Consider the following 60,948-nt stretch of genomic DNA (forward strand, 5'->3'; position numbering starts at 1 on the left):
ACAATGAACGGTATTTTTTGTCCCGCTCGCATTGTATTGGATGACTAATAACTTTATTGAATTGTTTTTGAGTATCATGATATGGATCCAGTACTATCTATGTCGGCTAAAGAACCCGATGGCTTTTCTCTCATTTTGTGTACCTGTATTTTTTTCAAGGAATAGGAATTTATTATTTTTTATTCCGGCCTATAGTTATGGAGCAATTGAGCAGGTCATAGTCAGATCAGTTGTATGGCCAACCTCTAATGTCTGGGGCATCCAAAGCAGCATCACGTGAAACGTGCTTGAATTGGCGGCACTCTGGTTAGCGCCAGAGAGGCTGAAACCTAGGTCGATCTCGGAACAGAAATGGGACACTTCCGGGATCCTTCCCCGCACGCCGCCATGTAAAGGGGAGAAATACCGGAAGACTCACACTTCCCCTTCCTGTTTCCGTCAGTTTGTGGGAAAAGGAAGTTACTGTGATCATCATAAACGCTTGTCACGAAGGTGATGGGTCGGCTTCTGGCCGGTGGCGAACACTCGCAAACGTCCTTAAGCAAAATATGGCTTTCAAAACACTCAAAATTGGATAACGAAATCACACAGTTCTGTCCGATCCAGCCCCCTTATCCGTCCTTAAAACAAAACATGGCTTTCAATATCCTTGTAACAGAATAACAAAATAACGAAGCTCTGTTTATTCCAGCAACCTGATGTGTCCTTAAAACAAAATTTGGGTTTCAAGAAACTAGAAACAGAATAATAAAATCCCAAATCTCTGTTTAATCCCGCACACTCATGCAATAAACTCACGAACAAAAAAAGGTCAATAATAACGAAGAAGGTGCCTCCAACGAAATGTACGATTTGCGATACGGAGTATCGGCTTGGGGGTGCTTCCGCTGCAGAAGGCAATTTTCAGAATTCCTCAATCGGTTCCCATTAACGGTTTCAGTACACGCTCAACTTTTGTACTCTTATCACCTAAAAAATGTGTAGTATACGTGTAATAAGGGTGTTGGCAAGTCATTACGTCCTTTTTCTTGGGTTCGAACCCCCGCATCTGTAGCTTTACGCCATTTTTGCGTGTAAAAAAGAGCGTTGACCGACGGTAACACCCTTGGTTTTCTGTAAGGTGTTGAAATGGTGTGAAATAGGTGTTCACTTTAAAAAAAAAATAGCGGAGCTGGGGGTCCACGTAGAGTAGTGAGTGTTGTACACGGGATTTCATTTCAAGAGGGGGAGGGGGACGGCAATAAAAAAGAGGAATGCAAACATGAAAGAAGGGAACAGAAAACAACTCAAGAAAATAAAAAAGCGAACACCAAAAATTTGTTCATTTAAAAGACAAAAAAACCCAAAGGATCATGACATAATAAAAACGTTGATTTTGGCAAGTTGGCACACTTTAAGAAATCGCTGCGGATGGGCTTGACCCCAACGCTCCAAAACGAACAATCCGCGTTAGCGGACACACTTTAGACAAAACATCCACCGGACACATTTTTCCCGTATCTCGTGAAAACATTCCGAACTAGTATTTAGGATCACATGAGTGCTAGGCGAAAACTTGGATAGTGAACCGTCATTACTTCGTATGTTATAATTTCTTTCTTTTAAATTTGTTTTGGCGGTTGCTTTAAACTACTATATATTCCTCTCTCACTCTTCTGACCACTCAACTCATCGAACCAGATCGGCATACGATTTAGTTGAACCGGAACTGAACCGAAACTTAACGGGAAAAAAAATAAATTCTCCAGAACCGTAACCAAACCCGCATTTTTTATGCATCGATACACTTGTTCATGTACGGTTGCAGTATAACATATTTGCCGTTAGTGACTGCTACATTTTCGTTCATTCGCAGCTGCCCACCACGATGGGGCAACAAGAGGTGCCCAGTGAAGCGTCAAAGAGGCCGGTACCCTTTGTGCTGCCCTAGACACGTCTGCAAGTGAACAGTGCAACGAAAAAAGCGACGTTCTGCCAGCGGTCTGTCAGCAATACGATCCCGGTGCAGCAGAATCCGTTTGTGACGCAAATAAAAACGACATGACGTGTGATGTACACCCAATGGGAAGCGGAACATTTCCCGTATCCGTCCTATCTTGTTCGTAAAGTGCGCAAGCATGGAGCGTTTTAAAAGCATGTCCGCTGGATTTATGTCTTGGTTAATCCTTCAACAGGTGACTGTGCATTGTGAGACGTGGGGCTGATATGAGTGGAATATGAAAATACACAATATTATGACCCAGGCAGCACAGCAATTCCGATTCTTGACCGACCAGCCTACGGCTGTTCTCCGGAATGCTCGGACATCGGCAACAAACTGGCCAGCTAAGATAAACGGTTTCAGTACGGCCACCATCCTCTGCGCACGTTTTCGGCAGCCAATGTTCTTAAGTTGGTCAGCTTTCGCTCGTTAACCGTCAACACGGTTACTTTCGAAGTTATCTGGCGGATCAACTACTGGCGATGAACGGCACTTGCTCCAGCAACGTTCAATCAAAAGACAGGCGGCAGGTTTACCGCCGCTGAGTACTCGCTTGTTCCTTGAAAGCGGGTTTACAAAAGATGATCAGCTTGTGCACAGCCACCAGGCGACCGCTTTGTTTCCGCTTGCAGGGGAACACATGATAAATGGCTGTTGTCCAGTTCTAGAGTACTCGTGTTCCGTAGGCAGCCGTTGCTCAAAAGTTGTTTTTGAAGCGTACGTTATCCGGTCCGCTCACGAATCTGCACGCTCCTGCTCTTCGAAAGGTGAACGGCGGACGTCTGTCGCAGGTCTACCACCGCCCGTGCCCAATCACCGGATATCCGAAGGTCATGCGTGGAGAGGCGCCCAGCCACCGAACATTGTGCTGTATATACATGTGCACTCATGGACAAATGAGCGAGGACACAAAAATATTAACCGAATGCGCTAAATCAATGATAATGGATCGTGAAGACAAAATAATGGCTTGCTAGCGGTATACTTGGAAAGGCACATTTTCTGTCTTGTGTTGTGACATGTGTTCGCGCTTTGTGGATATCCTGCTTGCCACGTTGGAAACACGTGAGGCTAAGGGTAAGCTGAAATGCTGCTGCAAACGACCGACGAACGGTGGCGTTTTCCAGGGCCCCGACAAAGAAAGTTCGGTAAGTTCATTTTTGCTGGCCATTTTCTTGCGCGACTAAGGTTTGGCGCAGAAACGTGTTACGGCTCGATTTCCCGCTACCCCTTCAGTCTCACGGTGTGGTTCGCGGAAGCTAAATTCAATTTACTAATGCTGACGACGCTCGGTATGTCTAGCGTTGCTGATGGAGAGGTGGTAGGCGCAGCGGAGGGGGCTAGGAAGCCTGAAATAATTGCCGGTGCTCTTGATGACATCGTGAGGAATGGAGGTATTTTGTACCGTATGCAGGTTTCTATCGCACGAGCTCTGTTTATACAGGGTGATCAAAGTTAAGTGGACAGGTTTTTTTTAAATAGGTGCTTAGATTTACGCGAAGACCACCTCTACACTGAGGTTATGCTTCCAGGGGGACACATAAGTAGGAGGTAATTATTGATGTAGGTGGTTTATTAACTAAAATTGATTAATTACCTTTTTAGTTGCTGCAGTAAGCAGGCATGATTGTATTGGAAAGTTATACGCAATCGTGTTTCTACGCAGTTTCAATTAGCAGAATTCTTCTAGCGCATCCGTAGTCCGAGATATGAAACGCCGAAGTTTAATTGCGGTTCACATGATTACGCATGCTAGAAATCAAGACCAGCGCATAGCTCCTACCTTTTGTTTTGTGTTTCGATAGCGGTTCCGAGTACTGCAGATTGCAATACCGCCAGCCAAGAATGAATGGGTGCCAGTTATCACTTTTTCCTGTGCCTCCACCCCTTTGTCGAACTAAACACCGTACACAGCAGGCACGTCACAGAAGGGAGGAGCTTTGCGCCGGTGCACACTGTCTTGCATGCGTAATCATGCGAACGGCAATTAAACTTCGCCGTTTGAAATCTCGGACTGCGGATGTACCGGAAGAATTCTACCAATTGAAACTCCCTAGAAACATGATTGCGTCTAACTTCCCAATATGTCTGGTTACTGTAGCCACTAAAGAGTTAATTCGACAATTTTAGATAATTAAGCCTCCGGAATCAATAATTACGTCCTATTTATGTGTCCCCCTGGGCGCATAACCTCACTGTAGAGGTCGCCTTCGCGTAAATCCAAGCTCCTATTTTAAAAAAAAAACCTGTCGGATGGGTGGTTTCACTACACTATCGTTTGACTTCGATAGCTGGGCCACTTTGAACAAGGCAAAATACAATATCCGACTGCTCAACTTTTCGGAGCTAAAACTTCCCGTGATAAAAAAAAGAAACACGGGAATAGTTTGAAAATCTGAGCTTTGCAAAAAGCCTTTTCCTATTTTCATTTTTATCTGATTTCTGGCTGAAAACCTTCCCCAATGCTTTCTCGGGTTCTGTTTCTTTGGAAACTATTTCTTTTCTTTTACCAATTTGTAGTTCAGGAGTACCTCGTCTGAAGGCGCGAAAGTTGTGTGCTGTCACCATGAGTGGGGTGCGGCTCATGGTGTTCTCTTTGGGGGCCTTCGCTATATCACAGGCCGGGGAGTTTTTTTTTCTTTTCTCCGCAACGTGGAGGGGTCTATTTCCGTCTGATGCCACATAAAGAAAAGTAATCGCTGCCTAGTCGCAAGCGCGGGCTCAGTCTGGTAGGGCGCTTTCACAGTAATGAACGTTTGTTGTCGAGTGATCTCGTTGAACGGGCACTATTTAGTCGGTCACTGAAACTCCTTGCGCACTCAAAACACAACAGAGCCCCCACAACTCTACGTACAGGTTGACTCTTAGAAGATGTTGGTACACAGCGCCGACGAAAAGGAAATGTAAGAAATAAGCCACGAAGTTGACTAGCGGCAGCAAATAGGACAGCCTTGGCCGTATTGACGTTGTTTAGGCCATGCCAGGGGTACATAATGAGCTAAATTGAAGAGAATGGGATTTGCTTTTCCGCGTCTTTCACACTGATTTGCGCGCCCACCGCTACACGTGCACGTGTAATATTTGGCTCAGGTATTCCTGGCAGTGTAATCTAAACGTCGTGCAGGTTTACTTCCACTGCTCCAAGAGTGTTGTAGGGTCCCTTTAAAGCAAGATACATTGTGCATTAGCAGTGTAAATATCTGTAGGTGCCTCGAACTGCCTTTCTTATTTTAGTGACAGTGTGAGCTGTGGAAAGTTCTAATTTGTCCTTTTTTTCTCTTTTTGTTTTGTGCTGCAGGTGCTCCTGATCACGGCAGCTGTGGTTTCCATTGCAACTCTATCCATGACCACAGTAGCGGTTGCATCAAATGGAAGCAGCATCACTGTAGGAGCAGCAATTGAGAAAATAAATGTGCACCACATTTTGTGATCACCAGTCTTTTTCAGTTGCTGAATTTAATTGTTTACTTAAAAACACGGATGATTGCTGTTACGATGTTATAAATTCTGCACTTGGCTGTAGAAACAGCTCGACTATACCCATTCTAGGGCTGGATGAAAGCTGCAGCACCACAATTAATATGCCTCCTGCAGTGGAACGGCCGGACAAGTAAGTTGCACGCCTAAAGTTAAACCTTACCTGAGCGGCTCTGGTTCAACAGCTGGGCCCCAAGCAAGGATGAATAACCGTCGTCTATAAAAGTTGAACGGCCGTGGGTTGTTAAAGTTGAACGGCCGCCGGCCAATAAAAGAACGGCAAAACGACGGCAAAGTCTGGCAGCCGAAGGGCGGTTGTAGGCCCCTTGGCGATGCGTTGGTCTAAGGTGAGTAGCTGTTCAGCTTACACCGGGGAACTTTCAGCACACGGCCAAGGCCCACCTTTGAGTACGGGCTTTACACTCTGATGGAGCAACGGCCGACAGAAATTACCCGGCCAGAGATGCACAGCTCATGCTTAGCCGGACATGCTTGTGCTGCTTGGGAATAAACCGCTAGCGCAAACACAAAACAGGGCAACATTGTGTCGCATGGTCGTGATCGTACGAACAATACTGTCACATTCCGTTTACCACCATTTGATCGCAAAGTTAATAGAACTCAAACTTCCACCGCACCTCCAAGCGAACCTTTAAACAGAAGTTTCTGCCAAGAGTCGCACCGCCAACCTTCAAAACGGAAGTTAAGCACCCAACGTCTCGGATATTTCAGCGTACGAACAACGGCACAAGAATTTACTTGACCAAATTGGGTCGGCAGCTAATATTGCCGTGTGTGTCTCAATTTGGCAGTATTTAAGAAATTCTGGAAGTGATAACGCTTTCTTTTCACGCACCCTTCTTGCAGACAAGCCCCATCATGCCAATGCAGTGTAGCCAGCGTTCACTTGTTTCACCCATAAAAAGCTATCTCAAATCCTATATTTTACCAATGAAAGCCAAGCTAGCCGCTAATAGAATGCGCGGTTTTGAACAGAAATCGCGTGCACTTTGTCTCAAGGCAGCCGATCGCCACAAGAAAAAAGAAATTGTATGTCAATAGCGGAGCTGTTTGAATTTGAGCTCCATCCGTGCTTCGTGTCGCTCAAAACTCAGCGCAGCACAGTGGAGAGGAGGAAAATGCTACGCCAAAAAGTTTGGGGGAAAGTCTCGGTGCAGATGTTCGGATGGGGAGGCGCACGTCGGGGATTGTCTACGGCTATAAAGGACGTCAGCTCTGACGTGTAGTTGTTCTCTTAGTTGAGAGAGACGCCTGCACTCCGCGGCATCAGTTTCCGATCTATCGATAAGATGGCTGACCTAAAAGGAGCAGAGTTAAAGCTAGTGAAGATTAGCAGCTACACAGTTTCTTCTGTATTCGCATCTCAATTGTGAGGGTGGCCGAATTCGTTTCGTGAAACATACTTTGCATGCTTCCTAGCTGACGCAACGTCAACGCCAATATCAGGCAATAAAAGACATGGGCCTATAAATTTTGGCGACATGCGCGTACGAACGTAAACTCCTGGCAACGCCAGCACGCCCCAACGCAGAGAATACGAGTGGGCTGCATGTCATTGGGCCTTCAGGAGCTTAGGTGCTAGTCTACCAAAGAGTCTTTCCGAGGTCGTCGGCGGAAGCCTGGACGTGAGGCCACCGGACCTGGAATGCCCCTTACAATCCTTCCATCTCCCGCCTGGTGTCACTCACTGTAATATCATCCCTGTCACTGGCAGCCCGCGCACCTGCGGTCTCTTTCCAGCAGGGCTGTCCACGTTACAGCAGCAACTACCCTCTCTCCACTCCAGTCTAGCAGTGTCCGCTGTTCTCGATACCATGCCGACAGCGCCGGTCGTGCGTTCCTCTTTGCAATGTAACCACGAGTGTGACGATCAGGCAGGAGTGATCGAGTACGAACTGCGCAGTGAAAAAAAAAAACTACCTGTCCTGCGGAAGTTTACTTAGTCGCAGGTGCAGTAGGAATAGCTTTCGTAACGAGGCGAAAACGGCGACTGCAGAAAAAATACCATAGTGAGAAAGTCACCGGGAACAGCTTGGTGTTTTTCGCCCGCTGCTTTCGACCTTTGTCATTTCGGGAAAGCGATCACCTGTGCTCTTTGTCCACGTGCAAGGTAGGACACGTGCAAGATATAAAACATAATATGCACGGACAACCTGCCAAGAATTCGGGAAATTAAATGCAGAAGATGATTTTCTACGTATTTTGGGTACGTTGGGCGCTGTAATCGGGGGGTCGTGGCTGCAAATCGACCGTATTACCCGGCTAGCAAGCTCGAACACCAGAACCAAATCCACAACCCACCACTTGGCATCACGAGGACGCCACCTAGAGTTCGTTCGACAACTGGGAGGAGGCAGGCGGTGTCGACAAACCAGGCTTTGCTCGGTTATAATATGAAACATGCACTAAACAAAATGTCCCGAGCTTGGGCGGGAGACGCATCTCCACGAGCTCGGTAAGCCGTCCGTGGCCGCCGACTCGGTCTCTCCGTTGAGGGGAGACTCGCCACGTCTCAGGTCTATGAACATCAGCTCCTTTTTCCGGCCCGCGCGGTTCCAGACCTCCCCAGAAAAGCCATGGGCCGAGCAATACTGACTTCAACGTAACCTCAGTTGCGTAAATAAATAAATAAATCGTCGGCCTCGTACCTCTTCGAGTGCACATTGGCACCAAGCCTGTGCATTTCATTTCCGTCAGCATACCACTACCACATGTGCTTACGGGTGATTTAAATTCACATTATCGGGCTTGAAGAAGCAGCGGGACGGCACCGCCGGGAAACCTCTTCCAAACGTCACTATAAACGCCGGATTATGCACCTTAAACGCTGGCAGCCAAAGATTAGTACCTGGAAAAACAGAGTACTTTGTATTTCCCAGTGCCATCTGCCTCTCTGCTGCCATCCGCTTCATAGTTTGCCGACTTTGAAGGCGTCGGCAGTGACCACCTGGCCACCTTGGTCATTAAAGGAGTACTGACACCAAAATTTGACGCCTGAAATGATGTAATTAGCTTCAGTAGTTTGTACAGATGCCTCACAGAAATTTTTGCTGCGATCCGAGGCCGGAATCCCATGTAAAATCGATTTTGATTGTCCCGGCCGCGAGCTTCCCCAAATCGGCAGCACTAGCGAAATCGCTTTCGGCGGGACGAAACATCGGCCTGCGTGTCTGGCCGGTTCAGGGTGACGTCATATAGTCGTTTTCGGAACCGGAACGATATCCTGTGCTGCGCGCTGCTGTTGTCGGTGGTATTCGTTTGGGCAGGAGACGTACGGGTGCAGCTGTGTGAGCAATGCTTGTAAACTTTGCGCACTTTGCGTGTTCGACGTCTTTGCTCTTCAGTTCGTGGCCGGCGCATGGTATTCCCTTGCACTGGTGCTGAAAACTGCGCCGTGCCGGCAGTTTTCAGCACCACAACTTGGTCGAGCTCGGCGACGCGGCGGTGCGCGTCGCCGAGCTCGACCAAGTTGTGCTATGGCAAGATCGCGGAATGCGAAGTACTGCTCGTGGAAGCCTGTCCGAGCAAATCGACGACGACGCCAAGATGCATTATTTTCCACGCGACCAAATGCAGCGCTAAACTTGGACTGAGTTCGTGCGCGGCGGCGGCCGCAAGAACTGTCGCCCAAGCCAGCGGGCTCGGCGTTGCTCGCGTCAGCTTGGGTGTTGGGAACTTCAGGCTTAGTATCGTGGCGAATATTTGATCGCCGGTATCTGTACAACTGCGAATGACCATCCCTTACACGACTTTTCACCACACTATCATCCCCTTTTTCGCACACTGAGCTTTATTCTGGCGATAATTTCCGTTTCAGCGATCGGTGACCAAGACATCTGCCATGGCCTGTTATGATTCTAGCACGCAGGTGGCGCCATCTTTTGGCCGCTCGCCGCACCGCGGTGCCGGCAGTGCTAGGTCGGAGCGCCGAACCTCCGCTTCCGGTCAGCGTTGGCTTATCATCGCGGCAAATATCTGAACACCGCCTTTCAATTCAGAGCTGATAACAAACCCCAGCACAATTTTTCAACACACTATGATCTACTTTCTCGCATGTGGAGTTAACTTCTTTTTCGCGATCAGATTGATTAAAAGAGTGGCGACAAGGTGTTGCTATCACGATCTGCGCTGGTTCGAGCCGCAGTGATATTAAAAAACGGACGACGGCGAAGACATCACCGGCCTAATCGTCTGGCCAAATAAAGTTCTGTCTGTCGGGTGGCAGCGACTCATCCGAGTCTGACGATTCAGACCACATGTCTACTGCGCGGGCGAGTGCGGACCATGTGCAATCGTAGCAGACGATGCGGCGAACGTCCGTGACGTCACGGGTGAGACCATGACGTAAGGCTGGCCCGCTTGCAGGCTGGCCTTCGAACGGCCATTTTCCCGCGCGGCGATCAAATTTGAAACTGGTTGCAATAAACGTGGTATAATTAATTCTGTGTTGGCGGCTGACGGCTTTCGGTTCGATTTTCGTAATTACTGGGCCAATAGTTATTCTTTACAGCATAAAAACTGAAAGTGAGAAATTTCGTGTCAGTACTCCTTTAAGGGAATATATCGGGTGAGGTCCACAAGAAAACTCGCAGCCTGAAGAACTACAAAGAAAAGTTCGGGAACTTGCTCGGAGACGGCCGACCCACGCTTAGCATGCACGAGAAGTTGTCTGAAGCTAATTCGAACGCGAGAGCTCCAATCCGAAATGGGCTGTAAGCTTCTAAAGAGGCACCTGCCATATACCTCTAGTAAAGGCGACTTCCCGCAATTCGCAAGACAGAGCTGCGGGCACCAAAAACGAGGTATCCGGGTGATATTCGAGCTGCTACAGAAGAACGGGCAATAAGAACATTCGTGACCTCAAGCACGTTTATGCCGATGGCTCGGTTACCACGGACTCATTCGCCATCGGCGTGTGCATCTCGTCGGTAGAGTCCCGCATGAATAATCATCATCACCAGTCTACCTAAGCCTACTGCAAGGCAAAGGCCTCTCCCATTAACCTCCGGTTACCCCAGTCCTGTGCTTACTGTGACAAATTTATCCCCACAATCTTCCTGATCTCACACGTGTGCCCCGAACAGTACGAGGACGACACGTGCAAGGTGTATCACAGTGCGCGTGCCACTGCGGTCCACCTGATGTGGTACTGTACGGCAAGGCCCAGCGAAGCGGCAACAGCAACAATGATCCCGCCCTGGTTCGAGGCTGCGCCACGGAGCAGCGACCAGAACGACCAACTCCAGGCCGTCCAGCTGATCCTGGCGGCTCTTGAAAGGCAGAAGCCGGTCGAAAGCCGAGAGGGCTCGGCCCCCCTTCAGGGGAGGCTGAAGGACCTTGAGGGGAGTAGAGAGGCGGCTGCCAAATAAAGGGTCTTTGACAGGATGGCGTAGGCCGTGTCATGGTGCTCCATTAGGGACACCACAACAGGCGATTCAATAAAGTTTTTACTGACTCACTGGATCTGTGGAAGAAGAAGAAGAAGGGCGCTGGTGTGTGTTCCGTCTCCGTCTTTTCTGTCAATTTTCGCAGTGTTAATTAGCAGTTACCGCGCTATAAGTGGTACCGATGTGCGCGTGAAGGTACGGGGGCGTCGACCGATACCAGTTTCGAGCAAACGGTACGATTTTTGGTGATTTACGCGGACTTCGTATTCGTGGTGTTGGCGGCCGGCCGCTAAGCCTACCCGACCTGCCGAGGAAAACGGCCGAGGACTTCGGCCCGCTAGGTCGTTTGGGCCTAACCCCGGCGTGGTGAAAAAGTACAGCATGATGGCTTCCGAGATGGAGACAACCACGTCTTCGAAGGAGTTAACGACCCCAGGCCCCAGCAACAGCGGCGGACTGATGTGCATTGAAGTTCCAGGTGAGGAAATTTCCTCGGAAGATTTTAATGAAAGTTCCGGTTGGTCGCACGAGTCGCCGGCGTAGCACAGCCCGGCAGGCGGTGAGGGCGCCTCCGCAATTACCCGCCAGTCTAGGCCTAAAACAAGGTACCAGTTCGCCAGAAAAGTGATCGCATCGACAACAAGGGCAGCGAGGATGCCAGACGTGCTGCCGAGAGAGGACATCAAAGTGATCGTGAGGCCGCGGGGACGCCTAAACATTGCAAGAACGCAGACTGCGATTGTTGCCTCGGCCATCATGGCGGCGGCGAGGGTTTCGAGAGAAGACGGTGTGGCGCATACCTTCACCTCTAACGTACACCAGAACATCATGGTTGTTAGTACCCCTGATGAGGGGCGTGCTTTGTCCTATGACAAGATCCAGGCAATCCGTATCGGGGACAAGATACACGAGGTGGGCGCATACCAAACCCCACCATATGGTACGGTCAAGGGGATCAATCGAGGCATTCCCACCGAAGATACTCCGGCGGAGATTGACCGCAACGTCGTTAACTCAAGAAATCCATTAGCAAGAGGAGCGCAACGAATTGGCAACACGACTACCGTAATTGTGGTCTTTGAGGGCGAAAAGGTTCAAAATTGTGTATGTACGGCCCTGTATTAACGAGGTGTAGTCTTTATCACAAGCATTTCGATGTCTGCAAACAGTGCGGCAAAGCAGGCGACAGAAAAGACGTTTGCCCTAACCCTGATGTGAAAGTGTGTTTCGACTGTGGGGCCAGCAACCCTGCTAAGGGCCACGAGCACGAGTGTAGCCCGAAATGCAAGCTTTGTGGGGGACAACACACAACGGGCAGCAGACAATGCAAAAACAGATACAAGACTCCGTACGTAGTAACCAGAAGGCAGTGGGAGCGCAAGAGTGCGGAGCAGTGCGTAAAGCAACAACTGGCGCCCGGAGAGTTTCCACTGTTGCTGACGTCAGCAGGAGAGAGCGGCACAGCTGGTCGCCGTGAGTCACGCTCGCTCGGGGACAAAAGCGAAAGCAGACACCGAAACCGAAGCACGAGCCGCCGCCGCCAATCGCAATCCAAAGACAGAGTCGGCTGGGCAGACGCAGCAAAGTCCGGGATAGCCAAGAAGAAGCAGCGGCAACGACAGCAGCAGCAGTCATTGCCATTGCGAAGTGGTGGAAGGGAATTTGAAGGTGAAAGTGAGGCGATGAAAGCGCTTAGAGACGCAAACGAGGTGTTGCGGAAGAAGGACACTGAACTAGAGGCGACAGTCAATAAGATAAATAAGATAATGGCAGTGCTCAAGAGAATGATGGCGGCACAGTTACAGCGACAGTTACAGCAGTTATCGCCACCACCACAGCAAATGGCAATGACCGAGGATGAACCAGAAGTAGAGGTGAACCCGAGGGAAGCGAACGGGGCAGGGGCGGCCCAGGCACCCATGAGAAGGGCAATTAAAATTCTTAAAGAGCGTAGACTCAGCGATAGGGTCGACAACCTTGAAGATAGGCTCGACCTCATTGAAGAGTATATTAGCACGACGTTCACCACGACAATCACCGATCGTTTCATAGCAATTGAACAGACATGCCAGCAATCGGCTACGACAGTGCAGAATTTGGCGACGCAATTGGATAGGACATCAACCACCGCTACAACAACAGCAGTGAAAGGCTTTCTGGTCTGGCATTGGAATTGCAACGGCTTTGCTGGGAAGAAGCCTGTACTCCAGCATCACTTACAACAAGTATCAAGAAAGCCAGATATCATGGTGTTGCAAGAGACCCGCAAAGAAGAGGTCAAGCTCTCAGGTTACCGGTTCCACGCTAGCCCGCCAAGCCTCCGGGCGTTGGCTGGCAGTAGTGGCAGGGGAGTTTGCACCTTGGTGAGGGAAAACCTCACGTACGTCGAGCACGAGTTTTTGCGCGAGAGCACAATTGAGCACACCATGGTAGAAGTGCTTACGGGGAAAAAGAAGGAGGAAAGCACTTTTCTGGTAAACAGTAGCCCGTCACACGGAAAGCAGAAATCCAAAGCACTGTTACTCAAGGCGTGCAACGTCGCGGGGCCCGAAAGCAGGCTGGTAATCTGCGGGGACTTTAACGCGCCCAATCAAGCCTGGAGTTACCACAAAACATTGGCAAAGGGCAGGGACTTAATGCAAGATGCTACTGACTTGGTTCTTAATATAATAACAGACCCAGCATACCCTACCAGAATCGGCAACTCGATTACCCGAGACACAACGCCCGATCTCACTTTCCTCAGGGGTAACGGCGGCGGTACGGGGGACTTTGAATGACGAAACACGGAGCGCGAGTTGGGCAGTGGCCACTACATTGTGGAGGTCACTGTTCCGCTCGGTGGCGACGAAGAAGTCGGCAGAAGCTTTCGGAAACATCGACTTACGGATTGGGAAGCCTTTCGGAGGTTGTTGTATACCCGAGGAGAAGGCCGAAATTAGACATTGACGCAGTCTTGGGCAGTAACTAGTTACTAGTAACGCGTTACCGGGAACTAGTTACTTTTTTCAGTAACTTGTAGCTGTAACTAGTTACTTTTAAGTTAGAGAAACTTGTAACTGTAACACTGTTACTTTTTTGTGGAGTAAGTGCGACGAGAAATATCGTTACAGTTACTTTATTTCTATAAAAAATTATCCAACAGCAACACCCATTAACGGCCGATGTATAGTTTGCGCGTTTCACTTTTTCGGCCTTTCTTCCGCAGAACCTTAGTCTACTTCATCTTTGCCAGCTCACTCCCTTCGCATGGGTGAAAAACATCTGGACTAGAAATGTTTAGGCGTGCACGTGTGCGTGGTATCTAACGTGGTCTACTAAGTTCTCGAAGTTTCAAAGTCTAAGCTGCAGTATTTTCCTCGGCAGCGTGACATCGCCCTCACCCAGGCCATAAATAACGCTGCGACACGCGTCTATGCGCACGTGAATGCACACCATTTTCGCCACATCTGGGGCGCAGTAAAAGTGTTGACACAATGGCGAACAGGAAAACAAACACCCACAAGCCCCGCACAATACACTGAAACCTTTGCACTTTCCCGGAACCCTGGAAAATTCCAGTCAGGGCGTCGCTTTCTCATTAGCGACGTGCAGCCCCGTTTGTGGGGTCATAAATGAAAACGCTGCGGGAAGTCTCTCGGCGGCCTCGCACTCGTCCAGCCCTGTGCGCTCTGTAGAATGTTCGATTCACAAGTCGCAGTTGCTTGCGAACATTGTGTTCTTTAGAGACTCCTGGCCGTATTTGGGACCACGCGTTTGGGATCCCTGTTCTAGAGGCTTCATCGAGCTGTCAACAGTACTCGAACGAGGTCGAGGAAGTAATAAACTTCACGCTCCTCCACACATACGACGACCCCAACGATGGTGGCCCCCGAGTGCCCTAACACCAGCCAGCATCTTGGCCGGCCGGCAGACGTCTGACCACACTGCCACTGCACGAAGAATGTTCTTGGAAAGCCTCGCGACTTCGTTTCGAGGGCTGTGGCCGAAACGAAAACAATAGCTACATCTGATTTTGAATGCTGGGTGCAAGGAATACTTGGGCGAGCTTCGTTCGGCCTACGCCTCAAAGCAAACGAAGGAAGGGGTTCCTGGCATCGGCTACGTGATTGCTGTGGAAGGCTGGGATTGTGAGAGCAGTGTTTCCCGGTCGAGACGGCGAAATCCGCCTTTGTGAAGACAGGGGGGAGGAGTCGGAGGGGGGAAGCAGTAAAGCACTCATTTCTGTTTCTATTCCCTTTGGCATTACCTTATCTCATACCGGGGATGGGGGTGGCTGGGGGTTGTGGCGGGAGAACAACTCCGAGGGCCCACAGATAAACGTCGCTTCGGCAATGGTTCAAATCGGTCTCCGTCTCTGACCACAAGCACGAAATAAAAAGTTAACGAAGCGCCCTTTTTGAGTGTCTTTCAAAAATACCTCGACAACCGATGTACTCCCGCGTCCGTTTCCCAATTCCTCCAAGGGCCTTCCGTCGATCTTCCACCTTCACCCCCTTTTTCCCATACTCTCTCACTACGCAGGGCGGACAAGCGATGGCATTTGAGGCGAAAATAAATTAAGTTGACATTGAAAGATTGTGTCGGCTGTGTTGTCATCCAGCTCGGTATAGTATAAGTTCGGCCTCTCTGATTCAAATTTTGAAAAACAGCTAATTCTGTGCTACAATGATGTTTGCAAATAAATTTATTACAGGGAGAGTGCAGCAACAAAAACATGTTCCTTGTGATGGATAGCAAAACGTCAGTAATAAAAAAAAATGAGGCGTGCACAATGATTGTTGGTTTGGGTATTAGAGTGCATCATTTTAGGTTCCCCTCATGTAGGCATTACTAGGTGTAATTTTTACTACCTGCATGCGTTCGTACGTTTCTATTAAATAAGTCAAATCTTTTCAGTAACGGAAGAGTAACCACGTTATGTTTTTGCAGTAACTCTAACTACGTAGTTACTTTTGGAAAATTCGTAACTGTAACTGTAACAGAGTTTCTTTTTTGGGTTAGGTAACTGTAACACTGTTACTTTTTTTCGGCAACGTGCCCATGACTGCATTGGGGAGTGGCCGAACGAGATTGTAAAGAAGGCCAAGACGGACGAGCCTATCGGAAGGGTCGACAGCCGCCTGGCTCACCTCATCGCGGCCAAGCAGTCCATCCTGGCGAGATGAAAGACGCAGCGGACAAAGAGAAAGCTGCGCAAGAAGGTCGCTGAACTCAACGGCGAGATCGAGTCCCACAGCTGAGTGTTTTGCACTCAGCAGTGGAATGAGGCTCGTAATGCGGCGGACGGCCCGAGGCACTGCGGTAAGACGTGGAGTATGCTGAGACATCTTCTGGATGAAACCACGACCAAGACGCACCAGCACAACAACGTGGCCAAGATCGTCCACAGGGCGCTGACCGAGCACGGGGAAGATGGGGTGAAGAAACGCCTTGACAATAAGTACCTGCCGATCGCTCCCACAGAGGCGCACCCGGACTACCGAGGCGAAACAAACGAGTGGCTAGATCGAGACATTGAAGTATGGGAAGTGAGGGTTGCTCTGCACGATCTCAACAGCAAATCCGCCGCTGGTCCAGACCAGGTTACGAATAGAGCGCTGAAAAATCTTTACGAAGCGGTCATCGAGAACCTCACGGCATACTTCAACAAATGCTGGCGAGCCGGGTCACTGCCCCGGCAATGGAAATCTGCCAAGACCATCTTGATTCACAAAAAAGGGGAAGCCACCTAACATTGAGAACCTCCGGCCGATCTCGCTTACATCGTATGTGGGCAAAGTGTTGGAGCATGGGCTCATGAACAGGTGGCAGAGGTACCTAAAAGATTCGGGGCTTTACGCAAACACCGTCATCGGGTTCCCAAACAAGCTCGGAACTCAGGACGCCATGATACAACTAAAAAATGAGACCACGACCAAGACGCACCAGCACAACAACGTGGCCAACATCGTCCACAGGGCGTACTCGATGACACTACCAACACGCGAGACAACCAAGCCATCTTAGGTTTAAACCTGCAGAGTGCTTTCGACAAAGTGAGGCACTCTCCAATCCTGGCCCAGGTGTCGCGGCTAAACATGAGCAACAGAACCTATGCGTCCATCAAGTATTTCTTGACGGGGCGGACCATCGAGATCAACGCCGGGGACCTGCGGCTCAAAGAGAAGAAGCTCGGCAGTGTCGGGACCCCCCAGGGCTCGGTCATCTCGCCATTACTTTTCAACCTTGTAATGATTGGGGTGGCCGAGCGGCTCTCGCGAGTCGCGGGGGTCCGACACACCATCTATGCCGATTACATAACGCTATGGGTCCCAGGTGGAAGCGACGGACACATCGAGGGTGCATTGCAAGAGGCGGTTGATGCTATCGAGGAGCAGGTGGGCGGGTCCGGGCTCGTCTGCTCTCCAAGCAAGTCCGAGCTGTTGGTGATTTCACCGAAAGGGGTAGCTAGGAAGGCGAAAGGCAACGATCCTGCGAGAGAGCAAGAGAAAATCAAGATCAGGACGAGCGGCGGTCACACGATCCCGGAGGTAGGGAAGATCCGAGTGCTGGGTATGCTGATTGAGCGCAAACGAGTGAACGGCGAGACGGTGAACCGTCTCGCGGCCAAAGTCACCACGGCAATTTGCCTGCGAAGCTGTAAACGACACCCACAATGAATATTCATGCGACGTCGTTTCAATCCATTCACGCACGGGGCTCTACTAAGAGTGAGGCAAGAGACTTGCAGCCGTTACCTGGCTTTTACGGGTACGGCGTATCTAATGCAGCAGCGACTGCAAAAAGAAATGGAGAGGAGCGTCTGGCGAAGTGTGAGAAGGAGGGCGGCACGCGCGGCTATATGCGTCATCTCTCTCACCGCCTCCCCCTCACTCTGGTGTCACCCGCTCCCCAGACGCTGTTTTGCCCGCTGCTAGTTGAAACCATGTTAACGCCATTATTATAAATTATGTGGTTTGCAATTCACAGGAGGGCTTAAATTTCAGTGAGCGCAGGGGGTGGACCCGCCGCTGAGCTCGTTGAGTACACCGTCAGCCTCCCCGCCTCCTCGTGTGGCCGTAGCTAAGTCGGGAAGACGACGGGCTATGGCTACGTCTCTGTATTCGGATTCAGGTTCGATTTCTGGTGGTGCCAGTAATATCGTTCATTTGGATTGGCAGTTTGCTGCTGACGCCGACACGAAAATTTTCTTGGCTGGCAGAGGCATAGTGCTTCGCAGTAAAAACTCTAACCTCCCCTCGCGGGAACCCCTGTGTAGATGCGACGCATAGGCGGAGCGGCGAAGGGACCGCGTTTTATAGCGCGCATAACGTTGAGGGGACTGCGTAAGCCGGTCCCAGTCGATGACGACGTTGGCGTACTTGTAAAGCGGCGTGGACTCTAGGTGTTCGAGCCAAGCGTGGACGTTGCTTCGCCGGAGAACGGCACACCGGTTATATGCGCAGCGCGCCCGAAGGAGAGGAAACCGCGGAAGAGAGAGTACTGCACATGCGCCGGCCCCAGCGCGTCTGCCGCGGCTATGACGCAACACAATCTAACACAATCCACTTTGATCCAATCCGATCCAATCCAAATCCAATCCAATCCAATCCAATCCAAGCCAAGCCAAGCCAAGCCAATCCAATCCAATCCAATCCAATGCCCCTCGCGAGAGAGTGTTCGCTATCGGTGAGGAGAGGGGGTAAGCGGCGGAGAGCGCAGCTGGCGCGGCAAGGAGAATGGGGGAGGGGCGGACAACGCCGCCGACGACGACGACGCCGGAGGAACAAGGCGAGTGAATCAGATGCTGCATCTAAAAAAAAGTTAGGAGGATTTACCACCATCGTCGGAGTGCGCGGAGCGTGAGAAAGAGGTTTTGATGTTCCTCTGCCCTTGGTTTGCCGCTGAGCGAGCTACAGAAGCTAGCTCTCTGTCTCGTGAATGACGTGCGGTCAGGCGTCAACGTGTCACATTCTGAGACCGCGGGCAAAACGAACGACTCATATTTAGGGACTAAAATTCCGCGGTTTCTCCCGGGACGCTAGACTAGAGAGCTTCTATACTTCTTTAAAGGAGTACTGACACGAAATTTCTCGCTTTCAGTTTTTATGCTGTAAAGAATACCTATGGTCCCAGTAATTACGAAAATCGAACCGAAAGGCGTCAGCCACCAACATATAATTAATTATAGCACGTTTATTGCAACCACTTTCAAATTCGGTCGCCGCGCGGGAAAATGGCCGTTCGAAGGAGAGCCTGCAAGCGGACTGCCTGACGTCACGGTCTCCGTGACGTCGGACCGTGACGTCATGGTCTCCGTGACGTCAGGGACGTTCGCTGCATCGTCTGCTACGGATTGCACGCGGTTCACTGGACACATGTACGACTGGTACACGCGATTCGCATGCGACTGATCGTTACGATTGATCGTTAGGACCCGTTTTGGCGTCGATCGCAGGTCGGAGGAGGCTCACGACGTGCGTCTGGCAAGCCAGATGCAGTCGTGCCATCGTTGCAATCGTCGTGAGGCCACAGCCAATGAGAGCCCGCTGAGCCCCAACCCCCCGCAACCGGCGTGCGTTGCTCTGGTCGGCTCGGGTGTTGGAAACTCTAGGCTTAGCATCCTGGCGGATATTTGATTGCCGCTATCTGTGTAACTGCGAATGACAATCCGTAACACAACTTTTCACCGCACTATCATCCCTTTTCTCGCATAAGCTACTTCTTTTTAGCGATCAGATTGATTCAGAAGAGCAGCGACAAGCGCGGTTGCTACCGTGGTCTGCGCCGGTTCGAGCCGCTGAGTGTGCCGAGCTGGCAGGCGCGACCGGCGTGTGCGCGGACTGTTTCCGAAGGCAGAAAACACTTCGCGATTGCCTGCTTTATCAATTTCTTGCCAACAAACGCGCGGAATCTACAAATTCAGCTCAGCGATCGTCGTAGTTGAACATCTGCGTAGCCTGTTTCGATGCTTCCGCGCAGGTATTGCCATCTCTCGACCGGTCGGCGCACCACCCGCCGCGCGCCGCGGGGGCCGGTCAGCGTATGCGCTTGCATCGCGGCAGATATCTGATCGCCGCTTTTAAAATAAGCCCTGGTAACAATCCCAAGCACAATTTTGCACCACACTAACACCTACTTTCTCGCATGTGGAACTTCATTTTAACGATCAGATTGATTCAGAAGATCAGCGACAAGCGGTTGCTACCGTGGTCTGCGCCGGTTCGAGCTGCTGAGTGTCCGAGCTGGCAGGCGCGGCCGGCGTGTGCGCGAACTGTTTCCGAAGGCAGGAAACGCTTCAAGATTGCCTGCTTTATCCATTTTTTGCGATTAAACGCGCGGAATCTACAAATTCAGCTCAGCGATAGTCGTAGTTGACCATGGAGCAAAAACGGTGGGCGGAGCGACGCCGACGACGCATCGCATGCACGCATCGGGTCATGTGTCTCAAATTCACGCTTACGACTAGTCGTGGTGACAGTCGTAACGATTAGTCGCATGCGAATCGCGTGTACAAATCGTACATGTGTCCAGCGCTTAAAGCGCTGAACACATGTACGATTGGTACACGCGATTCGCATGCGATTGATCGTAACGACTGTCGCCACGACTAGTCGTACGCGTGAATTTGAGACACATGACCCGATGCGTGCATGCGATGCGTCGTCGGCGTCGCTCCGCCCACCGTTTTAGCTCCATGGTCAACTACGACTATCGCTGAGCTGAATTTGTAGATTCCGCGCGTTTAATCGCAAAAAATGGATAAAGCAGGCAATCTTGAAGCGTTTCCTGCCTTCGGAAACAGTTCGCGCACACGCCGGCCGCGCCTGCCAGCTCGGACACTCAGCGGCTCGAACCGGCGCAGACCACGGTAGCAACCGCTTGTCGCTGCTCTTCTGAATCAATCTGATCGTTAAAATGAAGTTCCACATGCGAGAAAGTAGGTGTTAGTGTGGTGAAAAATTGTGCTTGGGATTGTTATCAGGGCTTATTTTAAAAGCGGCGATCAGATATCTGCCGCGATGCAAGCGTATACGCTGACCGGCCCCCGCGGCGCGCGGCGGGCGGTGCGCCGACCGGTCGAGAGATGGCAATACCTGCGCGGAAGCATCGAAACAGGCTACGCAGATGTTCAACTACGACGATCGCTGAGCTGAATTTGTAGATTCCGCGCGTTTGTTGGCAAGAAATTGATAAAGCAGGCAATCGCGAAGTGTTTTCTGCCTTCGGAAACAGTCCGCGCACACGCCGGTCGCGCCTGCCAGCTCGGCACACTCAGCGGCTCGAACCGGCGCAGACCACGGTAGCAACCGCGCTTGTCGCTGCTCTTCTGAATCAATCTGATCGCTAAAAAGTTCCACATGCGAGAAAGTAGGTGTTAGTGTGGTGAAAAATTGTGCTTGGGATTGTTATCAGGGCTTATTTTAAAAGCGGCGATCAGATATCTGCCGCGATGCAAGCGTATACGCTGACCGGCCCCCCGCGGCGCGCGGCGGGCGGTGCGCCGACCGGTCGAGAGATGGCAATACCTGCGCGGAAACGTGAAGTGCGCACTTCGCAAGCCTTGCTCACAGCGGTACCGCAGCCAAGCCAAACCTCCTATCGAAGCGAGACCGCCCACAACAACAGCGCAGGCTATCGCTTCCGGTTTCGGAAACAACTGTATGACGTCATGCTGAATCGGCCGCAAAATCGCGGATAGCCTGACGTCACACCCTAAGCGATTTCGCTAGTGCTGCCGATTTGTAATAGTTCGCGGCCAGGGCAATTAAAATCGATTTTTGATGCGTTTCCAGCCTCGGATCGCTCCAAAAATTTCTGTGGGTAATCTGTACAAACTACTGAAGCCAATTATATCGTTATTTAGGCCTCTAAATTTGGTGTCAGTACTCCTTTAAAGTGCGCGCACGAATGGATCTACACCCGATTGCACTGTCTTGTAGACTGTTTTGTTTGTGTTGTTTTTACATAACCTACTTACTAAAGTAAGTAGAAAGTGTCTAAGCCGCGCTCTTTATTTTTATTCGCCTTTTGTTACGTTTTTCCCAATAATTTTATTCTGGCCTCTAATTCCATCTTATTTGTTATATTTTTGTCTTCTTTCCCCTCTTACTGTTTTATTTGAAACTTCTCCCCGGCCTCTGGCAGGGTTGCTCCGTAAACTTACACGAAAAAGTGTTCTGTCTCTCCCTGCTGTTTGGAGCACTCGCTTAGCTTTTCGTTGAAAACGGGATGTGATTACCAGGCAGTGCACTCGTTAGCCGTGCCCCGAACTGACGCCATCACACCAAAGCGGATCCAACAGCTGCGACTGCACTATGAAACTAAAATCTAAACCCTGGCAGGGAGGGTGATCAGACCGAGGTACCCGCAGAAAACAGGAAACAGGTGCGACAAGAAATCGGTTTCACCATTACTCTACGCTACGCCACGCTATGTTGATAATGCCGTAAATATCGATTTGATAAGGACTCTGTTTTGCTTTGAAAGCCGATATCCTATGAACATGATCGTACAAAGAAAAAGAGAGAAGCAACTTAACTAACCCTTTAAATGTAGCGCTTAAGCTCAAGATGGAGTGGTTTCCTCTTATCAGGTACACTATGCTTCCAGGGCCTCCTGGCCCGTGATTATCTGTGTTCTGATGCAGGGCTGGAAAGCAAGATCTCCCATCGCTCGGTGACGGTATTGTTGGGCAGGGGGAAGGTTGAGGGGTACGTAAAAAAAAATATGTCAGATTGTACGAGGCTACTTGCAAAACTCGCTTTCATTTCTGTGTCTCTCTGGATACATTTTGTTCTGAAGCTGTGGATTCGAAGTATCCGGCTTGTATCTCTCTATAAATGGCTTTTTGAGTTCTGTAAAAGATTTGTGTGGTTTGGGGAGAGAGAGAGAGTATACTTTCTTAAAGAAAAAAACAGCCAAGTGGTCGGTTTCCTCAGTCCAGGACCCCGTTGGAGCGTCCAGCCGTCCCAGCCCGGTGAATCAGCCGAAGGTGTTTTTCGGCGCTCGAGCTGGCCAGTTCTCCCTCCTACTAGTCAACCGAGGGGTTAGAAATCGCGGAAAGTGAGGGGTTGAGCTGGCACTCCCACACCACGTGGTATAGAGTGCAGGGTGCTTTGCAGAGTCGACACTGCGGGTCGTATTGCTTAGGCCAGATAAAGTGCAGCTTGGTGGGATGGGGAAAGGTGTTCATTTGCAGGAGACGCCAGTAGCGCTTCTCTTTCTTGCTGAGAGATGGGTGTGCAGGGGGACGCGTAAGAGCGTTTTCCGCCATTGCTGTAATGATTTATTATATCTTTGTAGCTTGTGATGGGGTTTTCCTCTGCCCGGAGGTTGATTTCTCTGGCCTGTTGGTGGGCAAATTCACTGCTCACCACCGCTGAGTGGGCCGGTAGTCATACTGGCTTGCTCTTATGATTTGGAGGAGTTTTCTTTTTGAGGGTTCTCATTGCCGCTAGAGACGCCCACCCTTTCATGAAGTTTCTGTATGCCTTCTGGGAGTCCGTGATTATTTTCTATGTGACGGGTTGGGTTAGGCACATGTGGTAGCATTCCTTGTCGCTGAGAATACTCACCCATCTAATAGCGCAGAAAACAGGAAACAGGAGTGTCAGGAAACTGACTCCACCGCAGGGAACTGATCTCAACGCAGCGCTATGTTTGTAATGCCTTAAATTGCAGTTTAAAAAGGACTCTCTTTTGCTTTGAACGCCGATGTTGTTCGGACATGCTCATACCGACAAACGTGGTAGCATTCGTTGTCGCTGAGAAAACTCCTCCGGTTAAAACAGGAAACTGGAGTGACAGGAAACTGACTTCAAAATTACTCAACACTGCGCCGTGCTATGTTAATAAGGCCTCAAACTGTAGTTTGAAAATGGCTATGTTTTACTTTGAACGCTGATATCTTATAGACATGCTCATGAAGATACATGTGGTGGCTTGAGATGTTGCTTAGAAAAATCCTCCTGCTAATATTGAAGACTCATTTGATTTAAAGTGAGTCAAATTAACCGATTCTAGCAGTGGCCAATAATGTTATACACTCTAAGGCAACCTCGGGGTTCAGCTTGACGCGATGTACCCTAGTGGCCAACAAAACAAAATCGGCCAGTGACAGCAACGGGCATTCCATTTGTAACAAGAAATGTGTTCTGCGCTGTGGCAATGCGCCATGCAAAAGGACGTGCTTGCGTTGCGAGTTCACTGCGCAGACGGAACTTTTGTGTCGGATACGAGTTCACTGCGCAGACGGAACTTTTGTGTCGGATACGAGTTCACTGCGCAGACGGAACTTTTGTGTCGGATACGAGTTCACTGCGCAGACGGAACTTTTGTGTCGGATACGAGTTCACTGCGCAGACTGAACTTTTGTGTCGAATCGTATCCTCGACACCGTCATTTCACCATGAGCAGCACGGATTGGTGAATCGAACCCGTCGTGCTGGAGCTCATTTACACGATTTTTCTTCAAAGCATGCTTCTCCATTTGTTAAAAGTCCATAGTGCAGCACTTCACAGTTTTTGAAGTGCCGAGCGTTTTAGGGGGCTGGCTTGTGGTCGTAGCTTACGCGTAATACTTAACGCATTCTCACTTGGAGGGAAGAAAGCAACGCGTATTTGAGTCAAGTGGTGCACGAAATGAAGTTTACGATGCTTAAGAGCGTATTGTATGCTTACTCTTCGCGACTAATTTAGATTGTAGCGAGTCACTGCTCTGCACTTGACAGCTTTCATGTTTGGTAGCACAGCTTTATTTTTGTAACTGCTCTTTCTCAATTTTCAGCATGCACGTTAAAACGTATTTTTATTTCTGCACCATCCTGACAGGGCCGGCACTGGTCTAAAGTGGCAAACAACGCAGGTTAAAGAGGAGATTCTCCGACGTGCTTGAAGAACTTGCTCTGGCCACCATAGTGGTTGAGAGTTGCCTTCCATTTGTAGTAAGTCTCGTGATCCAGGAAAACAACACCGGAGTTACGAGTTCAGGACAACTACTGGTCAGCTACGAATGGTCTTGGATGAGATGTTATCACACAAACCGAGAAGGGCCACAGCCATGCTAATATTACGAAGTAGTGCAGTAGCCTCGAGAAGAGAGGTACGAGTTAAGCATTATTGCAAACGCAGAACTGAACCATTTCGCTCGGTCATGGACGAGGTTCCATTACGTTTCCCAAGAAGGGCCATAATTGTAGTAGTATTGTGAAAAGCGAAACCAATAGCATTGATCTCTTTTTTTTGCAAATCGAGGTGTAGCTAAACCGATATGTGTGCAATTTAATCGAATACGCATACGGGAAAATGCAATAATTAACAGTAATAGTAACAGAAACAATGCGTAGAGAACGAGCAGGTTTAGCGTCAGTAAGTACCATCATATGTATTTTCAAGGCGTAAAAGTATTTGATAAACTAAACTTAAAAAACTCAAATTTTCAAGGGCGGTACCTCTTAAAGAAGGGATAGCGAAGAAAAGGGGGGACCAATTACAAATTCTTTTATTATCCTCTTCAAATTCTCAAGCCTAACCATTTGATAAAACCGGATGCTTGATAACCAAGGCCTTCAATGGCAGAGGCCACCATCCTGCAGTGTACCTGAGTACAATAATTATGATGATGATGATATTCATTAAAACACCACAAACACCTTAATAATGTAAACTCTGCGAAACGACGGACACAGAAAAAATGGGAGACGGGACAAGTGCTGCGTCCAGTCTCACGCATTCTCTTTGTCCGTCGTTCTTGGGCTGTTTGCATTATGCACCAATGCCAACTTCCTCAATTAAGAGTCGTTGTGAATGACACGTACTGCCTCGTGGTCCCTGAAGGAGACTTGGAGGCCCAACACCTGACTTCCATGGCCCTCCGAAAACGCATACGGCAATGACGGTACCAGATTTCGGTAACATTGTCTAAACGAAGGCAGTCTTTGGTGCACGTTGCGGAGAAAGCAACCGCACCAGCGCATTACCCAAACGCCGACCTTCTCTTAATAATTCCAAAGGAATCAATTGCCGATTGAGAGCAGAAACCGGCGTCAGCGCAGGAAACCACGAATCAGCTTCTTGGGAAGCGTTTGATGCCACAAGCCGTTTCATAGCAAGAGCGTCAACTTGCCATTATCGTGAGGTAGACGTTTGCCCCAGTACACCGCAGATGTAGGGCGCGGGTGGACGTCGCCAAATTTGCGAACAGTCAAGCAGCAAACTACACCATCTTCATATCTATGCTTAAACAGCGGTAGGAACGAGCAGCGGAGCTACGCGTAGAAAATATATCAAAGCTACTCTACAGTGTTAAGGGGGATTGCAAAGCAAAGTGTCCCGACCAGCAAGATTGGAAAGCCCTTCGACAACGCGAGCCTTCCAATCTCTGATTACGCGATGGAAAATATTGCCTCCACCTGAAACGAAGCCTTACGGCTATATTTCTAATTTTTCATCGCACAAACGTACTCTGCCTTGGGGATTTTCCCCAAGTCTAGTCAGTTAGGTAGCTGTGATTATAATTCCCTCCAGATATCCAGCCTTAGCCGTAAACATTGCTGAACAATCAGGTAACTGCAAGGCGCAAAAACTGAAAGAGAAAACCCAACAGCAGTCCTAGAGCTACAAACACATGTGCAAGCTGCCCAACAGACAGCTGGAAATATCGTCGACAATAACATAAAAATGAATTGCCCCACATGAACCACATATAAGGGTAGCAAACGCATTCTGATCTGCCGCTATCAAAGTCGAAAGAACGCGTCACGCGATCGGTATTAGGACAAGCACAGAGGTGATCAGGAAACATTTTGACGGTTCCAGCAGCTGGAACAAAACGCTGAATAGAGTTCGCCTTACGGTGACCTACAAGTCGGCAAAGCTCGAATGTCCCAACAGTGAGACCCCTTGTTTCGGCGAATCACTGAACTTATTGCGCAAGAAACGAAGAAAGAGTCACAGTGATGAAGAGTTTGGACACCGCTGACTGTGCAGTCTTTGGCATACTGACGGCACTGGGGTACATAACCGGCCTGTACTTTTCCTTCGCCCGTCAATGGCGACGTCAGGTACGTTTTCATGTTACCACACTATGCGTAATTCTTTTGTTTTGCGCACGCTGTCATACTCTACCGTAATACGTTAAAATTAATTGAGCGCACAAGGCGACAACCACGGATCACTAGTTCGCAATGTTTTTTCAAGAAGGATGATTAATAAACAGAAACCGATGTGCTGAGCACGTTTAGTTGTAATTTAGACCACCAGACATGAAAAGTGGGACGTTCATTAAACAGTAATGCCGCGTTCATACTGTTGCCGCAACTGTCGTAATAACTTTAAAGAATCACGGAATTTTGCGTCTCAGCCAACCGAACTGCGTGACACGCCGTTTTTTCACGTCCATAGACCCCGATATGGTTTTTGCGTCTGTAGTCAGATTATCCTTAGTTGCGCATTACATTGCGCTGAAAAGGGCGAGCGTTTTTTGGACGTGGCTTAGGTTAGGGGCTGCCAGTCGCAGAAACGAAATTCTGTGACGTCATAGCGAAATTGCCGGAAAGTGGCGGGGGTGTCACCACTGCCTCACGTGTTTCCCTTGTGCTCATTATTTTTCAGAACCTTGCGATAAAATTGGTATCATTGTTATCGAAGCAGAGAGGTGTTTTTAAACAACTAAACGTCTTTTTCCTTGATAGCCGCTTAAACAATCCAGCTTATGCACAAAGCAACGCGCTCACATTTGATTTCTAACCAAAGCTTTCATGCACGCTACATCAGGCGGCACCGGGGGATTCGGAACTCGAGGAGTTTTTAGGCGGTCGCAGCCTTCCAGCTGCAGCGCTGGTCCTCTCTGTTCTGGCGTCAATTGCGAACGGCGTTATAGTGGTGAGCTTCGTCGGCCACTACTACGCGCACGGATTCAACCTTATATGGAGTTTGGTCCCCACCCCGGCTGTGGCTGCCTTCTCTTCTGTTGCGCTTGTACCGCTGCTGTACCAACTCGGAGTGCCATCCGTATTTCAGGTAAGCTGAAGAGCTCTTTCCCGGTAGCTCTTTGCCCTTGTGGGCCTTGCGCCATTTATCTCAAATCATCATCATCATCTTTCCCAATAGCTTGCGCAATTCCTGTATATTGCTCAAAAAAGTAACACGAGTTTTTGTAGTTCATTGAACGCCTTTAAGAAGTTCATCCCCATTAGATGGGCTGCTGATTAACAAGGGGATGAAAGCACAGCTGGAACACGGACAGAAAGGAAGTGATATACACACACACGCTTGTAACGGTGGAAGTGAGCGCTGGGGTTTGTAGCAATGGGGAAAATGCACTTTATTTAGAGGGCGAACTTGTGCCCGTAAGTCCGCTGTCACCGCCAGCTATATATAGCGTCCACAGAAACTGCTCCTTCATCTTTTTCTTCGCCTTTTTTCCCAGCCGCTCACTTCAACGTCCTCACTTCAAATATTGGGTCTGGACTACTGGGTCTGACTGGCAATGATGATAATAATGCCGTTGCATTAATTTCTGTCCGTGTTCCATCTGTGCTGTCGTCTCCTGATTATGTTCAACCAACAAGCCCAAATAGCCTTTTTAGTGCATTTGACGGCTGATTAACCGGTTTATTAGTGATGTACCCTTGAAAGGGCGCTCTAAGATATCTTGAGCACTTTTTGAACGTATGACCCGCTCTTTTGACGTGCTAAGCAAGCCCACCCTATCTCCGATGTCATGCGATGTACCACGAAATATTGCAAACAAGTATGGCGAGAAGTTACATGGTAGCTAAAAATGTTTCTTGTTTATTGTGTTCCGCAAACGTTTGGTACGGGATGTGGCCGATGGTGCCATTAGGGGCAATATCACTGCTATCACCCCATTACTTTTGTTTGTAGCAAAATTCTCTAAAACCCGTGCAATGGCAGTACAGCTACAGCGTAGCCAGCAGTTAAAATTTGAGCTGAGTTCCTGCTGTGTTTAGCTCATTATTGAATATAGCTATGGCCTCCATCCGATGACTAAAGCTTTTGCAGCCCTTAAGGCACCAACAATACAGACATTTCATTCGGCCCCGAACTATAAATCGGGTCGATACAAAGTGTGAGTGGCGAAGGCGACTGCTCCTAATGGGCATTTTTTTCTTGTTCTTCTTCCATTAAATTCACTGAAGTACCTCCGCATGCGCTTCAACAACAAGGTCGGCATCACGGCGTGCATCGTGTACTTCGCACTCAGCGTAAGTTGCGTACAAGAAACGATTTTGTCATCTGATTTGAATTTCTAAAGTCGTGTGACAAACAATACTGTAAAAAACTCTTGTAAATGCGAGCGTACGCTTCCTAGATTGACCTTTCGCATTACAAGGCGAATTGTTATTATTTCGGAAGAAAGCGCTGCGTGATGTTCACCTGTTTCGAGTTCGCTTATAGTTCCAAAGAAGCATTCCCGAGCTGCCATATTGATTTCGAGGATGCGCTCTTTCAGTATTGCTTGCCAAAAATCCCACATTCCACTTTTTCAAACTGATTCCAAAATTTTTTTCTAACACACTTCGCTCATTGCCCACTGCACTCAACTCCTACTAATTCTATCTCCACAAGGACTGCGATAAACTTCGTATTATCCGAACTTCCAATTAGACGAAGTGCACAAGAACAGCATTGTTAAAAGTCCGCAGCATGTCTCCTATCTTGATTTCCCTTTTCGGAATTGAGACCCGCAAAATTTCGTATTTTGAAATTTCGAAATTCCCAAATTTCAAAATTTCGAAAATTAAAATTTTCAAGTTATCGAAATTTCGATATTTTAAATTTTCGAAATTTCGAATAGTGATTTCCGTCGCAAAGTCGAGCCTATACTACACGCGTTGCCATGATAGATAGAGACATATCCAAAAAATCTAAGGCTTAGCGTGCACCACACAAAGAGCTCACAGAACACTGTGCATAAAAACAATACTAAAAGGTTGAGAACCTCCAAAAAGATGGATGCATACGCTGATGCGAGGCTGAACTGGCCTGTCGCTTTGTTAACTGCGTGCTGCCTTCTTTGTGATGGCGCTGACGTCTACACAGAACAATGCTCTGTTTTTGCGCTTGAAAAGTTTGACTTTTATCGACAAAGGACGGTCACCTAGATGCTTCGTATTCGAAATAACTTCCAATTACCCGTTGTAATAAGTTTTAGATTTTAATTATCAAGCCATGTATTCTATGGGATTGCGAATAAAATTGCCTGGACACGCGTCTAACTTCCAATCAACCGAAACTTCCAAATATCGACTTTAGGTTATCAGTGAGCCGACTGCATAGCGACTATTCAATGGGTCATCCATCTGCGGTTGAAGTATGCCCGTTCTTGGTGCGAGACACATCTTTGAAGCACCTATTTGAAGCACCTATGAGGAAATTCACTTTCAGCACCTCCTGAAGTTTCTAATCAATGAAGCCTAACACTGAGCACCCAAACAAAATCTACTTGCAATGCGAGCTGTTCGGAAGAAATAATTCAACACTTTTTCCTGGCTTACTACGTCAGTTCTTGGTCCCTGGGTGTCCTCATCATTAGGCGGCATCAAAGTTCAATTAGCACTAGTATTCGCACAGCGAACAAATACACTAATCACTCCTTAACTCGAAGTCATAAAATCCGCTGAAAATGTCCAGAAAAGAGGTGTTTCGAGTTTTAAGCAAAATGCCGAAAATGTGTGCCCGGTCACTGAAATAAGAGGTAATGGCGTTATTAAAAGCCCCACTGCCCAGGGGAGCTTTCGTAATAAAGGGGAAAAATTTCCCATAAATTAACGAATGTTATTATTCGGAATAAAGCGCTGGGTGATGCTCGCCTGTTTCGAGTTCGCATCTGGTCCCAGAAAAGCCTTCTCGCGCTGCTCAATGCATCGCATCATTGTCGGTCGCCACCGCCACATTCTACCTTGTTGCGAAGCAGGCGGACCACTTTTGTTGATTGTGTCGTGGTAGGCAATTCTCCAGGATCCTCTTAGTCCTCGTGATAAGCTGTATTGTCCACAGCTCTCTAACAATGTAGGCCTCGGACGGCATTCCAGTAGCGGGAATAACGGCATCGTACACCTGAAACTTGCCGTTCATGACCGTTTTCGACCTGTAGTGGGAGCTAAGCGTTAGAACAGGGGTCTTATCAGCTTTCTGTAGCGGACTTTGTCTTTGTCGGCTTTGTCAAAGTTTCGAGATATCCGCAGTCTCCGGAAAAAAAACAATTCGAGATAAAGGGGGTGGATACAAGGCGCCTACGGCAGGTAAATGGACCACGAAAAAAAATGCGGCTTAACCAATATTTTGAGACATCCGAGTTCGAGCTAACGAGGCATAACTGTACTGCTAATTTTTACGCAGAGTCTATATTTCCGTCCCACGGCGCTCCAGCTCAGCGTTAAAGTCACTGCTAGTGTCCTGTGCGACGGCATTCGAATTTTTAAAATTCGGCTGAGACCAGCTGAAGTGTTGGCCGCAATGGTGTAGACGTTCCGTCATAGCTTCCTAATACCAAGGGCGGGAGTTCGAGTCCGACTGTTATCCCGTTTTTTTTCCCTATATCTTTACCTTCAATTATAATTTGTTGGCTTACATTAGTATTCGGTGTTTTAAATTATGGCTCTCTGTTCGTGGGGTTATGTTGGGTAAGGTTGCCTTACGTTACGTTCCGTTAGGGAGAGCCAGACATGGCTTTTTTTGTGAAACGGAAGTGCACATCACTTTAGGGGACTTCTTTAAGTATCGTGGGCCGAAAATCCAGACACAGAGAAAATTTTGTCTCTTTGAAATGTTGTATTACCAGTATTTTGATGGTATGTGACAAGGCGCTGGTGTTAACCTTTCGATTTTGCTCGCACCTACAGCAAACTCTCGGTGCCGTGGGAATATACAGTGCCGCCGTCGGAATATCAACTCGTACGTATTTATTTCAGACATCATTTTGTAAGTACACTTTTATTAGAAATAAGTATATGAAAGAGCATGTTGATATCGAGAATGTAAAGACTCCTTCTATAGCCCGACAGGCAAAATCCGCAATTCCACCTTTGAACTATACAATTGATGTTCTGCTCTGAACAACTTAATCATCAGGGAGCAGCAACGCCATTGAAAAACTCCCTAATTGTGTTAGGTCAGAAAACACGGACGTGCGAAGAAAACTTTGACATGCACATAAAATGCAGCCGCATGGCTAGAAAGGAAAGCTATACAGCTTTTTCAGAAACTTCGCAGATGAAATAAAATTTTTCCTTGTCCAGGATTCCTCCCTCGTCGCTCACTTCAAATTGTTAATCAATTCGCTGTCGTGATACAAACGGCCAGCCTTCTGTTTACTTCAGTTGGTAGAGTGACTAACCTATATAGTCGGTGGTTGCGGGTTCGAATCCTTAGCCGGGTCGAGTTTTTATTGAACTCGAAGTTTCTGAAAAAGCAGTATAGCTTTCCTTAGCAGCCGTATGGCTGCATTTCCGATATATGTCAAATTTATTTTCGCAGAAACGTGCTCCACCTTGGGGAATACTTATAAGTTTAGTAGAAAAACAGGGACGTTTTACAAAGTATCAACTATACACCATGTGAGCTATGCGGTATTAGAGCCATGTAAAGATAGCGTTATGTAGGAGGAGGGCCACCCAGAGAAAACACAAGTTTGGTTTTTTCGAACGATTGCCTTATTAGAATAACACTGACACCATGTTTAACCAAACCTTCGCTCAAATAAGCTGCATAATTAGGAAAAAAGAGAATGACCATGCGACTCCCCAGCTCATTTCTCGCACTAGAACATATGACGTCATATGCACAGCCGTGCGCTTTGCTGAGGCCGGGAAAAGCAAACGGAGGGTATTGAGGGCTTATAAGCTTGCAGAACGAGCTCTACTTGTTTAAGTGTAATGCGTATTCATTTTACAGCAGTAAGAATGGTCGGGTGAAACGATGGAAGTTACGAAAGTGAACGTAAACATAGAAGTACAAGTGCGCACTGCTGTCCGTACTGCGCGCACTATGCTTGTTATAGCTGCATAGCAGTGCGGCGCTTTGGGGTTGTCTCAGACGACACTGGCTGATTGGCGTAAGCGACATTGTCTTGAGTGACCCCATTTGTCGAACATGCGCCATGTTTCACGAAACAATTGCTACCTACCGTAACAAAAACAAGCCAGATGCAAATACGGTAAAAACGCAATGCGACCCGCCACGGTGGCTCAGTGGCTAAGGCGTTGCGCTGCTGAGCACGAGGTCGCGGGTTCGATTCCCGGCCGCGGCGGCCGCTTTTCTGATGTAGGCGAAACGCAAAAACGCCCGTGTGTACGAGATTTCGGCGCACGTTAAAGATCCCCAGGTGGTCAAAATTAATCCGGAGCCTTCCACTACGGCGCGCCTCATCGCCTGCATTGCGTCGGCGCATTAAACCCTACAATCAAAATAAAAAAACACAATGCGAATAGCGGTATAGAGCAGTATGGTGACGCCATCTATGAGAAATGACGGCAAACAAGTCCCGGCCGCCCGCTGCAGGCTGAAGTTCACTTGAAGACCCGTACATGTGACGTCATTGCAGACGACATAAAACACACGATTTGGAGGGCGAATCAAAATTTTAACATAAATTTATTAATTCCTCAGTGACTAAAGCATCGCTTAGTGCCAGAAACGTTCTGGGGGCAGCATAAAACACCAAATCTTTTGAATAAACAAACTTGCAGTTTGTCTGCATGGCCCCTTTAAGAAACCCTAAGCAGGAGCGGACAAGCATGATCCACATAAAAAACGGGAACATGAGTAGTTCTAGACAACTATGCAAGATAACGCGCAAGTAACATGCAAACAGAAATTTTGTTTACACGGCTAAATAAAAAAACGCAATAAAGATTGCAAGAACGGGCAACTTCAGTATCGAATAGGTCTCTGGAAGAGCTCTACAGTAGACGTGTACAGGAAATGGTTATGCAGGACCCATACTGGAGTTGCGGTCTCCCTTAAAAGTGGCTTATCTGGGGTGAATGGTCGATATGCATGGCACCTGCATTGTCATATGGCGCGCTTTGTTCACGAACCGGATCAACGCGCCGGCTTCTATGCCCAAGCATAGTTTATGCAGGCATGTATTAGCTAGAAATCAGAATTTACAGTGAAGTTACTTATTTACTGCAACAACTGTGGGCTCTCAGAGGAATGAGTTCACTGTTACCCTGTATTCAGAGTCCTCCTTCCACTCGAGCCTCGAGCGGAGAAGATCCTTGAAATCTATTTCCCCGTGCATAAGCATTGCGGAATCATTCCCTCAGACGAGTAGGGAGAAAGTGGTGTGCGAGGAGAGACTCAGAATGCGGCCCTTAGTCGTTCAACTCGGTAGCTTCCGTATAGTGGGCCATGATGCAGCTCAAGCAAAAACACTATAAATAACACATACCTGCTCCGATGGATTACCCACACGATTGCAGCTACCGTCAGAAGCTCACAGCCGTTTCACCAATTCTCATTTGGCTTTAACGTTAACGTTACCAAGGAATAACTCGCGAATCCCACACACCGCAGGATTCGCTAGTGGCGATTACGTCTCCCTTCAGAAGCTCCCGGCTGAGTCACTAAATCTCTCAGGCTGCGACGTGAACATGCCCACTCGTATGAGCACTATACGTCTTTCAATTGAACATCGATGCTTTCGAATGTACAAATCATGAGTAATTAAATCATCTGACTTGTACTTACAGCTATCAATGTAATCAATATTCAGAGGACTTATCTCAATGCACTGATTAATGTGCGATAAACCTAGATGTTGCACAATGGAACGCATATTGGGCCCATGTGATTTATTTTAGAAGCAATCGTTGATGTTATTTAGCTATCTTCGTTTAGCACTTGCTCCTGGGAAATGCTTAAAAAGTCCGCTCCAAGCAATGGTGCTTGATTTTCATCGATAAACTGAAAGTACAAAATCAACCAGAATATTTTATGCACATTCCTGTTTTGCGTTAAAAGAATGTCCACTCTACACGTTTCTATAGGTGTGGTTAAAAATGGGCCTGCTAACGCTGTAAGTAGACGCTTAAAAAAATGTCCGTGGATCGCTGGCACCGAAATAAGGATTGTGAGAGCGAAGATTAAGCCCATGTACCTCGAAATTGGGTTTAGTAGCCCCAAATAATGGACTGACAACAGGTTACTGCCTTTGCTTTGCACTCGAAGCAATGCAATGTTTGCTTTGCCCTTAAATCACTCAGCCAATTATCTCAATGTGAAATCATGCAATATGCGTTCTGGTGTTGGGTGGCCGCGTTTAAACTGGGCATTGACACAAGAAAGTCCTAAAACTTCCACCATAACTACGGTGCGTGGATAAAGAGTTCTTTTCGGCGTATTCTCTTCGCCCCGTATATGCTTCTTCTGTACATCCAAATAGAGCCTATTTCTTGTGGTAACTTGCCTTCACTTCACCTTCCAGTGTTTCAGTGCCCGTTAATATACTCAAGCATTGCTGTTGGACTAGCTGGAACTATCTACACAGCCCTGGTAAGAGCTTTTTTTACCCTACGCCATAGTGTCTCTATGCCATTCGCAAAACATTTTTATAAAGGTCCATCATCACAAAAAAATGCAAACACCCAACCTATCTTTTCCCCTTCATAATCGACATACCTTAAGGTGCACCGTTCTCTCGAAGTATCCAAACGATAGCACAAAATCTAGCGAAAAATATTTTGCTTGACTCATTCAATGTTTATCGGTCGATCATTTCCTGAAAAAAATTGCGTTGCCTCTAACGGCTGCCTTTAACGATGAGACCTGCATTCACGGCGTTTATTGCAAGGAGCTCATAGCTAAAGCACCGAACTGCGCCCGTACTACTAATTTCTATCCTCCGGAGTTGTGCTTTTCTGATTCACAATTTCTCCCCATTGACTTCTGTCAAATAGATGAAATGTGGCTTTTATTCGTCTTGATGAAAACCGAGTTTACTATTATTCATAATGATGCCCTCGATGTATCTCATCGTCCACGTTAGGCCGCACTTCTGCATGTTGTTATCTATACAGTCCAACCCGACTATATCGAACCCGTTTACATCGAATTATCCCATATATCCCATATATTGTGCACTATAATGTTACCTGGAGAATATATAGCAAAAAAGTACGGCTACATCGAACAAAAAAGGCAGCCGCAACCTATATATCGAACTTCGGCAGCGCAAGATTGCCCCCGAAGTTGGCTTTCCCGCGCGGCAGCTGGGCGAGCTGCCTACGCCTCCTCCCCCAGTTTGAAAAGTCACTTAGCCCAAGCGCTCGCGCTCTCGCTCGCTCTGACAGCCACCCCCTGGAAATAGTGGTTGGACCACACTCTCCCGCTGTCTCGCCAGTCTCGCGCGGCGGGCTCTCTCTCCCCTCGCTTCTACGCATGCTTCCCTTTTCGTGTTTTCGCGGTTGACGACGCATCGGTACGCCTTGTTCATCTGTGTTCAACTGTGAGGACTCGACGAGTTCCGCCCCGCCCCCATATTCCGATGCTCTTCACGCGCTGAGCGTTCTTCGCCGCCACTGCGCGGCAATAGAAGGCTGTGGGCTCAGCTGTTTCGAGTCACTTGACAATGTTGAAAAGTGTGTGCTCAACAATGCTTCGAAAATGATGAAGCAAAAGAAGATCGGAGACTATTTCTCGCGCTAGTGTGATGCGGAGCATGTATCTTGCAAGTAAACAACAGTTAGTGATGAGGTACGTTCTGTGCATTTTCAAATTCTTTAAACATTATATATCGAATTATACGATATATCGAACTAATGACCGTTTTTTGGGAGTTCGATATATCCGGGTTTGACTGTATAAGGGATATATTTTTCTTAAAAAAGTGGTTACTAGAATGGGGTGTTATGTGAGCCTAGTTCTTTCGTGGCCTTGTAATTGAGCCGTTTATTTTCGTTTAATTTCTGGCAGGCAGCGGCGGTAGCCTTGCGACGTTCCCTTTCTGACCAAATATTCACGATCAGTGCCAACCGAATTTTAAACGTCTTGTCGCAACCTTCTCACACGCCCTTACACTCGCCCCGTACTCCCCTCCTCTACTTTCGTGCTGACTTCTCACCTATTTTCTTGCTCATTGACTGCGCTTTCGAATCCGACATGGTTGCCGCACTTGCTTGCTTCTTCGTGCTTCCTTGATCAAGGAGAGTCAAGTGACACAAAGTTTGTCTTCAGGCCGTGCAGCATTCCCTTGAGTCGGTGGTAACACAAGGCGCAGGTGCATTTATGACATGGTTCGCTCTTTGCTTTCTTTGTTTTCTTATCTGCTAGCTAAAAAAACGGGATAATAACTCATTTTCGCCGCATTTCAAGCAGTTGAACACCTCGGCCGAAATGGCTACTTTTCTTGGTTCCAGGTACGCTTCGAAGGGCCCATTCCGAGTGAGTCCTTATTGGCTGGAAACAGATGACAGGACATGACGCCAAACAAGCACAGCAAAAGCTTTGTTCGCTTACCGGCCTCTTTACGGGAGGCCCCAGCACAATTGCCTGTGTCGAGATTTCGACGCACGTTAAAGGTCCCCACGTGGTCGAAATTCATCTCCCCTTTTCCACTAAGGCGCTGTTCATATTCCAGGTGCAGCTTCAGTGTGTAAATCCCTAAAAATTAAAATTCACGAACGTCGGGGTTGTTGTGCACTGCAGAGATTCAGGAACCTAAACAACGTGTTGATTAAAATGGACGCGAAACGGACGTAACTGATCGTTCTGACATAATTAAAAAAACACCAGGCAAAATTTAAACCCCACATCGAGTGAAAGTACGATCGTGGGCAATGAATAACTTGTTTCCATCAATGGCGTATCATCAGGTGCCCGAGAGGATCGCATTGATGTTTTCAACAGTTTTGATTGGGGAAGTGTTTCAACAAAGAATGTAGTCTGTCCCAGGACTCCACTAAGATTTTTAGAGATTAATCAGCCTAAAGCGAGCACAAACCATGATAAATGATGCTTATATGAGCGCAATAATTTGCTTCCTTTCTGCGACAGGGCGGACTACGAGGTGTTGTGTGGGCCGACTGCATTCAAGCGCTGGTGATGTTTGGCTCACCTTTGACGATGATTGCAAAAATTCTGTATGATTCGAGTTATTCCAGCCCGCCTCTGAGAACTATGAGGGATTTCAACTTCAAAGAATATATGTTCCGGTAAGTTTCTCAATGTGACTAAAGCGCTTAACAAATTAGTGATGTGTTCTAGTGTAAAATGTCAAGCAACTTCACACAGACGGTTTAATTGGAGCAATGAACATTCCTGAACCGGAAATGGTAGCAGAGGTCACTGTAGTTCAAAGTGAAGAATGCTCGGCCTAACCACACATCCCACATTTCGCACTGACCAGTTACTGCACCTGCACCTGCAATAAAGCACAATATTGAGCTGGTTTATAGTAAATAAGGAGCAGAAGAGCAGTGCAAGTGGGCATGCTAGAAGACCGCATGGAAAAGCTTTTTTTAGAGGACAGAAGCTGGAGGAGGTCATTAGACTATTTGAACAAACTGCGTCACCATTATGTTACACAATGATTGTTGCTTGCCGGAAAACCGCGGACGTGCTGTGCTACTCTTGTTTATGTTAATGTGATCTCCTTTCCTTTTTTGATGTTAGGAATGTTTATGCTTTGGTGCGAACAAAATAAAAGGAACCCCAGTTGCATGCAACGGATTTTTTGGGCGCGGGTCAGGCTACCCCGTGTAGGCTACCAAATATGTAGCGTGAAAAGCGAAATATAACCAAAATAAACATTCGGTAAAATACTAGCCACTCAGCAACAACTTACAAACTATTATGCAGAAGATATGTGGCGTAGTGAAGGAAAAAATGGTGTGGGCGGAGAGGAAAAATCCCGTTGGCAGTGAGCACAGGTATGCAACAGTAAGTTGGACACATCATGTGGCCCCTAAAGCAACCATTTCAAGCTTCGACGACCCATGCAGCTTCTTAGGACAACAGCTGAACCATTCAAATTCGTCGTCGCTATATATAGCGACGAATATTTGTTTCCTCTCCTTTAACAGAGTGTAATTCAATTTTATATTCGCGCATATCGCAGCACCAAACTGGACTTCACAAGTGATGAGAACCTCTGGAGTGGCGTGATAGGAGGGCTTTCGTACAACCTCGTCCGAATGGCGTTTGATCAGATGACTGTTCAGAGGTTCATGGCAGCGAGGACGTTACGAGATGCGAAAAGGTTGGTACTTGCGCTCTACGAAATTAGTATATTAGTCACATTTCAGCCAACGATGACATTTGGCAATCATTTGAATGTTGTAAGGTAATGTTGACTACAAAAGCTCAAATGGTCTGTCACCACGCAGCCACTCAGAAAAGTGCTCCTGTCAATTAAAGGCAGTGGCATTAAAAGACAAAACAGAAATGGTATTCTGGCCGATATGTGTTCAATAAGCACCTAATGAATTCATGCAGATATTTGGTAGCGTGTAGTTAACATTTACCGCATGTATGTATACGTCTAAAGGAAAGTGCTGCGAGGGGGCTCGAAAATAACATTGAATAATTAGAAGGGCGGGGCGTACAAGGTTATCTTCGGGTAGGCCTTGTATACATTACGCTGTTTTATTGCACTACGTTGTGTTATTTGAACGTAAACAGCATGTGTGGCCCGTGGGTGGCTCCATAAGTTAATATAGAATACGTTAAACATCCCCTTCTCTTGTGGCAACTTTCAAGCCGCTAGGGTTTGCGCAGTTAATTTAGGCGAGGGTTAAAAACCTAGCAGCATTCAGGCTTGGCCACATGGCTAACACTGCAACTTGAATGCTGTTGGAGACAACTATATAATAAAAATACCTAGTTGGGGCGAGTCTTACTCCCTCTATCGCTTTTTTACTCTGTTCTATATTTCTGTTTGGTTGCTCGTGTTCAGTTCCTACGTCAGTTCGTACGATGGGAAGCGTCCCCAAAGCACTAAAATATCTTTTAACATTGAAACCATGCATAAACAACGTGTTAGATTTAAACAGAGGCAGAATTTTTTGTATAGAAAGCTATACGAGTCTTCATAGATTACGTTGAGAAGTGCGCGCAAAGAAAGCCTAGTTTGCGGTTAACTCAAATACAGGAGAATCGTGATTAATTTCGGTAACCACTTGCATAGAGAGGAAATGCCTACATTCCAGGTGCTCACCTAATAGCCACCTATCCTGTTATAGGCTGCCATCTATCTTTCTTTTTAAGTGCGTCGAACGCACGCCAACTGCACAAGTCACTCATACAGTGATCTGTTCTCCACCATTCCTAAAGATCAGGACGATGTGCCTTACTAAAAAAGAATACAGAACTTTTTTCTTGTGACCTTCGTATCAGCCAATCAACAAAAACTATAGTTGTTTAATTATAAGGTCATACCCACCTTATAAGTATTCATGAGTGCGGGTCAAAATTTAAATTTCGTGTCAAACGTTTTCCCCTCTACAGTTCTCTCTCACACCCAATCTTTCTTGGTCAAACAGGGTGCCCATTTTTGTAGGTATTTCTTATGCAGTTTTTATAGCAAATCATATTGGTATTTATCAATATTTTTTTTGTTTACGGTCGCAGGGTAGCCATGGGTGGCGCGGCGTCTCTCCTCTTCTTCGTCGCCTTCATAGCAAGTTCGGGAGCAGCTTTTGTATACTGGTACCGAGACTGCGACCCGGTGTTGCATGGGGCTATCAAGAGTTATGACCAAGTACGTTGTAGCACGGAAATTTCTCGCTGAACATCATTGCAGGGCTGAGTTGCACGGAAATGGAAATGGTGCATAGCAGTATTTATGTCGGTTATAAGTCGGTTGTGTCTGTTATGTCGGTTAGAAGCCTAATACTCGGGGTAAGTACTTTTGTAGCGTGAGCTACACTGCCCGAGGTTGTATGTATGTATGTATTTATTGTACTTAGGAAAAGGAAAAGCCACCAACAGGCGTAGTTTGTCTCGCCTAGGGGGCGGACACCGGAACGCCTGCTGGTGTAGGGGGGGAGGGGCAGGAAAGGGAGAAAAGAATACATAGGAATAGGAGGATAGGGGGAGAAGGTTGACATTACGATGCATGTAACCTGTTTCGCGTGGCTCGTGGAGAGCCGTGCTGCGCATGCGCGAGGAGCAGTGACGTCACACGGCGCACAGAACGTGTCTCGCTGCCCGGCGTCTCTCACACCGCCAACGCGCCAAGCGTCTTCGCCGACCTCCGTTCCGCACGTGGCGGCCCGGTCCACTTGATGGTCATGCGAGGGGTGGCCGGGTGTGCAACCGATGGCTTGTGCGTCGCAGCAACCCCGGCGTGCGCCTGTGGAACCAGCTTAGCTCCGGGGCGATTGGTGACGCTGTGCCGGAGCCGCTTGTCACATAATGCGTACACCGTGTGTGGGTCATTGAAGCAGCAGTAAGCATGATAATCAAGCTAATCCTAGACAACCATGTAAGTGTAAGGTAAGAATAACCACCTGAACCTTAACTCACGCTACGTATATCCTGCCATAGCAGAGCTAAGCCACTGCTAATTTTTTTACCGTTTCACAGTGCACCTAAATTTAACCTGTAATGTCATAGGAATGATGAATGAAGAGGGGAAAAAACACCTAGATCTCAAGGGAAAGATCTAGGTATATTTGGAGAGGGGGTTGGTGGGGGTGGGATTACAGATCCGTGGTTACACGATCCCAACAAACTGACATGTGCCCTTAAGATTTCGGCACCCTCATTCAGGTAGAATGTTTTCACCGTTTTCAGCCTACACCCGAGGCTGTGAAATTGCATTGGTTCTCGGTACAGTTCACGGGCCGGGTGGGTGGGCTAGTTCCGCGTGGGGAGCACGCTCACTGCTTCAGACTAATCATGTAAGACCACTCTTCATGGCGAATGGCTCATGACATTGCCGGCAGGGGTGCCGGCAGTATAATGCCTTGTGGATATTGATTAAACTTCGTACGTTATTTTAAAGAAATTGAACCCAAAGGACGTATTTTGAATGGCATTACGCCAGACAAATACAACCACTGACTCGCTCGTCATGTGGTGATAAAACAATGACCTCTGTTACGTGCGGGAAGGCGTCGGCGGACCGGGCTCCGTCGCCCCCGTCATGTGAGGTAGTGTGGTGGTGAGCGGCCAGCAAAAGTTGCTGGGTTGAAGGTTGCGACAAGAACCCAAAGGCAAACTTAACTGGTTTCATGCATTACGAGAGATGAGCCGAAGCAACACAGGAACGATACCCTACGGGTGAGATTCCAGCAGAACTCGACAGAGCGACCGCATGAATTTTCTGCTGCAAAACCAATTCGAACTATACCCCCAGAGGGCGGGTTTTTATTCATTCAGAAGTGCCGTAACGGCTGCGCGGTTTTCCCAATGATTCTGTGCACAGGGCCAGAAAATAGTACAGACACACAACACTCTTTCAGAGTTCGCAAGGCCGGCAGTAGCGGCGGTCATTCAGCCTTAGAGAGAGGGGAGTGGAGACCTCGGGGGCAGCATCCGTGTCACCGGAACAAGTCTCTACAAGAAGATCCATTTGCTTCATGTCTAGCAGCCGTCGAGGTTGAGTCTCCGACTGCGAGGCGCCCACGCGCCATCCGTTCCCCGGCAAGCTGTAACCTACACGAGCAGGTTTTCTTACAGTGCACCGGAGCACTCCGCAACTTGCAGCCCCCGCCAAAAGGGTAACGGCGTGCTGAATCGTAACACCGCACACTAGGAATATGGGGTTGTCAAGCGAAACTATGATTTTAAATGCAGAGCATTTCTTAGCCTCGCCTGTTCCTGCGTCGGATGGTGTCAACAGTTCCGCGTCCGCAGCAGGTGCGCCTCTCCTTCCCTCCTCTCTCTCAACAGCAGCTGGCGCGCGCATGCGTCGTAGTCAGCCCGCTCGCTCCGTCGCGGTCTCGGCGTAACAGGTGCGTACGGGGGGGGAGAGCGCGCTGCGCTGCAAATATAGCGGCTAGCGGTCGCTCGTGTTTGAGTCACTGCGTTGCTCCTTCCTTCCTTGGTTGACGCTCGTGCCCACGTTTACTCGTGTCTGCTACTCCAGCATCACGGAAGAAGCGATGGAAGCAACACTGCCTTCAATCAGTACTGAGGCCCCAATGCTCTGCATTTACTCGTGTTCCCCTCGCGGGAAGGCACGGGAATTTTTTTTTTGATATCGCGCACACTGGCAGGTACTCGGATGTACATTATTCAAAACACCACAACATGCTTTAGTGCAAAGGTTAATAGATTTAAGTGCTAATGTTTTAGGGAACTATAACCGACATACATGGGGGTAGCGGGGCGTACGAGCGTGCAATTGAGTAGGGTGTGAGGGGCTTTTTCATATACGTGCTACGTACTGATGTTTGCGCACCCGCAATATAGCTCATTGGCTAACGCTTACTGCCAAACACGGGACTGCAAGTTTGATTGAATAACGTGGGGGAAGTTTCTCTTATGTGCCGGGGGATGGTGTTAGCAGGGAAGATTTATTGCGCGTGCAATAGAAGGGGCATGTCGACAAAATGTTTGCAGAATTCTGTTCATTTTGCGCCACTGTGTCACCCCAGCGAGCGAAAAAATATCAAAAGATGACAGAGTTTATATAGCACGCGGATAGAGCTGTTTCATAGTACAGAGAAGTGTCTTCATCACATTAGCCAGGTTGCCTTGACAACGATAAATAGAAGCGTGGCGCGCCAGGTGCGTGTGCCTCGACGGGACTTGACTCCCGCGACCGCTTGTGCTCGCTGTATAATCGGGTCTGCAGCCCGAGCGGCGGCTAAAGAGGAAAGAGTAGGAATGACATCGATGAAAGGCCAACACTGCGGGCAATATAATCAGCGGCAGGCAATACTGCGGGCAGTACAATCAGCGGCAGGCAGTCAGTGCTACTGTTGAAGCGAGTTAACGGTACACTGAGACTGTTAAAGCTTTAAGCACGGTGCGCATGGCGTACGAGGTACAGACCTTCATACTTATTCTGGAGAAATTCTGCAGTCAGTGTCTCGGTCAGCCACGCTTTAGCGAGCGGTTCGTCACGTACCGGCTAGGAACGTTCCACGCGTGTTTGGCATGGCTCATGAACAGGCTGAGAAGTTGCCAGCGGCTCCAAAAAACAATATGTCATAAGATTATATAAAGTTGTTTTTAATTAGGCGAAGAGCTCAAAAAGATTTATTTTTCAGAAATTATTTAAAACCTTCCCGTGAGACAAACAAGAAAAAACAGCCGCGTCGGCGGATTGCCTCGAAAGCGCGTCATCCCTATTTCATATTTTCCGCTCTTTCGAAGGGTGCTTTTTCAAAGAAAGTGCTACGAGTTGTGCCGCGCCTCCGCCAGATGGCGCCACGCGTCCCGCGACCGAGAGAAGACGCAGTGAAACATCCCCCTCGCGAGGGGCATGATCAAATGCAGAGCATTTCCGGGGGCGCACGACGTTAAGTAGTTTGCGTTACGTTAATGTTGTTGCACTTGTGGCAACTGCTGACGAGAGAGCGCTCGTCAGCAGTAATTTGAATGATTCATCGATATAAGGCGCGTTTGTACTGTCCCATTCTGTGTCGGCTTTGTGGCGCAGTGTGTAGAGTACCATGTACATTGCGTTCCACCCGCAGGGTCGAGGGATCTAAACCGGGCGCCGGATAGTATATTTTTATATAGTAGGGGGGGGGGGGGGTGCGGTGCGGACTACGGACGTCAACGCGGGTGACATCGTGAGTTACTGAAATGCTCTGCATTTAAAACATCTGGTCATAGTTACTCTCACAGTTTACTTCGCACGTCAGCACGCTCTTTACGAGGAGCGCCCGGCGTCGTCCAGGATTGCTCGTGGCGCTCGCAAAAAAAAACAACCAAGGAGTCAGTTCACGTGCGTCCGCACCTAAAGGGGGGAGCACAAGACAGCTCGCGCTACGGACGCCCAGTTCGCGAAGCCGCTTGCCGCCGGTTCTAGCGCGTGCTGGCGCGTTCCACTTTAAGAAAAATGTCAAAGCCCGTGGACGAAACGATCCGAGCCCGCCAGTAATGCATGAGGAAGACGATGATATAGGTGGATATGACGATGACTACACCACGACAGTTCAAAGCGTCGATGCAACATGTAAATAAACAATATCAAGCCTAATGCAATGCGTGGCGTTGGTTTGTCAATGCTTACATAGAAAGAAATCATCCAGCTTTGCTATGGATCAAGCCTTGCGCGGCCTAGTGCAAGCTTCACCAATCTTTTTTCACGTGAATTACTGGGAAATGCTTCATCTCATGGAGAACGTGTCAAGCTAGTGACGCTCGTAGTACCACAGCAAGCTATTCAGAAAATACGTGATGCATGCCCGGTGGTGGAAGTGACGGTGGCTTTTCAAAGGTTTCTTTACATGGCAGTTTTTGTCCTAAATGAAATAACGCAACCGAGAAAAGCCTTTTTACTATAATAATGCGCAAAATAAAAAAAAGAACATGAACACTATTGTTATTTTAGTAGTTCAAATACAGACCACTAGTCACACTGCACTGCAAGGAAGAACAGGGGAACGCGAGCCTCGTTTGTTTTTCTTGCTTTAGGTAGAATGCCACTATTAAATAGGGCACATAAGCAGTCACTGTGCCATAAACAAATGACAAGTGCTCTACCCAGGAGAAACAAATGCGTCAGTAACTAGGATAAAATTACATGGTATTTTTATTTCTAACTTTGTAGGACTTGCTTTTTTGTTGTCTACCAAGACACTAGACGTTTGCCTGTCGCGCTCACGATTTTGTTCCATCAGCATAGGTAACGCTTTAGCCATATCGTTTGATAACATTTTGGCTTGTTTAGAGCGAGATACCCTCCCTTCATGGAACAACGCACATTTTGCGTAGTTTCTGTGCTTAGCCTGTTTGTAACGGAGAATTGCAACTCTGAAGAAGCCCCACATTCGCCAAAGTAGCAGCCACCAAAGGTACTAAGAATGCCTGAGGATTAACAATTCTAAACCCAGTTATTACGAGCGAAAGCAACGGATATGCGCACATTGTTTCGTAAACGTTTGCCTTTGCTTGAGATATCGCAGCCTGTCGACTAATTATATCTGCCTGATCACTGGATTCATCGCTTTGCTAGAGCTGAAGAACACGCTCAGGCATTCAAGCTGGCGTGCCGCGATAAGGGGACTGAGGGACCAAGCGCTGGCGAAGCAGCCTTTCTACCCTCGCCTAGTCACGTGGTACCACAGCGGCGACACTCCGAATGAGCGAAGCGACAAGAAACGAAGGTTCAGCTTGACCACCAGCAGCCGAAAGTCATTTGCATCCTGATGAGCAGACAAAATTTATCGCCGCTGTTTCGATCCCGGAAAACAGCTGCTGGCTGCTATGTGTTCTTGGTAACTTCCACAGTATATTTGTTAATGTTCTCTCTTTTTTTTTCAGATTGTTCCATACTACGTAAGAGAAAGCCTATCGGACATGGTAATGTTGCGGGGCTTGTTTCTTGCTGGACTTGTTGGGGCAACCACCAGGTATGTCATATTATACAACTTGAGCCGCCCGCGGAATAGCTGTAGCTTCCGAGCTTTACCTTGAAAAATACCGCTTGTATGTGTGTACAGGCCCCCCAAAAGTAAACGGAGCACGACTTCGTGACATTAGAATAATTTTCATTTTATGCGGCTACCAGAATATATAAAATATGTTTGGCCCGATTATATTTCAGAATGACTTTCTTGAAAAGTCACTCAGAGGTTGCTGGCTAGGCACATGGCGGAGAAATCACTCAAAATCTCCAACCCGTGCTCGGTTTACTTTTTGGGGCACCTCTACGTGCGTCTGTGTGAACGTTCGCGTGCTTCTGTTAGTGTGCCTCCGTGTGCGTGCATGTGTGCGTGCGTGCGTGGGGCCGTGTGTACACGCTTTTTATGTCCAAATATTTCTATGTGAGCGTTTTCTTCCGGATTTTATTCCATTCGCGCATTGTTTTTCACCCCCAACAATAATATCTTGTTTCTCATCAGTGAGTTATGCGTTATAAAACCTACTTCGGAGACTTACGTACGATTTTATCATTAGATATAGAGGTATTTTCCCACACAGCGTCACCTCCCAAACAGCGTCACATCCACACCATCGTTCTATATGTATAAAAAACAACTAAAAGCACAATTGTTTATGTTATTTGACTGACGTACAGACTTGTAGTTGTGTTTATATAACCAGAGTTTTGTTTTTGCAACAGCTTTTATCTTTATTTTCACATTATGGTCTTTCTTCCCTTTTTTTCTGCTTTTGCCCCAAACTGTTCTATTTATTTTTTTTTTGCATTTGCCAATGACCGTTCTCCTGTTTTATGATTGTACATTTTTCGTGTTGTTATATCCCTGATTTCATTGAAAGCCTTTGTAGCGGCTGTCCAAACCAGGAGAATGTATTTTGTTTAAAAAATGCTCAACAGACTGTGATCACCTCATTTATCGTAGGGACCCCTTTTACAGCCCATTCTTGGGTTCTGGGGTCCCACCTGTATATTTCCATGCAGATGTCTTTATGTACAGTACAATAAAGAACTTTGATTGATTGATTGATTGATTGATTGATTGATTGATTGATTGATTGATTGATTGATTGATTGATTGATTGATTGATTGATTGATTGATTGATTGATTGATTGATTGATTGATTGATTCATTGTACCACTAATGTGAATTGTAAAAATGGTGTAATTACGTTCCCAGAATACATTCTTGTCGGCGTAGGCAATGCTACAAGTTTTGTTGTCCATTCGCACGCCTTCCTAACCAAAGAAACTGAGTTGAGAAGTGTCCTTTTGTTCATATAATTCGCCCTGCCAATTCGAGTACGTCGGGTATGTCGACGCAATAGAATATCCGCCCAGTCAAATTTAACACACGTATAACATGTTTTATCTATAAAATTCGGCGCCACCGAACAGAACGTCAGTTGTACTTTCAAATTGACGAAAATAAAATTCTGAGAACTGGCATGGCAATCAAAAATTTCTAATTATGGGACAACGCCATTTAGGGCGGTTTCAGTGGTTCTAGAGTTATGATAAATTGTGAAATGTCAGATAACTGGGGGTCAACTTCTCAAAGCAGCCACAAATCGGACTTAGTGAATTCACTTCAGTGTTCATTAACCTTAAAAAAATATTCAGCTTGCTTGGTGACATGCAAGCCTATGTCCTGGGCGTTCGCCTGCATTCTTTATGCTGCTATCCTAACAAGGAACTTGTGCAACTGGGAGAAGTCGGTGTATACTTTTGCCATAATGAAGTTTTTAGTGGTATTTTTGGTTGTAAGGATGGCCTTTCCACAAAAAAAACCATTGTAAAAACTAATCAATAGAATTTTAATAAGAACGCCTACGTTTTAACATTTCAAAACAGCACCGTCTCATCGGTCGTCAACTCCCAAGCAGCCACGTTTTACATCGACATCGTTGCGCCACATGCCAAGCTAAATGAGCGGACTGCCCTCTACGTCATGCGTCTGTTAGGTATGCTGCACAAAAGACCAGTCATTATTTTGGTCTGAGCGTTTTTTATCAGAATGTGACTTTTATTCTTAGCCGTAATCTTATTTCGGTTTTAGTGCAATACCTATCGCATCTCTTTTTTGCACAGTTTATCCAGAAGGTCTGACTTTAGAAGACGAAAAAGGACATTAGTGCGCACGGATAAATGTACGTTTCTAAGTAAAACATAAACATTTTTATTTCCATGCTCAGTGTGCTTGGTAATTGTAAACCATACATTGCTTGAACTTAGTTTCTTCAAGTGAAGCAAAGTTGACTCGCACACCAGTCTGCGCAGAGCTACTCACAACCGCAGCTTACTCAATTCATTTCTGCAAGGTTCGTCGATGGTCTTCCGGAGAGATGTGTAATAGGATGCACTTAAAAAGATGATGCGTATGGGTGAACGTGATAGCTAGTTAGTGTGCTGGCGGTAATAGTTAACACAAAGTGACGGCGCCAGCGATGGCCTCACGGCAAAAAGACGTGGCATGCGCGTTACAAGAACTGCGCAAAAAATCTTTAAAATTCCATAGGATGCACAAACGCGGTGATGACGAGTAGTTTTAACAAAAGATGGCAGGCATTCGACACAAGCTGAACAAATCAGTGGCAAACACTCAATCGTGATTCTAGCTTGCTGCTGCTCACTAAAAAACGATATTTGGTAGAAATTACTTCAAGCAGATTTATCATGTTCAAAACTCATTGCATTTCCAATCCAATCCAATCCCACTTAAAACACAAGTCCTGCTTTTTCTTCGGTTGCAAGTTTCTGTTTTGGCTCACTATAAAGCAGCTTCGCGGGAACAGTCATACAAATCTGAAGTAAAATGGAGGGACGAGTTAGTTGGTGAGAAGACGTCATTGCAAATTTAAGCGCGAACTGAAAACAAGAGCCCGGAAAGGTGCCCGACACCAGCGAAACAAGAACCGGTGTCGTCCCTTTTAGGGGCGAAGCCACTTAGAGGCTGGGGCTGTGGGTGTCTCCTATCGTCGCCGCTGTCGTAATCCCTGTTCCGTGTAGTCACGGTACTAAAACACCGTGAAACTCGTTTACGCTTCGCACTAGAACGTAACGCGTGCCAACAAAACACCGAAACACTTGTTTACGCCTCGCGCTGGAGCGCTTCGCAACGCGTAGTAAAAAAAGTATCGAGACACTCGTACACGCCTCGACCTAGAGAGCTTCGTGCTTCGAAGACAAGAGACTTTTACAGCGGTGCTATATACCTGTACCCCCAACGGTTTCATCTCCGTTGGCAAAAACGCCAAGGCACTAAGAATACACTTATACACTGAATGCCTTCCCCTCCCCAGGTTTCCCGTTAGTGTAGATGGCCCGGGATTTTTTGCTTTTCCTTGTTTTCAGTTCGTGCTTAGATTTGCAATGATGCAAGCAAATCTACTGATGAACCACTAGTTTTGCTTTTCAACATTTTTTCTGTTCATCGTGTTTCAAGCCAAGACGATATAAGATATATGACTCTTCAGGGTGGTGAAAAACAGCCATGGTGCAAATCGGGCGCTAGTCGGACCAAGTAGGAGCGCTAAAAACGTGCGTTTATGGAGCGTACCTTTCTCAATAACCCTGTGTAAGCACTGTGTTGTCCAGTTAAAGAACTGATATGTGCTTACTTGCAGCAGAAAGGAGTAAATGCTAATTTTACTCCAAGGCTGTTTGGTACGGGTGAAACAAAGGTTTAAGGTTAAATAGTGTATGACAGTGTTCGTGCAAAGTGTCAGAAAAAAAGTCGTCACTTTATGCAACCGGCTGAACTACTCGGCCAGTGCTGCCTTACCTTAGCACCGAAGCTTCTTTTTTCAGCTTTCGCCAGTGGCACCATAATGACTCTTTATGCACTGGCTGTCCCTTACCTCGGTACAGCTGCACGGGTACGTGAAACTTTCACCCATAATGTTTGAAACAACAGCTGCATGCCTCTGTTATTGGTCTCAATGAGCAACTCAATTCCTGTGTGTTTTTTTATTCAGCTGTTCCTGTCATTTTACTCTTCGTGCTCGGGTCCGTTCGCTGGACTCCTCCTTCTCGCTATATCATCGCCATGGATAAACGCAAAGGTGAAGGGGCGATGAACGCTTGCCTAAGGCCGTATTGAAGTATTACATAATTTTCACCCCTATGCATTCAACACACAAAGAAGACACTTTCTTTTTATGTTTCTTGTGCACTGCCCGCATTGTAAAGCGAAGAGATGGCAAACCAATCGCCCAGGCCATCCGGAAGATCCGATGCACCCTATTACTGATCTACGATGAAAGGGCCGTGAATAGACATTTCTCAATTAGCACCTAAAATATGGCGTTTTTGTTTTCCGGGGTGAGCAATATCCGGGGATGTGTCAGGAATTTGAGTAGGGTAACTGACCCAGCCTGCCGCAGCTTAAAAAACAGCCATAAGGGTGAATCTTTGCTGTAGCACATTTGGAAAAATTTAAATTCATTCTATTTCACGTCATGTCACTATCGAAATGCACTACACCACTGTTGAGCAAACTGCGCTCACGCGGTACATGAACATAAACAACTGTTTGAGCAGTTAATATCACCTGTTCCGCATGCAAGACTTCACATTTTTTATACTATAACCATTACAAAGCACACCATACGACAATGATATTTACCAGTACGTGCAAATTTGTGGAGCATGGAAGCGTCACTGAGTAGCTCATTATGCGTGGATCATTGAGAATTTTGGCGTATTCTGGTGTGGTATCTTACATCGCGTAATCTTTTATTTTATAATACAGGGTGCTGCTTGGTCTTGCCTCGTGGTCTGCGGATTGCAACTATGGCACGCTGTGGGAAGAACTATGTCTGGTATCGCTCCACCACCTTTTTTACCTAAATCACTGGACCGTTGCTCACCCTTTTCGAACAACACCAACATAACAGCTGCTACTCTGGACAAGGATATCAGGTTTGCCATGTTAACGCCCTGTACATGGGTGGCTACTTTCGCATTTTTTTCGTTTTTTTCGCTTCCCTCTCAGGCTAACGCATGTATGTTTGCGTGTGCGTGCGCGTGTGCGCCTGTACATGTGTGCCTGTGTTTGATTGATTGTAGGGTTTAACGCGCCGACGCAACGCAGGCGATGAGGCGCGCCGTAGTGGAGGGCTCCGGATTAATTTTGACCACCTGGGGATCTTTAACGAGCGCCGAAATCTCGTACACACGGGCATTTTTGCTTTTCGCCTCCATCAGAAAAGCGGCTGCCGCGGCCGGGAATCGAGCCCGCGACCTCGTGCTCAGCAGCGCAACGCCTTAGCCACTGAGCCACCGCGGCGGGTTTGTGTGCCTGTGTGTTGCACAGATATATGGGCGTATTTGTCACGGTTCCCAACGCTGACTTCATACAGCGAATGTTGCTGCTTTAAGTGCAGAGCCCTTTAGGTGCTCGCCTTGTCGTCGTAGCTCGATTGCTGGACCCAAGCATAGAGCCATAGGACGTTTCGTCATAGCGGCTGTCGTCGCAGCGTAACCCAGAGGTTTTGAAAGCCTAGCTGTTTATGTAGTCATAAGCGTTCAAAACTCATGAACCGCTGGCGCTTGTCATACATCTCCCCGTTGCTTGGCGCAAAGAAAACTGTAGGTAAATTTGAGGCAAAATGTGCGTAACTAACCGGCAGCGCCCGCGTGAATTTAGTTAGCAACGCTTCTTGGACTGGTTTTTACGATAGTCAGCAAAAAAAAAGTGGCAGTGCAACGCCGGCACATGCGGGAGGAAAAGCAAGCACAAAAAGAACAGAACTCCCGCTGGCGCAGTTTCGGCCAGGGGCACCCGATCAGTGTGAAGCCGGTAAATTTGAATTGCATTGGGTGGTAGCCGTGAACGGACAACGGAGTTGCAGCCCATTACGGCGAATCACTGCTCTTCACTTCCAACAGCTTTTACATTCAGTGGAATGGCTTCAATTTTTTAAAGTACTTTGGGATTCCTAGAAGGCGTAGCCATTTTAATGATTGTTTTCTGCATTTCGTCTCCGCAGTTTCGGAGCAGTGTTTCCGGTGTACCAGCTGTCCTTCTTTTGGAGCTCCTTTTTCGGAACGCTGGTAACAATTTTCCTGGGAAACGCGATAAGTTTTTATACAGGTGAGTGCACACTTATTAATGCGTAAGCATACTTCAGCAAACTGAGGTGACAATCCGTCATACACGTAAGGCTTAGTGTCGGACTTACTGCATGAAAATATGCTCTAAAAAAGTCGCCCGTTGCCTTCATCATCTGGTATCAGACTGACTGCTGTATCGCCCGTGAAGCAATATTTTCGCTGAAGTACATTTTCATGAAGTATGGAGAAAAAACGTTTACAGGAACGGTGCATGAAACAGGCTCGAAAAAATGGTTACCCATTAGACAGTTCTCACTTCAGAGTTTTTGACCATTTGCGCGTCTTCACAGCATTCGGCGTCTTACACTAAGCCATGAACGTCCAAAAAGACAAGCACAATACCCGTAAGCAACTTTCTGTGCACTTCGCAACATTTGACGCACGGAACAGAGCGTACCTGCGTGTCACATGCAGCGTTATTGAGGTAAATACATGCGCATAGGTCTACCTTTTTTCTCATTAATTGTTTATCAGAGCTTCTGCAATACACCAAGGTTTCAATTTGGATGCAAAAACTCACCAATAAAATACGCCCCAATATTTAGCAATATTTAGCTTAGACATGCAGTGTGGAGACTAACTTTTTTTATTCGCTTTTTTTAAAACGCGCAAACAATCTATTCCTGGAACTTGATGCAATAATGAGTGTTCTCAAGGCTCAATTTAACCAACAATCGACTCCTTCGGCTCTTTCAGAACACCCTGAAGCTAGTATAATGCTGTCATAAGCCGTAGTACGTGTAGATAAAATTAGGAATCTGTGGAATGACCCGTTTTGGGTAAGAATACTATAAAAACCAGGCAAGCTTTTTTGTTTAGGCGTTTTATTGCTATATAAAACTTAACGATATCACATGTCTCAAAGTATGTAAAATGGTCTGTTACTCAGAATTTTTCTACTTTGTTTGTAGCCCATTCAGATTCACGTAGAAATCTTAAGAACTATAGCACCTGGCGCTCCTGTACCTCACATCTGTTATATTGAATATGATACTCCTACAGACGTCTTCTGACTGACAACTGCTCTGCTCCTCCCCGTATCTAGACAGAGCGTAGAATTGATGCATACAGTTAAACCTAGACCTACCAAAGTTTACAAAAGTTTGCAAATTTTTGTTGCATGCAGGTTTCGAGTTAATTTCTCGCTGTAATGTATGAGGAACGAAGCCAAAATGCTTGGCATCAATGCATAAATGTGGGCTAGTTGGTTCAAACTGTGAAACATGGTTACTTATCGCGGTAAAGACGGGACAATAAGGGAACCAGCCGTAGTCCTGTGCGGTCTTTCCTTATTGTCCCGTCTTTATCGCTCTAAGTCATTATGCTTCACTGCTTGACATCAGTGAACGTGAGCTCGGCCTTCATAGATTTCTGTAACAGTGAAAAACTGCGTGAGTTGCACCAGCTGCTTTGGCACGGGCTTAGGCCCTACACAGCATTTCAAAGAAGCAAGGTCATTGACCGCCATATTAACAAACGTCACTTAAGTAGCAACTTTCCCTTTGACACTTTTAGGGGCCTTAACTAGTTTGAAGAACCAAAAGTGTGCTGAAATGCCGCCTTTTTATGAACTTCGTCCTGTTTACCGCATTCAGACTCGTTGGGAGCGTGCTAGCTGGGATAATTTACCAGGCCGCGACACCCTTCTTTCTCACCGGTGGAGGCGCCAATTAAAATTGCGTGAAAAGACACACACACACACACACACACACACAGAGCTGACTTTGTTTGATGCCCGAGATGGGTTCTGAAGGGTAGACGACTTGGACGGTCTCCCTCCTTCATCTGTCAGCAAGGATTCCTTGGATCCTCGCGGCGGCTTCGGCCATCCGGACTGCTGTCAGTTGTTCCTCCGGTGTGTGGAGCTGAGCAGAACCGACACAACTTTTCGTTTTCTGGCAGCAGAACGCATAACCGACGAAACTATGCCACAAATAGCAGTGAAGACACGCGACTACACGTCGAAAGGGCAACCTAGCGCCTCAAAACTTAGTGCAGGGGCGGTATTCTCGAGTTTGTCCCTTTTGCGTCCCTTTCAAAAGTGTCCCTTTTGGCGAGCCCTGATTGGCTAAAAGCAAACTACCGGAAGTGACGTAACGCAAGCGCGGCAAACCTACTGTTAGCGCCCATTGCTTAACCGGAAGTACGTCACGATGAAAGGGACTCAAAAGGGACGTTTTCAAAAGGGACAGTTACGAGAATACCGCCCCTGAACCGAAACCATGCTCACACGTGGAAGCTCACGGTTGTTTTCGGTACAGGCGGAATAAAACTTCAAGTGTAGTTACTCTCGCTATCTGGTTTGGTGTCACGCTAGACAAGAAAAACCAGAAGGCGTTGCTACGTTAGCCATCAGTATGTGCCAATGACTTCGTTCATCATCATCATCATCACGACGCGTTTAATTTTTATGTGATTATATACGTTTTCGTTGATGCTGGCTTCTTACAGCAGTGCTAATATTAGCTGAAGTAGTTAACTTCGACGGACGAATTTTTAGTAAAAGTACAAAAAGCAATGATTGACCAGCTTGCCGACTTCTTTATATTGCCGCGAACCATGCATTGGGTGTGTTTATTTGTGTTTTCTTGGATAGCCGTTTTGTACGCAAACGTGACATACGGGAGCACTTCGTCCCAAGTCTTATGTTCAACGTCGACGTACATCAACAGCATATCTGCAATCGTCTTGTTCAAACGTTCCGTTAGTCCGTTCGTTTGTGGGTGGTACGCCGTCGTTCTTCGGTGATCCGTGTTGCTGTAGCGTAAGATTCCTTGCATCAGCTCCGCAGTAAAGGCCGTTCCGCGGTCCGTGATGAGGACTTCAGGGGCTCCATGTCGCAGCACAACTTGTCTTATGAAAAACTTGGCGACTTCTTGTGCAGTCCCCCTCGGAAGAGCGGCGGTCTCCGCGTAGCGCGTCATGTAGTCTGTTGCTACGACAATCCACTTGATCCCCGATGGTGACTCCGGCACATCACGACGACACACGCGGCCCGAAGTCGTCCACGTGGTTCGCTTAAAACCTTTCTACGGACGATGACGAACTTTAATTTTTATTTGTTCGGACGGTCGCCTATGTTAGCATCGGGTCGATGCACTCTTAGAGGGGGGTAATGCCGCGAACCATGCATTGGGTGTGTTTATTTGTGTTTTGCTTTTACCGCCCGGCTGCGCCGGTCTGTGTTATCTCTGTGCCAAGGGAAGCGCGTGTTCCATTCTTTCTTTCTTTGCCGCATGTGTTATCTGTTCTGATAGGGAGAGCATTCCGATCTAAGGTGAACAGCCTGGAATAATCTTCTTGGATCTACAATGTTCTCGATGCGAATCGACGGTTCGAGGACCACGCGCGCCGAAGGATAAAAAGCCTGCAGAGCAGACGCCGGGGCATTCGATTCTGCGACGCTCGCCGACGCAAGTCACTTTGTTGACCGCTGCTTCGCCGCCTCTGTATTCTTTTGAGTTGTTAGGGGAGCACAAGTTCGCTCCAATAAACGTGTCTCTCGTTCAAGACAACTTCATCGTCCTTGTCTTCGTGACAATAGCAAGGTTGCACGCCGCAACGTTTCGTTGCACAAAAGTAGCGAACGCATGGGCTTGATTGGGGTGGCAATGGGGAATTGAAAAACTGCGTTAAATCCACGAATTGATCACATAGAGGTTCGTTACATCTAGGTTTAACTGTATTTCCTATTTAAAGCAAAACGCGCTGACCATAAGCAAGTTTGATGGCACTGTTTGTGATCCAAAACAAAATGCGGATGTTATCTTCTTTTAGGCTTTACAAACCTTCACAAAAATAGAGTTTTATTGAATTTGTCTTTCTATTTTGCAGGTGGCATAGGAGAGAGCAGAAAGAATTTACGCCTTACCAGCGTCTGTTTCCTAAACCTCTGGCAGAGATCGAAGTTTCTTCGACGATTGATTTGGGTTAGCAGTTATTGTTGTTTCTAGTGTAGCCCTAAGTAGCAGGGTGAAGAGATATATGCTCTTGACATGCTTGATTTCTTCCCATGTGTGTCTCCTCCTTTATGAGTCGCTATAATGAGCGTTCTGGGATACCTCATCCAGTCCGGAAAGGATCAACGTCCTCTCAGGCTTTGCACCGATATCCCATAGGAACGTCAATAACGCGCAAAGCTGTCATTGCTCTCCTCGGAGGCGCCTCAAGCCATTCTATTGATTTGATTGTAGGGTTTAACGCGCCGACGCAACGCAGGCGATGAGGCGCGCCGTAGTGGAGGGCTCCGGATTAATTTTGACCACCTGGGGATCTTTAACGTGCGCCGAAATCTCGTACACACGGCGTATTTGCCTTTCGCCTCCATCAGAAAAGCGGCCGCCGCGGCCGGGAATCGAACCCGCGATCTCGTGTTCAGCAGCGCAACGCCTTAGCCACTGAGCCACCGTGGCGGGTCTCAAGCCATTCTAAAACATTGAAGTGTATTACCTCTATTTGGCCCCATTTGCGACAATAAAAAATGAAGGAGGCTCACACTGACGCCCAAGACTTGAAGGTACTGAAGCTTTACGCAAGCTTTACGACCATCATGAAGGTTTAAGTAAATGATTGCAGCCAATTACAATCTTCTTCGCTGCCGCAACGACCTTTACTCCATCATTGTTGCTATAAATGGGAGCTGCCTTCATTTTTTTGAGCTGGTAATCATTGGACATTACATTAGAGGGGCGTACGCTATGACGTGTCCTGAGCTAGTGTTGCCATGATAACGACGAGCGTTGGAGCTTTTTTTGCCGTGCCAGTCTTGGCCAATGTTTTTAAGTGAGTGTGCTTGGCTTGACTACAGCGCTGTTTTGCACACTACTCCTACACTACACCTTTGTCAAGCTACACCTCTGTAGCTTGACAATGGTGTGCCGAGGACGCTGTTCAGTCGTCGCGAGGCGCGCACACAGGAACGCTCGCACTTTACTGGGTTTTTTAACTGCCGGGTCGTCGCCGCAATCCTGGCCCGTCTCTTTAAGTGGGTATTCTTGGCTTGACAAACGTGCCAGGGGACGTTGGGGGTGTGCGAGGGACGAACACAAGGTCGCTAGGCATTTTCTTGGTTTTGTTAACTGCCGGGCGGTTGTCGTGAGGCCCGCGCTTACGTGCGTGGTCTCGGCAGTTTCTTGGTATTTTTTACTGCGGACACCAAAAATTACGCTTTGCTAGGCAGCTTCTCTGCTAAAAAAAGAATACATATATAAAAACTGGACGGAGTCAACATTATGACCGTCGGATCATGTGTGAAACACCGAACGAATTTCCTCACCTATACAATTTATTTTCATTAAGTATCAAGTAAAGCTATCCTATTTTCTTCTGGGCAAATACATAAAACATGATTAAAAAAAAACTAAATGTAAATGCGGTAACAAGGAATGACACAGGCTAATCGGCCATGAAGACAAAATGAAGTTTGGTTCATTAAGAAGATTGCCTTGTTAGAATAGCAGATACTATTTTCAAGCGAAATTCGCTTAAATAGGCTGTATAATTAGGAAAAGCAGAATGACCATGAGGCCCACTGGCTCATTTCGCGCTCTAGAACCTATGACGTATTATGAGCAAGAACCTGTGCGATCAGCTGAAGCCGGTAATAGCAAGCAGAAGTTAGGTGGGGCTTATAAGTTCGAAGAACGATCTGGGCTTGAGTTTATGGCATATTCTTTTCATAGCAGTAAAAACTGTGAGGTAAAGAACGGAAGTTGTAAACGCATTCCTAAACATACAAGCACCAGAGCGCACTGCGCTCACTATGCTCATTATAGCTGCAAAGCCATCCTGCTTTTGATGTTTGTCTCGCACGATAGTGGCCAACTCGAAAAAGGTACATTGCCTTACGTGACCCTAATTGCTGAGCGCACGCAATGCTTCACGAAACAATTGCTATCAACCGTAGCAAAAATAATCCAGGTGAAACTACAGTCCAAAACACAGCAAGGGTGCATAGCAGGCCTGCGCGGTATCGCGGCACCACCCAGAGAGGGATGGTAAACAAAGCAATGGAAGGCGCGTCGTCGTACGCTGCAGCCCTAGTCGACGTACTTAACATTCGTTTCTGGTACACCCTTTGTCAAAAAGTTTCAATGCCAATCCTGAGCATTCTCCTCCACATACAATTCAAATAATAGGCTTTACCTTTATTTGTGACACAAATATTTTATAACACCAAGAAAGGAACGTGTTTTCTCTAGTTTTTCGGCATAAAACATTTCAGCGTCGCTCGGGGTGTAAGCTTGTACATTGAATTTTTTGCGACCTGCGCACTTCTGGCTTGGCCTGAGAAATTCTGACAAAGACTGTACCTGCCTTGCATGGAACAAATGTTTTGTCGGTCGAATTAATATTTTGGCTGAAATTGTGTAATTTATCAGTTAATAAATCATCGTTGGCGGCCGCAAAAGCACTGGGGGCACGATAAAACACCTAATATTTCGAATAACACAAACTGGTATTTGATGTACATGGCTCCTTTAAGCACTTTTTGGCTATGTGTGCATGCTTATATTATTAACATGTACGTTAAAATGGGGGGAAAGCCTACCGTTGTTACTATCTGTTGGTTTCCGGTAAATTAAATCCTAGTGGCACATTATGTGATAATCTTAGATAGCTCTTTGAATCCCTTCTGGCACAGTTTACATTTTTATGATGTATCTGAAACTTTATTACAACCTGTTACGTCGTACCTCGTACGCCCTGGAGCCATACACGTTCATGAAAGTCTCCGTGCCCAGTTCAACTCCCTCCAATAATAACAACTGCTTTTTTTTCTAAATCTAACAGCCTGAAGAGGAAGCAAAAATGTATCCAGTACGAACGTCTTCTGAGAGGATTGGTGATGACGAAGAACTTGTTTCTCTACATATACCGGAGGTTTCCATCAAGGCCAACTGACAGCGCTCTAAATGTGGACAGACCACCCCTGGATAGTCATCTCGCATATGCGGTGTATTTTCACATGCATTGTATCAATATTCCGCCAGTACTTCCATTCGGCATTGTCGTGGGGCCACATTATCGCCGATGCTAATACCAGGAAATAATTCAGCACGGTAAAAGGACTTTTTGGCGTGAAGTGGCTGAGCAAAATCAACACAACAAGAGGAGTAGAAGCGACACCGTCTCACTCCGAATATTTGCGCCCACTAAATTATGTCGGTCTCTTCAGACAGACTTCTTGTTTAACAGCGAAAAACAATTATTGGCAAGCCAATGACTTTCTATAGAACCATTGTACGCATCCTTCAATAAATATGTGCTATGTTACATTGTGTAGTAATAATGATACACAAAGTTCTCCCAAGGAGAAAAAATTCACGGGCCATCACAGCTAACGTGAAACCTGGGAAGGGGTGAATCATGCAGTGTATAAATTTATTAAAGATTGTAAGCCTCTCTTTTGTCACACGGCGCGCGCTGATTGTGCGCCGGAGATGCGGCAGTGAGAGGAGGAATCGCGCCCTTGCTGAGGCGGTGGCGCCCTCTCTTGTGTTGAATCGGATTCAAGCAATTTGTATGCCCTATCTGCCTCAGTTTGGGGTAGTGGCAGGGGTCAACGCAAGCGCAGTGCAGTGCCCGCCCAAGAGGCTCGTCCTGGGGGATCAACGAGGCCTCGGCCACAGGTAAGTATGCCTTTTCTTGCTTGGACCGACCACCCCCGAGCCGGCCTAGCGTTGAGCGCCGGCGGGTACCTCAGTGTAACACAAATATAGCCCGTCTACAAACAGCTTCTGCTTGTGCTGGAGGATTCCTGAAGCGGACATGGAGCGTTACAGAAATCTTAAATTATGTTAATTTATTTTGAACTGGTTTTATCCATTATGCACTTTCAGTACGCGTTACGTTACAGAGCGCGGCGTTAGAAAACGGGTATCGCGGTGCTTTAGTGCCGTGACCACATGAGGACACGACGACATGAGACGCCGAAAGCCTGGGCCCCTAGGGCCTTCGCCCCTGAAACTGCCCTTCTACCATCACAGCACCCTTCACAACGTTTTGATTAGCGCCAAGAACGACATATGCTAAGCCGCTAAGATGTGCAGCCACAGTTAGAAGTGTATGCCCTTTTTTTACGAATGGTCCTCAGAACTAATCTGCTCTTATTAATAACCCTAAATCTTAAAACAAGAAAAGCAGCTTTTCCAGACTTCAAGCACTCGCTTGCCAAAACTGAACGTGTTTTTGAGCTTGACGAGAGGTATATTTGTAACTAGTTGCCCTGAAAATGTTATTGTTATAGGATACAGTCAACCGGGTACGCTCATGGCCTAATACATTTATGGTTTACAAAACTTAGCTCCTCCTATCGTAAAAATTCTCCACAAACCACGGGCAAAAAACTGAGCTTTGCAACTAAGCTCGGAGGAGCAGATTAGGTTGAAAGCTTTCTCACAGCGTGCTATTCGCAGGTTATTTCCCTTGTAACTGAGGTACGTTTACA

The 60,948-nt window shown here is 47.4% G+C and overlaps 1 protein-coding gene across 2 annotated transcripts; it reads left to right on the forward strand.

Moving 5' to 3' along the window:
• The first annotated feature begins 26,603 nt into the window (after positions 1-26,603).
• Positions 26,604-59,768, forward strand: LOC144137938 (sodium-coupled monocarboxylate transporter 2-like). Of its 2 annotated transcripts, XM_077669970.1 has the most exons (16): positions 26,604-26,912; positions 27,625-27,870; positions 29,013-29,078; positions 31,719-31,770; positions 35,306-35,373; positions 37,873-38,030; positions 38,936-39,076; positions 40,447-40,576; positions 46,264-46,352; positions 48,237-48,346; positions 50,193-50,260; positions 50,360-50,446; positions 51,136-51,305; positions 52,376-52,479; positions 56,334-56,428; positions 59,292-59,768. In XM_077669970.1, the coding sequence occupies exons 1-16, from the start codon at positions 26,808-26,810 to the stop codon at positions 59,400-59,402; spliced, it is 1,800 nt and encodes a 599-aa protein (XP_077526096.1). In that variant the 5' UTR covers positions 26,604-26,807; the 3' UTR covers positions 59,403-59,768. The 2 variants fall into 2 exon arrangements, 1 of the variants encoding a protein (XP_077526096.1); XR_013315764.1 differs by lacking the exons at positions 50,193-50,260; positions 56,334-56,428; positions 59,292-59,768 and having other exon boundaries at positions 52,376-52,478.
• Positions 59,769-60,948: the final 1,180 nt, after the last annotated feature.

The sequence above is a fragment of the Haemaphysalis longicornis genome, unplaced genomic scaffold, assembly GCF_048455015.1.
Source record: "Haemaphysalis longicornis isolate Haplotype H1 unplaced genomic scaffold, Haemaphysalis longicornis Haplotype H1 scaffold_5, whole genome shotgun sequence".
Classification (NCBI taxonomy): domain Eukaryota; kingdom Metazoa; phylum Arthropoda; class Arachnida; order Ixodida; family Ixodidae; genus Haemaphysalis; species Haemaphysalis longicornis.

What these genes read in the sequence shown, in the direction of transcription:
- LOC144137938 (XM_077669970.1), top strand. Translation starts at nt 26,808, where the DNA reads ATGAAGAGTTTGGACACCGCTGACTGTGCAGTCTTTGGCATACTGACG. An exon ending in GAACTATCTACACAGCCCTG is followed by an intron (nt 35,374 to 37,872) that starts GTAAGAGCTTTT and finishes TTTCTGCGACAG; the next exon opens with GGCGGACTACGAGGTGTTGT. An exon ending in CTACGTCATGCGTCTGTTAG is followed by an intron (nt 48,347 to 50,192) that starts GTATGCTGCACA and finishes TTCTTTTTTCAG; the next exon opens with CTTTCGCCAGTGGCACCATA.